We start from the raw sequence: 72,089 nt of genomic DNA, 5'->3' as shown, positions 1-72,089 counted from the left end.
TATTTTGCACTCATTCAGTGAGAAGACTGGGGGCAGCTTACTCATACACAAAGAATTTTATATTTGTTATGTGAATATAGGTTTAGGCTGATAGGTAGGAGAATTCAGGAGAGGAACTGGGTAAGGCACAAAAAACCTTTCTGTTTAAAAGCCTAGGGATCTTTCATCTCTTGCATGTGACCATCATGTGGCCCATGGAGGTCTGTGGGCTCTGTCCTTTCCAAAGTCCCACTCCTGGAGGTGTCCTCATATACTGTAGTGTCCTTAACTGAACAAGTATTCTTTTCCTCCTTTTTAGGTCAGATGCTGAACCACCACCTACCCCAGGTAAGGTTCACAGTTTGGAAAGTTAATTTTAAGACAAATGAATATAATGACATCTCAGGCTGAGCAATGGTATGATGGTGTGCTGAGTCCCACTGCTTTGCTATGGGTGGCTTCAACATATCCTTATATTCATCCTTCTAAACAGTCACAGTTGCCCTTTCATGAAATCTGCATATACTTGCATATGTCCAGGCTGAAATCTGTATATGTTTGCATGTATATACACTGAGAACATATCATCAATTTGGACAATTTTGGAATGAAACTCTACTAACTTTTATTGCTGTAAATTTAGATGCATTAAAGTAAGATTGCTAATTTCTGACTGCATTTATAACCTCCCGCATGTCACCATCCCTCTGGATTGAATGGGTTTGAAAGTCTAGGCCATTAGTTCCCACTTTTGGGAGGGGGAGGTTCTCCAGATACCGGACTACAGTTCCAAGACTTCTTGCCTATTGTTAATGCTGGGCTGCCTCTGGGACCCAAAGTTTGGGAACCACTGAGTGGAGAACCTGTAGTCCACCACAGTTGCTGGACTCCAGTTCTTCATTAGTTCCAGCCAGCTAGGCTGATAATTAGGGGAAATGGGACTCATAATCCAACAAACACTGCCCACCTCTTTACTGTTTTGAATAAAGAGATGGTGTAGAGGTAATTTTTAATGGGATTTGGCATACTTGGTTTGTCCTCATTCAATTAATTTTTTTGAAGATATCCAGAACAGTTTATGCACACAATATAAATAAGTTGCCATCTCGTTTTAATTGTCATTGGCCTCAATTAGAAACTCTTTGCCACTGGTGAGTCTCTGTCAAAAAATTGTCACTATCTCCAGAAAACTACTTCCCCTCACTGTTTTTTGGCCGAGGTTGCAGAAGTGATGATGGTTAAACCAACTTAAAACCCGGGTTCTGTTCAAGTATCCTGTAGTCTAGGTAAAATCAACTTGCTAGCCCCTTTCACTTTGTTGCTGCACTCTAGGTATGGCAGAAATCAACCGCTTGAAGAGGAGAGTCTCTTGGGTGTTTACACACAAGGGAAAGAATGACAGTGTGCTCTTTTCCTCATATGTTTACTTTAATCTATATGTTGATGCAGATCCATTTGGTGAATTGTGATGTGATGCAGACTGTTTGGAATGTAATTCAAGGCAGTGCTGGGGGTAAGGGAAAACTAATTTTGGTGGATGGTGGAGAAAATAAATCAGTATGCGTGGAATGATTCTGCAGTCATGAAGCAAACAATATCCCCAACCCTCACTCACCCAATTAGTTGATCTGTAAATGAATCAGCTGTGAATCAGACAAGAGTATTTACAGGTCAAGTTTTGCTGTAGGACATGTCCACTAGGGGGCAGTATGACCCTTTTCAAACAGACTTTCAGTGATAAGAGACCAGACAACTTATCTGGGGTGGCCTGTTGCCCAGATAGCCACGTACAATAATATCCAAACCCCATAAAACAGTGATATTGAGACAACTACAATGCATAAAGTATATATTGCAAGCTTTCAACGCTCCATACGCAGTGCATCACCACTAATATCTTGACAGAATGCTGGCCTTTCTCCATGCATTTGGTCTTTGCACCATTGGCCAGACTACAGGCAGGGGTGGGCAAAGTATGATTCTCCAGATATTGTTGGACTGAAATTCTTATGAACCATCCCTATGCCTGAAGTTCCCAGCTTCCATGTCAGTTGGAAGCCAGGAACTCCAGCATATAGGGTTTTTTCTGTTCCTTAACTGGGGACTTACTTAAATACTTTGCTGAAGATTCAAAGGACAAGCCTAGAATGTATTTTAGGAGACCAGCCCTTGCTCAGATTGTCTCTTCATTAAGCTCTGGCTACTGTCCTTTTGGGCATTTTGGTTTTTCCATATTTGCTTCTCCTCAAACTCAGCACTTTATGTCACCCCTTCCCTACAGAGCCCACCGCAAGCCGTCGGGTGAAAACTCTGATCGAGGAGCTGGTAGATGGCAAAGTGGTGTCCTCTCGTGTGGAGGAGGTAGAGCACCCACTCTGAATGATGTTGATGTGGCATCCAAAGTAATCACAGAGCACTGGTGGTGGTGATGGTGAAGGGAAGCTCAGTTCTATATAACTTGTTCCCAGTGAGTTGATTCCACTGCTATAGACATCAGTCTGCAAATAAAGCAAAATCTTTCCCACTGAATCAATTCTACACTAAAGATATCCATCTGCAAATAAAGCAAAAAAGGAACTGCTTTGCTGTGATTTTTGTTGTTGAAACTACACACCTGTGTTTGAGGACTTTGAATCAATTACGTACCACATTTCTCCTTCATCCACATATCCTTTGATACTCATTGACTACATTCCCCCTCTATTACTTTCAGTTTGGAAGGGACAATGAAAACAGACAAATAGTCTGACCTGGCATAAAGCAAGTGGCTTCATGTATTCCCATCCTGGTCTCCATTGCTATTGAACCTGACCTAGAGCCAAAATTAGATGTTGAATGTATTTCTTACACATTCCCAACCCTTTCAGTTAAAAAGTAGTGGGCAGGAGGATGGACTTGATAGTAAAAGGAGGAGGGGGGAAAGTGGTGTTCAATCTGCTATGCAAGTTACACCAGTCACAGAGCCAAGAAGGGAGAAGAAATAGTGGCTTGAATAGGCAACTCCCAGAAGAGAAGATAGATGTGTGTATATGTATGTGTCTGTAGTAATGTACATGTTCACTGCCATCCTTTCCATGTACTCCAAATTTCCCCAACGTAATAGTGAACGGGTTAGATGTGAACATTGCTTTTGTAAGACTTGTGTGGCCTTCTAGGCATAAGCTCTCCTTGCCACTAGGTGGTAGTAGAAGTTGCATCATTGGATCAATGTTCCCACTTAGGTTCATATAGCTAGAGATAATAAAGTGGTTACTTCAGCCCACTTGGTATTTTGCTGCCTGCAACTGTTTTTTTTTCCGAGGGCGGGGGAGGAGGTCAACATTGCCAGGCAGGTGCTATTAATTCTGATTACTTGTAGGTATAGTTCTTTGTGGTTTTTTTGGGCTATGTGGCCATGTTCTAGAAAAGTTTCCTCCTGACTGCATTATTTCTGCAATACAGATTAGACCTTCTGATGGATAATTCCTGAAGGAACTCAGCTACTTACAAGTTTTGGTGGTCTAGTTTTGCCTGATCCCAGCCATCCTAGCCTATACTTGGAGAGCCACTTTGCCTTCTTTTCTGGGGTCCTTCTGTTCTGGGTTCCATGTTTGCTACTTTAGCAAAGGCTAAAAATAATTTTGCAGTACCCTTGGATCAAAACCTATTTCAGGTTAGTTTGGACTAATTCCAGTTCTTAACCTCATCTAGAGTCAACCCAATGAATCAACAGGAACTTGAGCTGTCAACTCTGACTTCATTGATTCAGTGGGGCTACTTGTGTTGGGACTAACAACACTAGCTCTTTAACTGACTGAGAAGAAGCAATACGCTTGTCTAGGGAGCTTTTTCTTGGGGCAAGCAAAGCCATAGCGAGTCCCATCATACCTTAAAGAGGTACACATTTAATGCAGCGTAGAGTGTATGTAGGTACGGACATGAGGCATCACTTGGAAATCAATGGGCTATGGTCATGATTCACTTAGGGTCCATTCCAGCCCAATGGTTGTAAAAGAGCTAGAATTTTAAAATACCACCACCGCCGCCACCACGACCACATTGCAGGCTAATAGATTTGCTTGAGACAATTGGGTGGATGGGAGAGAAGAACTGGACTTTAATTGTCATGTAATCAAGTATCCATTGGCATTTGATGCTGCATTAAAAAAAGAAAAGAAGAAAAAGAAAGGAAGAAAAGAAGATGAAAGATATGTTTTACGATGGTAAGAACACCACATGCTCTTCTCTGTATAGTCACAAGGGGGCAGTGCAGTCTGCATGTTAAAGGGAGCATGGGGGAAGCCTGTACCATGGAGAGCTCACCATCTAGGGGTGCAATAGGATAAGAAATTTATATGTAATACAACCCAATAAACACAATTCAAGTAAATGAATTAGATCAGAGCCCAGCTGAAGCAGACATTGGTTTAATTTCTTTGAAAACCTGCTAGATCACCTTCTGCTCTAAATTACACCCTCCTCCAAACAGTCTCTTTCTCTCTCCAATGAAGCAGGAGGGAAGGTTAGAGGAGGGTGAAATCCAGTCTGAGTGCCACCTCCATAGCGCCTTTGAAATTTTGAAAAAAAAAATGTGGGAGATTTAGAATCATAGAATCATAGAATCGTAGAGTTGGAAGAGACTGCAAGGGCCATGCAGTCCAACCCCCTGCCATGCAGGAAATCTAAATCAAAGCATACCCGACAGATGGCCATCCAGCCTCTGTTTGAAGACCTCCAAGGAAGGAGACTCCACTACACTCTGAGGGAGTTTGTTCCACTGTCGAATAGCCCTTACTGTCAGGAAGTTCCTCCTAATGTTGAGGTGGAATCTCTTTTCCTGCAGTTTGCATCCATTGTTCCATGTTCTAGTCTCTGGAGCAGCAGAAAACAAGCTTGCCCCCTCCTCAATATGACATCCCTTCAAATATTTAAACAGGGCTATCATATAATCTCTTAACCTTCTCTTCTCCAGGCTAAACATCCCCAGCTCCCTAAATTGTATTATCATGTGTCTAGATTGATCAGAAATACTGCCGGATACTACTCATCCTGCCTGCTTACCTAGTACTGACCCTAGAATCTAATTTGCTCCATTTCTTTCCTTCTGTATACAGTATATATATATATATATCCAATGGAAACCAGTTTAAACTGCTTTAGATCTTTAGTGAAGATACCATGCTCACAACCATGTCTTGTCTGTTTATCTAAAGACCAAGATAGAGGGAGACAGCTGGCATTTTATTATCAACTGATGTTAAGGAGAGGCAAAGACTCAAGATATATTAAAAATGGAATTTATTCCAAGAAAAAAACCCCCAACATGTTTCAGCAAGGAAATGTTTGCATGTCTTTCTCAGGGGGCTGCTAAAAAGGGAACTAAGCCACCCCGATTAGTTATTTTAGGCAATAGTAATAGTTATAAGCATGTACAGAAACTGATGTTCAGAATCATCAACAAAAGTCTGCCTTTGGTGAATAGAAAGTTTATCAAAATGAATTACATAATGAAAGAGTGAAAGCTGTGGTAGTGCTGGCTTGGCAGTTCTTAGCCTTATAACACCTGAAAAGTAACTTTTCCAGGGTTTGAGCTGCAGAATGCTACTGACTTTGGAAAGGCAATGTCTGAATAGCTCTCTTAACCATGAAGAAACAAGATCAAGCAAATTGAATTCTCTTATGCTTCCCTCAGATTCCACCTCATCAGCTCTGGATGGCTGGGACCAGGAAACACCATTTTAAAATTAAAATTTCCCTCCATGTCCAAAATAGCAGCTTCTAGGCTGAGCTGCCCAATGCTGAGCAGAATGCTGCTGCCAAGGCTGCCAGGAGGACTTGCCCATGCAGAGAGTCTGCTGAAATAGTGGGAGGCTCACCAGTGTAGGAGAGAACATACCAGAAAGCACTTAGTCGAGGCCTGCCTCAAACTAGGCTTGGGATCTTATTTCTCTGGTCTTTTTGGCCCGTTACAGACAGGCACTTTAGTACGTGCGGAGCGCGTACTAGGGTTAGAAAGGGGCGGTGCTTCCGCACCCCCTAACCCTAGTGCGTGCTGTGCGCGCACAAAATGACGGTGGCCGTTCTGCACGGCTGCCGCCATGAGGATGTAATGACCGCGCCGCCTCTATACGGGGCGGCGTGGACATGACGTCCTTGCTCCGTGCCAGGGTGCCTAGTGTGCCCTTTCCGCGGAGCAGGAAGGAGCTCCGTTTCAGAGCTCCTTCCTGGTTTGGTCCGCTGGGCGCAGCCTTCACACGGCTGCGCCCAGCGGACCAAAGGAGAAAGGGGCCAAGCGGCCCCTTTCTCCTCCCCACCGCCGCGGGGTGTCCTTGGGGCTCGAAGCCCCAGGGACACCCCTTTTCAGGCTGCGGGGAAACAGTGGAACTTTAAGCCTCACAATGGCTTATCAGATTCATTTAGGCTACCCAGTCTGACATCAGGAAACACATCGGGAAGATCAGCAAGGAGGATGCCATTGTGATCTGCTGCCACCTGAAGCAGTTGCCTCATCCACCCTAATGATAGGGCTGGCCCAGTTCAGCATTGTTCTCCCTGATAGGTGGTCCCTCCCCAGGGTCACATACAAGGATCTAGTGTCAGGGGCTGAATTTGCACACATAGCTACTTTTATATCACGAAATTATGTCCCTTCCCCTCCTGGAGGCCTGGGTAACAGCTATTACCTTGCTGTTGAGGAAAGCTCCCTTTTTACAGCTAATTAGATTGGTTGAAGGAACAGTTCGGCTGAGTCTGCCTGCTCCTGTAATTTGGCTTTCTATCACTGCTGGAACTGGTAGCCAAAGTAAAGAGGAGCTGAAATCAGAATTGAACAAGCAGCCCCTGAAGTGCAGAGCAAAGAGAGGTGCAAACCTACAGGGCCATATAGTGTAGCAATAAAAAACACAAGTAGCTCATTTATCCTGTCTTATTCTGGCTCATCTGCTTGGGATTTGCACTCTGACTTGTAAATAATCAGTAGCTCTGTCAGGAAAGGACTTTGGTTCAAATGTTCCACTCAGGAGACTGAGCAGCAAAATCTCCCAACCTGACAGGGCTTGCTAACCATATTTTGAAGTAGAGTGGTGCACATTGCCCTCTCAAGAGCCTTCACTTCTCCATCATAAAGCTATCTGAGATAAACAAAGTAATTTCCAGAATGAAATCTAGAGACAGCTCCTGTTCCTTTAATGCCTGTGTAGAAGAGGGAATTACAGCACTTGTTGCTTATTAGATGGATGCAAGGCAAGCAGCACCTGCTGAGATCCCCACTTCTACCCAATCATTAAAGGTATAAGAGCTGTCTCCAGCTTTTGCTCTGGCAACCCTAGAAGTAATGTGTATTATCATTTAATGTGCATGTATGTGGGGAGAGGAAGGTAAGACAATTAAAATAATCTGTGGGCACCATATGGGATATGATTCCCATGAATGAATTAAGGGTCCAAGAGAAACATGGTTTTAAATGTGACAGTGGAAGATCAACATGATGTAATGGTTTGAGTGTTGGACCATGATGCTGGAGATCAGGGTTCAGTTCCCTGCTTGGCTATGGAAACCCACTGGGTGACTTTGGGCAAATCACTCTCATCCCCAGAAAACTCTATGTTATGTTCACTTTAGGGTTGCCATAAGTCAGAAGCAATCTGAAGGTACACAACAACAACAAAAATGTGGCAAATATGTTTTCCAAACTCCTTAGCAAGGGTCGCCTTCCATTTGCTCATTATGGTACATGTCAGTCTCACACAAAGCAAATCGAGTATACTTACAAAAAAAAAATGTGTGTATGTGTGTGTGTAAAACAGGCAGCAGTGCCTCCTTGGAGGGCTTCCACTGAACTCAACCCCCTTGAAATGGCTTTTCAGAAAGAGGAGGACATGCAGTGTGAGGCCTTGAAAATACCAGTTCCTCTCACGATCTGGGCAGGGTTGCTGTTTGCAGACAGCTCAGACAAAAGGGTGTGTTTGGCAGGCTGCCACTGTTGAGCCCTGCGGGGAGAAAAGCTGCGTGGGTGGGTGTGCTAGGAATCAACAAAGAATTCAACCAAGTTGGCAGGTTGCAGCAGGCAATCCTTTTGTTTCTGCATCATCAGGGAAATGTCAAGTAGAGCAAAGGCAAAAGGAGGCCAAGAATGAGCCCCCTCTCAAGATCTTAAAAGACCTCTTGAAGCTCTTTGTTGTTCTTTGCTATGAATGAGAGAGCTCCATGAGTTGTGGTCATCAACAGCTCAGGTCTTGCCAAGTCATGTCAGCTTCGGTCTTGCAAACTCAGGGCCATGGCTTCCTTTACTGGATGAATCCACCTGAAATGCAGTCTCCCTATTTTCCTACTGCCTTCCACTTTACTCAGTATGATTATCTTTTCCAACAAGTAATATCATCTGACACTATGTCCAAAGTCTGACAGCCTCAGTTCAGCCATTTTTGCTCCTAGTGAAAGTTGAGGTTTGATTTGGCCTTGGACCCACTGATTTGTCTTTTTGACAAGCCATGACAGCCATACAACTGTCAACATTCTGCTGTTTTGTTCAGGCTGTGTGTCTAGAAGAGTCAACAGAACTCGACAAGTGAGGAAGTCAAGAGTAAAAGAAATGCAGTGGGCCCCTTGGTATTCGTTGGGGTTTGGTTCTAGGACCCCCCTGTGGATAACGAAATCAGTGGATGCTCAAGTCCCATTAAATATAATTGTATAGTGAAATAGTGTCCCTTATTTAAAATGGCAAAACCAATGTTTGCTTTTGGGAATTTATAATTTGTTTTTAATATATTTTTAGCATGGGTGCTTGAATCAGTGGATACAGAGGGCGGACTGTATCTTGCATACTCTTTAGTCCAGCACCGGCCCTATTCTTAGGCACAATATGCCAGCTGGCTTAGGTGGCACATGTCAGGGAACAGCAGCAGAGTGAGGGAGACAGATGTACAATGCTGCCCAGAGGTACAGTGGAGGGATGCTGCTCCAAAGTGTAAGCTTCAATAAGGCCAGTTGGCTTCTGTACATGGAAATGGTGAAAAGGTTTTGTCTCTTGGTTGTTCAATGGAGAACAAAAACCCACTGCTTCAAAAGAGAAAAAAAACACGAAGCGTATAATGCCCAGGTTAGTCAGGCACTTGAATCTTTTGAGCACTCCTCTAGGATTTGCAGTCTCGTTTTCCAGACAAAAGACATGGCTGGGTTATATTTGAAACTGCTGTTATGCTGTTGCTTACCACAGCAAGAGAAAAAAGGAGCCATGGAGCTAAGAATGATGGGGCTCATAGGAAGTCCAGTGCTCACTAAGGCCCTGTCTGCATGGGCCTGGATACCCTAGGGGCAGCCCAAAATATCCCAGCCCTGGAGTTGGCCTGACCTCCCCACCTGTTATCTGGCCCTCTATTCCTGCACTAGGGCTGCTGTCTGGACAGGTATCCCACTGAGCTGCCTGGCACATTAACTACCACTGCAGGTCACTCATTTCTGGGGCCAGAACAAGACATCCAGTGGTGAGTCCATGTCTGGGTGTCTTGTTCTGACCTCAGAGTAAATGACTGATAACAGTGACGGGCACACAGGGTGGCTCAGGGGGATTCCGGCACAGATAGCCATGTTGGTGCAGGAACAGAGGAGTCTATATCATCTCAGAAAAACTGGAGTAAGAAATAAGTTATTTCAATTTATTTTAATAGTGTTATATCATGGTTGTTGTGCTGAATGTGCCAGACATCACTGGTTTGGGTTGTGCATCATCTGAACAGAACAGCACCAGAAGGTGGGGTGGAATGGGCCTTTTGGCCCATGCAGACAGCACCTAAGCAAAGGAACTTCTGTCTTCACTGAACCACTTTAGAATGAGGGAAAAGCTCACATGATTGCTTCTTCGTATAAAAATAAGAATATGAACCCATGCATATAGAAACATAGCATGCTAAAGGAGACAAATTCTAGCCCAGATTTCTTCCTGACCTGCTATTTTTCTATGTGCAAGTCTTACATATATGCATGCACATATATGCATGCACACACAGACAGACCACCACCACTATCACCACTCAGTTTGTGGCAAAGCCAGGCTCTCCATGCTAGCCAGCAGTGGCACCAAGTCATCTCCCTCATCGGAGCAGAAAGTCACTTTCCCAAACAAGGACAGCTTATTTTAGCTGATGGCGCATATCTTTTAGGAATAGGCCATCTCTAGCTTTAGCTGATGCTTCTGTTTTTTGTGGTACACACCCCAGCTTAGTCACTGATTAATGAGAAGAACTGGGTGCTCTCTCTCTCTCTGTCTCTCGACAGGATTCTGGAGCCCTGCCTAGGGCGTTCCTTCTCTTTCAGGTCTTGCCAAGGTGGTTAGGCAGGTGGGAAGGTATGCTTGTATAACCTGTGCTGCCTGCCGCACCCTACTAGGGAACAGGCTATGCTTTTTCACCATATAAGGAAACAAAATTAAAGCATGGATATTTCTGCAACCACCAGTGTTGGCTATCTTTGCTCACACACTGGTCATCTAACATAGTCTATTAGGGTGACAATATTTCACTATATCTGAATTGAGAAATGGATCGAAAGGTCTAGGGCAGCATTTCCAGGCTTAGTTTCAGGTTTGAGAGCATCCTAACAAGATGGCTCCTTGGCTGATAGGAGCCCATAGTTGCTGGTGGCAGCAGCTTGATCTGGGAAAATGTTCACTGTTTGGTTTCACTCAACACTTGAGAGCAAAGCTACATTGGGTGCTCTGAAACACTGTTGGGAATTGAAAATGGTGGGGGTTAGTCTGTTCTTCTGTGGCCTCATTTGGCTTTCTAGAAGAAGGACATAAGAAATGGATTACACCAAAGGATCCTCTTACAGAGGAAGTTCCTCCCTACGACTCAATACTGTCTACACCAGAAATGGTCAGCAGAGCCTCACCAGATAGTTTTGGCCTACAGCACCTAACAGCTGTAGCCAGCATCACCAAAGATGAAGTACAAATAGGAGTGGCTATCCAAAAACATCTGGAAGTCCACAGTTGCTCATTCTGATTTATACCAATCAGCAGAGACTTTCCATGGTTTTAAATAGAGATCTTTGCTGGGTTTACATGGAGATGCTAGGGAACCCAGAACAAAAGCATGTACTCTACCACAGAGGTATGGTTTGTCATGGAAGAAGTGGTCAATCAAGTAGGATGGCCATGTGTCCTACTTTACGGATAACAGTTCTCTATCTGAGGGCTTCCTCCAAATGACTGTTCAGTCCCATTTGAAGACTGTTTAGTTATGTCCTATTTAAAGATGATGAAGCATAAGACAGGAGAACAGTAGGAGCCTTGAAGTTACCCATAAATAGTTTACACACAGACAAGCAGACTAAGCAGGACCTAAGTTCCCTGGTCAGACTTTTCCTGGTCAGCATGGTACAGTGGACCCTTGGTATCTGGTGAGGTTTGGTTCCAGGACTTCATATGGATAGCAAAATCTGTCAATGCTCAAGTCCCATTGTACTCAAAGGCATTCTTAAATGGTGTTCCTTATATAAAATGGCAAAATCAAGGTTTGAGGGTGGGGGAATATTTCCAAGCCATGGATGGTGGATTCCATGAATGGAGAATCTGGGTATAAAAAGGGCCAACTCTACGCCATTATTTTTCCATTTGCAGCAATTTGTTTAAATCATGCAAATCTATCTTCTCTACCTTTTTTGGTGATGTGTTTCATCCTCTTTGGCAATTGTTACATGGTGCTCTATCAGTTAAATGCCTCTTCACATCACAAGACGTCATAGCTAAGACAGCCTAGTGAGCAGCTGTTACCCCTTGCTTGTCCTCAGCATTTGGTAACCAAAGATACACTGAAGCATTGACCCTCCATTTTAGTCATTTTATTCTCTACAGCAGTATGGTATAGTGTTTTGTGTGTTGGACTAGGACTCTTGGAAGACCAGGGTTCAAATATCCACTCAACCATGTAAACCCACGAAAATGACAGTATTTCTCTGACTCTTGTTAAAATTGACATTTGGATGAAAATGTGAAGAAATACAGCCTTATGCTTATTTGCCAAGACACATTTCATTTGCATATAAGGCCAGTCCATATCACTGCACATCTTGGGGGAGAAACACGTGCCTCATCATAAAGTTCTTTCGCAACTACCCCATCTTGTCACTTTTAAAAGAAAGCAATCAAATCAGAATCTTGTCAAATGCATAGCAGGAGAACATGAAAATAGGTCTCATTGGCCTGAACCCTATTGCTAGTGTTGAGAAGAGCAGACCTATTGCATGAGTGAAGCATATGTATGTGTTGGCTTATCCAATTACTACTGGCGAAATGAGTTTAATGTGGTTGGAACTAATAACAATTGGACTTAGGACACTATATTCAAACTGACGGTGGTCTAGACAAGCTTCTACTGCAGAAGGCCAAGCAAGATATTTTGCTCCCTGAGGTGATGAAGAAGATGGTGCTCCCTCTTCAGTTCTGCCTCCATGACCCAAGTGGATTGGCAGTTGATTTTTTTCTTCAATACTGGTGATGAGACAACATCCTCCACTTCACCTGTGGAAGGAGATTACATTACAAGGTATAGGACAGGCTGCCATGAAAGTATACTTCTGTCCCCCCACCATTCTCTTTCCCACATAGCGAGGATGTCCTGTCTGATTCTAGAGATGAGTTGCTTTCATGTTCTTTTGACACAGAAGAAGATATCTGCTGGTGAATGTAATGGGAAACTCTTTCACATGTCTGTACCTGAGTTTTAGTTCCTCACATCCAAAAGGACAAAGAATGAGGGAGTTCCCTTAGGTTTGCTGCCAAGTTCCCAGGTTCACTGTGTGAGTCACACAGCTCTGAGAACTCCTGCCATTGTGGCCCAACAAAAGGCTTGGCAAGAGGGCCAGTGAAACTAAGCTCACTGTCCCCATAACAAGGGGCTCTTGTTAATCATTTATAGTACTTGATAGTGGGTTCAAAGAAGGGATTTAATACAGTTCATTTCCCTTTCAAATCTCATATTCCAACATACTGTTCTTGGGCAAGTCTGTTCTTGGGCAAAAGAGAAGTTAGATGATATCCTTATGTACTCCGGATCATTTCCTTAGCAGGTTCTCTGTTGTTTCTGGTTTTCTGATGACTGTCCAAGAGGATTGTAAGACCCTGATCAACTGGGATTGGGCTTTTTAGGCAGACAGTTTAAATTGGCAACAGTCAGGGCTAGATTAAGACATGCTAAAGTGCTATGATATGTCATGTTTGAAAGGACCCGTAGCATTTTGAAACCTAATTGTGTTCCTGTGTAGCATTTAGAGGCTGCTCATAATCTGAAGTATGAAACTGTAGTTTTGTTAGCTTATGTGTAAATCCAGCACTGGCCATGCTGATTACCATGGCGTAGAAAGCAAAGCAGCAAAGGATTACAGGCAACCTTTTAGCAATGGATTGCTTAAGTATTGCTTGCCATTAGTCATTTTGCAAACCACCCAAATTGAAATGTGGAATGGAAAACCTCATTGCTGCGATATTTTCCTGGAATTCTGATCTGCTGTAATACTTTTTTCCTTACCAGTTCTTATGAAACTACAGATGACCAGAATACTATGTGATTATTTTACATATTGCAGTTAATACTCGGAGAGTGAGTGCATTATTCACCCAAAGACACAGAGGCATCTGAAAGCTGGGGCACATAAATGGATGATAAAATGGTGGTAGTCTCATAGATTCAATTGGGTGGCCCATCACTGATGGAAAGAGAGGTGTTTCTGCAACATGCTGGGCAAGGAGTGGACAATGTTAAAACAATAACAACAAAGTGCCACGTTTTCTAAAGGTTAACCTGTCATAGGGCACATACTGACAATAACAGGGTCAAAGTTAAGAACGGAAAGGGCCAGAGGCAAATGCAAGTAATAGCACTTGGTATGCTCAGTTTGGCATGGGGGCTACTTAGAAAAAAGGGTAGTACATATATGCCTATCATCCTCCAACATCTCACAGGGGAAAATGAAGACGTGTGTGGCCAAGCAACAGCAGAGTCTCATCAATACTGCAAAAATTATTAATGAGGAGCAATGAACAAGTTAGCAGAAGGCAAAGCAGATTGCTTTTGCCTAAGCCTACTGGGAAGGGCAAAATTCCACCACCTTCTTTCTTCTCCCCCAGTTGAGTCAATTGAGTGCAAGCTCTTTTTGCACTTTGAATTCCATTTGCAGCAACTGATGTAAGCTGAAGACAAAGAGGGAAAGTGGGAAGGGGAAAAAAAACTGTGCCATTTTAAAAGGAGTTGGAAAAGTGAGACAATAGCAGATTATTTGGGACTGTCCCACCAAATCAGGACAGTTGGAGAGCATAGTGGTGGGGCCTGTGGCCTATTAATTGGCTTCTCATATCTTAGAGAACCATGGGAACGCAATGGAGTTCATGCATTTCTATCCCACACACATATGCTTCCCAGCCTCAGTTCCTCAATAGGTGTGGAAAGCTACCACATACTCATGAAGCAATGATCACATTTCTGAAAGAATAACTTGTCCTGGGTGCGGCTTTTGGTGGGAAGGAATGCAGAAGCTTAGAAATCCTCACCCATCCTATAATTATTTTTCTTGCAAGTTTCAGCAAGGCTGAACCGGTCCCTCTCCAGCCCTGGGTAAAGTACAGAGCAAGACAGTTCAGGTAAACAGAAGAACCAGGACAAGAACCAGAATTCACAGGGAGTTAGGCCTAGTCCTTTTCAAGTTGATGGCAGTGGATGGGTGGGCTTTCCAGACCATCCATTTAGGGCAGGCAAAATAAAAATAAAGATGAAATACATATTTCTGATTTGTTATATCAAATCATTTCCATCAAGGAAGACTACTGGGGAGGAGGGCATGTTTTCAGGGGATACTTAAAACACACTCACACACACACACACATATTATTCCCCCTTCCCAAGGCTCATGGTATATAACAACATGGACAAATAAAACACATGCTGCATCAGCAAATGGGATTCCCCAAACTAGCAAGGCTATTACAATTTGCAGGGCTGCTTTGAAATGAAGGGGCAACAGCTGAGCATCTCTTTTGAATGTGGAGGGCCTCAAGTTCAATCCTATCAGTGAGAAAAATGTTGGGGAACAAGGCTGGAGAAAACACAACTCAAGTCTCCCTTATCCAGAATGCTTTGGATCAGATGTGTTTTGGATTTCAGAATCCTACTTTGAGATGAACTGTCTTAAAAGTGAACTTACAAACTAGCAGAAGGAATTGTATTGTGTTGACCTTCTTGGATCTTTCGGTGCTCATGGGCCACTGTTCTTCTAGGCCAATGGAGAAATTCATTGCACTGCAGCTGTTACAACAATGGGATTTGGGAATCCCAGGAATGGTCTGTTGCTGGAACATTTCTGGATCTTCATGGATAAGCATGACATCATTTGAAAATCTTCAGCATGATCATGCTACTTTGCTGAGACTATGTCTTTTTCTTCCCCAGTTTCCCCCGTCTGATCCGTAGGGAGAGGTGGAATGATGATGATGATGATGATAATAATAATAATAATAATAATAATAATAATAATCTCCTTGGTCATTTGGCTTGCACAACTTTCCACATCTACTTCAGTTCTTCAACTGGCATTCCTTGAACTGCATCACCTTTGCAGTGCTTCTGTGATGTGAGGTGGTATGAAATTCTCTCTGTGGTATTTAATTTATGGTGGTAACTCTCCTCACACAGAACAGTTACTACTTGATGATACGGTGACATAGATGCCTGTATGAAAAACAGAACAGCATCTGCCAATAAGCAACAACCCCCAAAAATGGGAAATTCAATCCTCCAGATCTATTCCCACATTCTATTAAAGGTTATAGCATTTTTAATATGTAAAGTTCTACAAATTTTTATTTATGCCATGGCACCTAGAGACTTCTTGTTGAATGGGGTTTCAGTCTGTACTGTAAAGGAGTTATCCAAGATGCTATACCTATTGACCTCTTGGTATCACTTTATATTTGGGCCTAAATACCCTAAAGGCACCAGATACTGCCTCATCTTGGAAGCTAAAAATGGGCCTTCATTCCAATATGGATCTGGAATACTTCTGACAGATTTTAGATCTCTAGTCTGATAAAGATTTACAAGCTGGTGAATCTTATATCTCTTCAAAATTTGGGGGAGGGGGGGAAATCCAAACAGATTCACAGCCCTATTGATCTGGAAGTCAGCAGCCACCAGTGTGTTTTTATATTTTCATCCCATAGTAACTGCTCAGTTCAATTGTCTGGAGTGTGAGTGTGTTTTCAGCTCAAGGAGGCTGCTGTCTAGTCTTTCTGTTTTTCTCAAGGTCAGGCCTGTTGTACATTTAAATTTATTGTTCCTTATCCTTTAAGTACTGTCTCCCTCCTCCTGGTTGTGTGAAATGTGTTTTCCAGGAGGATCTGAACTGTCTACTGGGGGACCAAGAAGAAGAAGAAGAAGAAGCACACTACAGACTAAGGCAAAGGGTTGTCAGATGTCCCCCACCAAAGCAACTCACAAGAACAGCCACACTTTTTCTGTACCAGAAAACATCTTCCTCTCGTCTATTTCAAATCGTTCATCATAAATGCTCAGCACGTTGCAAAGCTTGTTTTATATCCCCTCAAGCAATATCTTCTGAATGCTTTCTGCTTTCCTTTGACCCCATGCTGAGTGCTCTTGGGAAAAACAGACCATTGACTTGAAACCTTTGTTTTACCTAAACAAAGTGTCATAACCAGATCTTGGAAAGTTTCTTTTAAAAGGTAATTTGGGACAGTTATAGTCCCAAGCCCCTCAACTGTTGTTACCTACCCTCATAGTTGCCATATTTTAAAAGAAATGTATTATTCAAAAGTAATGAAAATAGTTACTTTTATTAAAAGTCACCTACAAGCAGTTGATGGCTGAGTACAAAATGCATCATGGCCTCTCTCTCCCAATAACTAAAGAAGTAAAAGTATAGCTACATAAGAATAGGAGCAAAGTTATCCATCATTACATTACAGTTTTTCTAAAAGTTAGTATATGGGCTACATGTGTAGTATGGATGGCCAAAACCATACTTTTGTTTTCCTCCAGTTTCTCATTTTTCAAGCCTCCTGTTCAATCCATCCCATTTCTATGCTTGTTTGCAATTTGTTTTTTAAGGTTCAGGTGGAAATTCATATGGATATCTGGACACATTCCTCTTAATATACATAATTTTGTATATACATGTTTGCTTGATTTATGAATTTTTTGGTAGTAACTTTTCCTTAGTGTGTTACTTTTTTTACAAGTGGATTCTCTTTATATAATTCATTTTTGCTAATCCTTTTCATTAATATATTTCTTTCTTTCTTTCTTTCTTTCTTTCTTTCTTTCTTTCAGTGAACTGCATCTGAAAATCTGGAGCAGCCTGAATACTGAGAGACAACTGTGTTCCTATTTTCATATGGATTCAGAAAATTCACATTTGGCAAATCAAGCATCTTGTCTCTGGAACACTGTGTTTTGGTTTACACAGATCAAAGAGAAGGAAGTGATAGGAAAGACTTCTGTGCATCTGAAACTGACTTGGGGCACTAGGGTTGGACATTATGACCACATACTCTTGGTCCTTAAGCAGTTGGATGCAAAGTCTTAAAAAATGAAATTGATTCCACACCACAATGTATCACAGGCAAAGTGTCATTTTATATATGGGTCTAGATACCTTAAAGGCACAAGATCCTGTCTGATCTTGGAAGGTAAGCAGGGTCGGCCCTGTCTAGTACTTGGATGGGAGAGTGCCAATGAATACAAGGTGCAGTCAGCTATATTTCAGAGAAAGGAACTGGCAAAACTACCTCTGAGTATTCCTTGCCTAAGAAAACGCTATGAAATTCATGGGGATCACCATAATTTGACAGCTGACTGGAAGGCACATACCCACATCAGTTTAAAACACAAGGATGAGTGCACATCATAGACACCTTGCTTTCTGAGCAGTGCTTGTTTGTCTTGTATAGGCTGTGAAGCAGCAACTTGGCACCACCTGTGGGTTAATATTGATACTGCACATTTGGCCACACCCTACTTCTTAAAGAAAGCAGAAAGCAGAAAGCAGAGTGAACACTTGTTTCAAGGAAGTAATTATGGAGCAAACATGGAAAGATGTCAAGAGAGATTAAAATGAGTAAACTTTGGGGAAGTGATTACTCAGATAAATACATTTTGGGATATCAGGTACATAGAGTCCCATGAAGCCTGCATATTAGACATCTTAAGTTACTCCCTGGGTCTTTGCCATGCAGACAAAAAAGCTTGGTGCGGAGGAGGGGAGAATTCTTTTTGGACTACAACTCCCAGATCCCCTACTGGCCATACAAATAGGGGGGGGGCAGTTCTGGGTAGAGTTGCCAGATGACTAAGCGGCTATACAAACAGTCCCTAAGGGGTGGTGCATAGCAGCCCCTTTCCTAGCCAGATTGGGGCCCCAGCAACTGCACATCATTGCCCTGATCCAGCCTTTTCAGGGTGCAAAATGGAGCCGCAAAAAGTGGTTCTTTTTGCGCCCTTGAAAGGGCATAATAGCCATGCCACCGCTGCTTGAAGCAATTTGTTTGGTGCTGCGTCATATGGATGCAGTGCCAGAGGAGCACCATGATGCCGTACGCCATGTGGAGCGGTGCACAGTGTCATAGTGCCCTGGGTGCAGAGTTGGGTCATGCGTCATGTGGGCGCAATGTCCCGACTCTATCCCCAGGCCGGTCTTAATGGCCATCTGAATAGCTCCCAGGCCCTGAGATGTGTGGCCGAGAACTTGAGATCTAGGGATGGCCCTTGACACTGTCATAGGGGTAGAACATGAAGCCGTCATTAAACATTATAAAATAAGCATCAATCATACTTACAAAGAGTATAACAGTATGTCATTCAAATTAAAAAAAAGTTTAAATAAGGAGAATGCACACACACACACACATACACAACTTTTCAAGACACTACTCTCACCTTCTGCAAACTGGAAAGGAAGGTCCATGCCCTCAGATCTGAAAAGCCTAATTTTGAAAGATGTAGTCATTAAACATAATGTTGCCAAAATGATACACAGTGAATGCAACAGGGGCCATAATGACTACTGTGCTAACACTTTTCTGGGGGTGGAGCACATGCGCTCAGGCAAAAATACTTTGCACTGCACAATCTGGGACCAATCTGCCTATCAGACACTTAGAAGATTATCACACTGGGGTAAAAATGTTCCCCAGTGCATTCTCACAGGCACAAGCACGGAGCATGATGGGAACCCGATGGGGCCCAGAACGCTAGTTTACTGCACAGCAGAATGCCGCCATTGCCGCTGGGCGTTCCCATTGGGTTCCCAATGTGTTCCAGGAGACGCCATTTCTGGGGTCAGTTTCAAAGCGTTCCCAGAAATGGCGTCTCCTGGAACATATTGAGAACCCGATGGGAACGCCAGGAGGCAACGGTGGTGTTCCGCCGTGCAGTAAACTAGCGTTCTGGGCTCCATCGGGTTCCCATCACTTTCCGTGCTCGTGTCCGTGAGAACACACTGGGGAACGTTTTTACCCCAGTGCGATAATCTTCTTAGTGTGGCCTTCCAGATGCTTCCTTGCTCTTTTAGAACCACAAAGATAGGAGGTGTGTTAAATTTGTGCTGAGCTGTTCGTTTAGTTGGCTGCTTTGCAAGATGTGAAGGATTACTGTGTGATAGGCACAGATGTAGTTCAGTGTTTTTAAAAAAGATTTTATTAAGTTTCCATCATACAAACCAATGACTAAGACACAAACCATACAAACATAGCAAATCCAAAACAAATAAACATTACGGTAAGGCCATTAAAATAAGTTCACATTCTTAAATCCAACAGTTAACCAAATTATCTCCAACATCCATACTTCATACATTATAATTCAGTGTTACTTTAATACCAAAGTGGGCAACCTTCAGCACTTGGGCTAATTTCAAAAGTGATAAATTCAAGTCATTAAAATGGTAATATGTCCATTTCCCAGTGCTCTGCTAAGTGGAGAGGAAGAAGGGAGAGAGAAAAAGGTGGCAAAGAGGATGAAAAAGGGAACATGTGTATCTGTTTTGGCTCTGTCTCTGCCTGTCATTAACTTCAACCTCAGCCACCATTGCCAAGTGGCTCCTAATAGCTCCAAAGGGAATACAACACTTGACTGGGAAAAGGTTGCCAACCCCACATTTAGTGAATTGCAAGTTTGAGTCTGCAGTTCGAAGCCCAAGTGTTGCATGATCGGGTGATCTCCTGTCACTAGTCCCAGCTTCTGCCAAGCTAGCAGTTTGAAAGCATGCAAATGCAAATAGATAAATAGGTAGAACTCTAGTGGGAAGATAACAGCATTCAGTGCAGTCTCGCTGGCCATATAACCACTAAATTTGTCTTCGGACAATGCTGGCTCTTTGGCTTAGTAATGGAGATGAGCACTGCCCCCTACAATTGGTTACGACTAGACAGTCATATCAAGGGACTACCTTTACATTTTTATAATGCAATATTACTCAAATGGTTTGTCTGTGGAGCTGTGCCAGTCCATGAGCCATTGAATTCCAGTATTTCCAAGAAAGAAAGAAACAGTTGTAGTGAATGGGCACAATTTGGTATTCTTGACACATTGGGGAGGGGGGGTGCCAGTCTGCTACATCCGAGCCTGAAAAGCACTGCTGTAGAAGACTCAGATTTTATTTTATTATTTATTATATTTCCAATCCATCCAACAACCAGAGTTCTCTTGGCAGATTGCAAAGAATTAAAAGAAAAAGCTGCAATGCAGTCAAACATAACACAGCTGCATGGGGCACATATGTAGGATGGTATATCTACATTCTGTTCCCCAATCCAACGCATTAAAAACCACCTTAAATGTCAGGCTGTTGAACTTAGTTAAGGAGATCTGCCTATTCCTGGTCAACATGGACTGGGAGGACTTCTCTTGGTTTTCAGACAAGACCATTGCTTTGAGCTGGCATGAAACGAACCTGGGACTTTCCCCATACAAAGCTCCACACTTGAGTTACAACTTTCCTCTTAAAGAGGCATTTAACAAACAACAACTGTAAAGTGTTTGTACTGAAAGTGGTATAGTATGAACAACCTTATCTCAAACATATCCAGTCAATAACTGCAATGCTGATAAAACCCCAGTGATTTAAAAAGCAATTCAAACATTTTAACCACACATAGACTTTGTAACACCCGCCAGTGTTTTGGCAGGTTACAAGGATGTGGAAACATGATTTCACATTTGTTTGTAGAAATATGCATGTGCCACATGAGGGCGCACTTGATGAATATTTGGAAAAAGCTTGGCCTTACAGGCGAAGATTGAAAAAAATTGGCATCATTTTAGCTTTCTGACAGTGTATTTTGTTTTCTTGACAGGAGATTACTGGATGACAGCTAAAGCTCAGCTGGTAACTTCAAAGTGTTAGAAAAGTACAAATGGAACTGCAGCATGCCTTTATGTGCTCTACTGTCAGTGGGACAGTAGGTGCCAAAAAATGCACCTAAGCAGCAGGAAAGAAAATCAACAATATGTTTGAAACAAAAAGTGTATTTCTCTCTCTCTCTCTCTTTCATTTAAAATAGGATCCTGCAGGCTTTAGGATGTGATGTCTTCCTTTGGAAAGGTGGAATTCTGGCCTTGGTCTCTCCTCTTTACCCATTATATCTTCAGTGGACAAAGAATGTGTTTCCCAAAGGACTGCTTTATTCATGCTATTGTGTGTTGGGAGGGCCAAATCTCTTTCTGTGATGGTACACGTGGCCACCCACAAGCCAGACCAGTGACTGACTGTAGGTGAGGCTTTCCAACAGTATCTTCTCACAAATTGGGGAACACAAATGTCTTCTTCTCTGCAATTCTGAGGCATGCCAAGACTGGCATGACGGCATGTTAGTGATGCAATGTAGTTGCACCACAGTGTTATATCCAGGATATAGGAGCAATGGATTGGGCTGGGTGTAATTTTTGAAAGCCATACAGTACATACAGTTCATATATCCATGTCAGACAGTTCAGGCAGCTATGTTGAAATATACATTCTTCACAGGCCCACAAACAGAAGAATAGACATAATAAAACTCATAGCTTTCCATTCATACATTCTTTAGGTGACAGCAAATTGTACCTGCAGGAGTGCCTGCATATGGTTTTCTTTGAATAAGACTGTACAGGTTGTTTGCAATGTACAGTCATCTGAATGAGTGCATTGAATAAATTTATGTGTTGTTCAGCTTTTTATAGCACCCCCCACCCCCAAGATGGCATCAAAATTTGACCAGGGCAATATGAGTTGGGATTTTTATTATTAAAAATTACTTAGCATTCTGAGATTTGACTCTTTCATACATTGGTTTCCCTGGATGATGTTCAATTTTTTGCATTTTCCACCATTAACCCCTCACCCATTCCTGAAGTCAAAAGGCAAGGTAAAAATAATGTAAGACTAGAGATAAACTCATACTAAATACTGCAAATGACTGGCTGAAACTGGGAAATCTGGCTGGGAGGAGCAGGCATAACTTCCAAGACAGCACCTAATGGACGTTCATTTCATATTTGCTAAGGACACTATGCTCATGGTACCCTTCTTAGGCACATATTATCTCAGCTTATGCATACCTCCAACTGTCCCAATATAACAGGGTCAGTCCCAATTACTCTTCTATTGACCCACATTTTTGTACTTTTGAAATGCCTCAGTTTCCCTCTCTTCCTCTCATTTTCCCTTCATCCCTTCAATTGATACAAACTGAGTTTAAGGTACAAAAATAATTTGCACTCAACTCAGCAGGGGGAGAGGTGAGGTAGGGCACAGGCTCTTTCCTCTCAGGACTTTATCACATCAGACTCATAAAGCACCTGAATAGTGTTTGTGTAGGAAATGCAAACATAACAGGTTGTGGACAGTAATTATCGCATAGCTCCTCAAAAGTGCAAAGGTGCTGCTTCTGTCCTGGCCTCTACCTCTGCACACCAGCCTCCATAGCCCTGTTTCCCTGCCCTAACTTCTTCCCAGAATGCTTTTTATTTTCATCTTTAGTGCAATTGTGTGGTCATGGCAATCCATTAAGGAAAAAAAAAGGAAGGAAGGAAGGATGGAAGAAGCATTTGGGACAAAAAGAAAAACAGTCTGTTTAGGACTAGCAAGGATGGGGGGAAGATGGGGAGAGGAGCATAATCATGCCCATTTACACCACGTGACTACCTGCATATCGGATTGGGAGGCATTGACGGTTTTGCAACTGATGGACTACAGACCAGGTACTGGCCAGACACAGCACTATCTGATAAGGTATGGCCACAGACACAGCTATCCTGCTATAATGCCGCTTTTCAATTCTCGTGTGATAAAGTCCTTAGTAGAGTCAGGCAAAAGGAGACTGCTCCTGCCTTTCCTAGCTTGTGTATTTTGTCTCATTAAAAACTTTTGTCACCTTGACCCATTCTAGTGTTACATGGCTACACATGTCCCAGTTTCCTTCTGTGGAATGTTGGGAGTTATGCTTTTGCCAGGGCTGGGGAACCTGCAGCTGAAGGTCCAAAGACTTTGGATTAGTGGAACTTGACCAAGTCTGTGCTTTCTACCATTTTGGCTCTTCCTCTGGTCATTGCAGTTCTAACACCATCCACCACTGGCATGCAGCCTTCAACAGATTGCCTGCAATTGCATATCCTCCAACTGTCCTGATTTGACAGGGACAGTTCCTCTGTCATCCCATTTTTTCAGCTGCTTTTAAAAAGTCCCAGATTCTTGTTTTTTTCCCTCTGCCCAAATAAATTTAGATAGGTCTTTTAGCCAATTTTTAAAGTGTGTGTTAGATAAGATGATTGGAATTGTTTGAAATAAGAACAGCATTCTAGGTAAAATATTAGTTTTAATTGCTGATATCTTTCTTAGGAGAGACAAATTTGGATTTGTCCCAGATTCTCTCTCCTCCACCACCTTTCTCCCTTTGTCCTCAGTTTATCTCAATTGCTGCAAACTGAGTTCCAAGTGCAAAAGTAATTCACATTGAAGTAATTCAGCAGGATAGAGAGGAGAGGAGCGGGCAGAATCTTACCCTTTCTTGTAAACTCTAACAAAAGTAAACTGTTGCAGCTGCTCCTAGCTTGTGTGTTCTTCCTCATTAATAACTTTTGCCATTTTGACCGCACTCTGATGTTGCTTGGCCACATGTGTCCCAGTTTTCATTAGTGAAATGATGGAGGGTATACAAGCAAATGAAATCCTTGATAATAATAATAAAAAAGGATGTCCATCTCTGGTCCAAGCAGTGACAGAGAGATAGCATAGCATAGACTGAATTTGGTCCATGAGGCCTCCTGATCTGGTCCACTGGGGTCTGAGGCAGGATGCAGCCTCTTCACTGAGGCTCTATCCCATCAGAAATAAGGAACCTAACTGAGAATGTTTCAGCTTCCATTGACACTGGAAAGTGAGCAGCAGGCAATCCTAGGAAGAACAGATGGTATCTTAAGAGTTGTGCCAGCTGAGAAAATTTCCATGTTCAGCAGCGGGAAGAGGGTTGCCTGACTCATCATGTAACTCATCAGATAAGAGATTTGATGTAGAAGGAAAAGAACAACTGCATTTATTATGTTAAGCTTGCAGCTATCTGTTTCTCTCCAGTGGCATCACAAGCAGGGTCCCCTAATGGGGAGGGGTGACTACTCCTCAAACATCTGCTTTTTGGTATAAATGGGCTGTGGCATTCGTCTGTGTCTCTTTGGAAGAGCTGAAGAGGTGGTGTGAGTGGTGTGAGGCTCATTGGGAGGAGAAAGGAGAGGCCCCAAGTTTTTTTTTTAATTAAATTTATTTTTTCTATTTTTTTAAAAAAATAATTTTTCTTAATTCTTTAAAATCTTCTTTAAAAACATCACCTTTTACCAAATTTTCACTTCAGTCACATGCAACTATGTTCACGTAAATGCACTTAGGCTGTGCATTTGATATTGTGATTTAAATGTATAAGTTTAATTTTGATAGTTTATGTCACAACTATTATCTTGAGAGTCAGTGATGTGCAGGAATTATGATTAATGAATAATATTGGTACAAAAAACATTGCTAAAGATTCTGTAAGGTGTGGGATGGGAGGAAGTCAATGGGGAAGGGGGTGACACCCTAAGTTACTTCACTGGGTGATGCCATCCCTAATGATGCCACTGTTTCTGCCTACCTAGCTTGCTGGATTTCTGTACTGGATAGTATCGGATGCCCCTTCTTCTCCATGTAGCACATAGTCCTATGGGATCCCTTTTCATGTGCAAAAAACAAAGTCATAGCTGATCTACTACTCTGTGAGAAAACATCTGAAAGGGACCCTTGGATAAAGACGATGCAAAGGGTATCTAGAATAAAAATCTATAAGGGTAAAGTGATTCGTGAGAGAGGAAAGTCTAGAAAATGACTGCCCTTTGTTTTCACTCTTCCGTATCTTTCCTTGGTCTATGAGGTTCTCAAGCCTCTTGCTTCCTTCTTACCTGTAAAGATATCACTTCTTCCTTCTCTCAAGAAGTTAGTTGGGGGCTCAACAGAGTCTTTCTTTGGAGTGGCCTGTGACCGCCCTTTTCCTCATTGGATTGGAACTGCAGCAACTACACACTGTGACCTGATCTGCCCTTTCCATGGTGCAAAAAGAAGCCACAAAAAATGTCACCACCATGGCTAGGGCACCCTTTCCATAGCACAAAAAGGAGACACTGTTTACAACTGTAAAATTGTAAAAAGTGTCTCCTTTTTGTACTGTGGAAAGGGCGCCCTAGCGATGGTGGTAGTGGCTTTTCTCACTTCTTTGTTTCAGCGCATTTTGGTTCTTTTGGTTCAGCTGTGCTGAAGATGTGGTGTGATGCCACCTACCATCTGGGGTTGAAGTCAGGGTGGACGGCATGCTTACACCACACCCCCACATCGCCCCCACGCCGGCTTATAATGCTGGTCTGTTGAGCCCCTTAGTCCCTTTGTTAGTCCCATGAGGTTCCGATCCCAACAATGGATGCTTACACCAACACATGAGAGCCAGCTCTTAGGGGCTCTTCTAACCTAGTTTAGCTCAACTTCTTTTACCTATCTCCTTTCCTATCCTGATGGATTTCCTGAGACAATAAATGTAAGGGGCTATTTTTAACCTTACAAGAATATCCTTAGTCATTTCTCTTGCTTCCACCACAAGCTCATGCTTCATTAGTTCTGCTGCACTCTGCTTAATATAGGGGGAGTACAGACTGCTGAGAAATGGCGGTCTGCAGGCACCTGGTTTTACTCCAGAAGGACAACGCAGCCCCCAAACCACGCTCTGTCCCTCCAGAGTAAAAAGAACCTGGTGTTTTCGGGTACTTTTTGCGGTGCCGGAGTGATGTCGCAAGTGTGCTACTGCTGCGCTTGTGATGTAAGCGACACGCGGTGACATGCAAATGCTGCATGTCGCTTACGTCAAAATGACGGCACCCGTCTGGGCAGGATGCTGCCATTACTATGCTGCTGTGCTGTGCCAGGGTTAGGGACTGTGCGGTTGGTGCAGAAGTTATTTATATCTGATATATAGGACACCCTTAATGCTAACCTTGTTGCTGTTGTTGTATGCCTCCAAGTCATTTCCAACTTATATCAAACCTAAGGTTAGTGGCATCACTAGAGGAGTGCAAGGGGTTGGCATCCCAGGGGAAGCGTACCCCCAGTGGGGTGATACACTGAGTGGGATTGGATTGGCTGCTGGGTGAGCAAGAAAGGGCATTGCATCCCTTTCATACTTGACCAGTAGCCATGTGAGACTTCAAATGGCTGTCAGGAGCTGTAGCACCAGTGTCCCCCAGTGGGTTTTCATAGCCAAGTGGGGATTTGAACTCTCATCTCCAGGGTCATAGTCTACCACTCAAACTACTACACCTTACTGGTGCTTCAATGCTAACCTAATCAGAGTTAAAAACAATACAGAAAATAAGCAAACAATGAGAACAAATAAAACACAAGATACAAATGCAATTAATAAAGAACTAAATTTAAATTAGTGGTGGCCAACTGAAGACACATGCTTGCTTTTGGAAACTAATAGGCTGTACAGACAACTCCTAAGGGGCAGTCTGCAGCCGCCTCTTTCTTTACCAGATCGGGGCTGCAGCAACCACACACCACAGCCTTGATCTGGCAAAGAAAGAGGTGCCAAAAGGAGCCGCAAAAAGCGTCTCCTTTCTGCTCCGCCAAAAGGGCGCCATAGTCACTGGTACAGCAGCTTTTCAGCTCTCCTTTGGTGCTACATAATGTGGACGCAGCTCCAGAGGCGCGCCATGATGCCGCCTGCCATGTGGTGGGGCATGTGGCATCATGCCAGCATGAGGGCAGAGTCGGGGCATGCGTGATTTGGATGGCATGCCCCCACTCTACCCCCATGCTGGCCTTTGATGCTGGTTTATACAGCCCCTATGGCTGTACATGATCTCATTTGTTTATTGAGCTATAAGGTATCTTACATTTGCAACATAAATGTTGTGATAGCCAAATCCTATGAAGAGTGGTTGAATGAGCTAGGTATGTTTAGTCTGGAGAAATGAAGATTAAGGGGAGACACAGTAGCAGCCTCATCTCTGATAGTGCCAAAATATCTGATGGGCTGTCATGCAGAAGTTGGAGCAGACATGTTTCCCCTTGTGCCAGAGGGAATAACTAGAACTAGTGGGTGGAAAGGGAGGGAAGCAGCTAAACATTAGGAAGTTTATCTAACAGTAAGAGCTGTTTGGGGGTGGAATAGTCCATCTTTTTCTTCCAGGTATTTAAGCAGTCTACAGGATTATTGGCTGCATTGTAGATTTTGCAGTGAATAGAGATGTTGAACTATCTCTCCAGTGGCCCTCTTCCAATTTTAAGATCAATTAATCAGTGAATTAGTTAAAGGAGAATCAATTTTGTAACTGCATTTATTGATTCAGCTGATCACTACAAGGGATGCAGACTTGGCTCTCCCAAACTATGCATTTGCTTTATGGGGCATATTCTCACTGTTTTGCAGACAGTTCCAGACATATCTGGGGCCATCTGCCACATGAGCATCTCTATGTTGGGACCAGTATGTAAAACAGGTGAGGTATGTGTGGTTCTGCTTATGTTCAACTACAGCTGCCTTTATCCCTCACCACTGGCTGAGCTGGATAAGACTGATGGGAACAGCATCTCAACAACATCCACATATTCCTCATTGCCATGATAATGGCTAGATAGACCCTACATTTAGAGCAACCTATCCATTGATATATCTGAGCACAGCTATGTGGTAGCAGATGTAACAGTCATAATAAATTAAGACAACAGTGATGATGAAAGGTGAGACACCACAGGCCAAAATGTATAAGTCATAATGAGTAATGATGCCTCAAGGCTATTACCCAAGAAGAAGCCACATAATGACATATGAAAGAGCACCAAAGTGAATGCCAGGAATCGAGCCAAGGCAAGTCAGATTGATAGCTGAGTACACAAAGTGGTTTCCACCTTAATGAAGTGTTGTGAAAAGAAAAGAAAAAACCTTTAGATCTCTGAGTCTGGTTGGAAGCCAGATGTGGGACCATGTGGGAAATGGAAAGCTAAATAAAAAACCTCTTCCATCCAGAATGTGAACAGGGTATACCATGCACAACGTTTCCCTGTACATGTAATAATAATATCCCAGGCTTTGTCTGTGTTACTAATGAATTTCTGTCTGGCAGGATAAAGGCAGGCACACCTTTTTTCCTCTCTGCTCATATAAGGAAACATTTTAGATTTCACCAGCATACACAATGTGTGGAACCATCTAAGGTCCTTGATCATGGATTGCATGCAGAGTTATATTAAATTACAGAAAGTTATCACTTTATCATCAGTGTTTTTCAAATGGAGTATGTTGTTTCTCAGAGAGGCTGTTAGATAGGATTAGGGCTACTTTTTCTCTTGTGTAGCAAGGAGTGTCTGTCCCATTACTAGTCAGATTTTTCTGACAATGTAGTCAGCTTTTGAGAGCCAGCATGGCATAGTACTGGACTATGAATCTAGAGAGCAGGGTTTGATCCCCAGCTTAGCCCTGAAACCTACAGGGTGATATTGGGTAAGCCACACTCTTTCAGTCTCAGAGGATGACAATGGTAAACCCCTCTGAAGAAACTTGCCAAGAAAACCCCATGGTAGGTTCTTCTTAGGGTCACCATAAGTCAAAACAACTTGAAGGCACACAACAACAACAAAGTCAGCTTCTATAAATGGAACAGGAAGGTGGTCATTGATTTGTTCTTAGGACAGCCTCCCACAAGACAGATGACCCCTGCCTCTGGAAAGGGAGCATGTGTATTTGTATGCATCAAATCATACAGCTTTCATGATCAGCAGTTCCCCTGATGCTTTGTTCCTCATTGGAGCAATGTACCAAAGTGAGGTGCTCTGGAAAGCCCTGACAGCTCAACCCCATTAATAGTTCAGCTGGTTTGTGGCTGGTAGGGTTACTTAGAGCAGTTAGCAGATTGCTATCTTGCAAGCACTTTCCATGGCTGCTGTGCTACACTCTGAGCACCACACTCTGAGGAAAGCATGCTCTTGGTTCCTCGGAATTGCAGGCAGCTCTCTCAGGGCCCATGCCTTCTGTGGCTGGTGTGCCTCTATAGAAAACTTTCATGATGTGTTGTTCTGAGTTCTCTTGGGGGGAAAGTCTGTTCTTCCCCACATCTACACTGGTGTCACCCCACATCTTTTTTTACCCACAGCAGTCATCTACACTACTATTGCTGTGATTGTGCACCAGATCCCACTGCCACTGCCCTTCCCTTTCTTTCAAAGACTATGGCCTTGTCCACACTGGCCAAGATACTCCATGGATACTTGTTTTTACTCCATAGAATCATAGAATTGTAGAGTTGGAAGAGACCACAAGGGCCATCCAGTCCAACCCCCTTCCATGCAGGAAATCACAATCAAAGCATCTCCAACATGTTAATATTGAACCTTACTGCACAGGGGATCCACAGAATATGCCAAGAATGGAACAGAAGGGGCCTGGAATGAGTGAGGAATGCATTTTACTGTACACAGAAGTCCCTCACTCATTCCGTTCCCAATCTGTCCCAGAGGGGGTGATTTTTGAGAACTGTTCAGAATAGTTCTCAAAAATTGCAGTCCTCTGGGACAGATTGGGAAATGAACGGAAGGGAACGGAATGAGTGAGGGACTTCTGTGCGCAATAAAATGCATCCCCCACTCGTTCCGTTCCCTTCCCAGCCCTTTTGGGACCGTTCTCGTCGCATCCCAGGAGCCCTGTGTGGCAAGGTCCATTATTTCCCAGTTTTGATGTGGAAGGTGCTGGACATTGTTTGGACTGCTTGAACCAGAACAGGGTTTTGGGATGTACATTGTCTGAACAGGACGGTGGTAAAATGGGGGTGGGAGTTCAGGATGGGCCTTTTGGCCAATGCAGACAAGGCCTAAAACTCCTGAAAAACCTTAATTAACATGAGTAAGTGCCTGAATTAGAACATTATAACATTATGCTGCTTATGTACCTCCAGATTGGTTGGGATTGTCCCAGGAAACACTCGACTTTTTTACACTCCTGTCACAGACTGAAGGAGGAAAAAAAAGATCTATAAAAACTGTAGAACATTGTATGAAAAAGTATGAATGTTTTTTCCCCATTAAACCTTTGATGCCTTTGAACAAAACCGCTGTTTGGTCCCCCTCATGTTCGCAGGACTAAATTCAGTGTAGCGGGAATAAGAACATAAGGGTCTGGATTCTTTCATCCGAATCACTCCTTGCAAAAAGGCACCATGAAGTCTAGGTATTGCTGTACAATCAAGTTTCAGAAACAGGTGAACAAGGCCACAAAACACCTTAGCTTTGAGTTGTGACTCACCTGGTTGGGATGGGAGCTCCGTGTGGTTATGATGGGAATTCCTTGATACATGTGGCTACTGGAATCTGTCATCCACTTGTGTAATTAATTTTGACCTGGCAGTTTTCCCTCCTTTGCATCATAAGAACTGTGCAACCAGTAGACATTTCACAAATGTGGTTTCCCTAGAGCGTGGCAAGATTACTTTTAGATCACAATTGTCCAAATCCCTAGCCAGCATAGGGTTCTAGAAGTTGTCCAAAAATTACTTTTCCAATCTTTGAGTTTTCCTTTGACTGCATCTCTTTTTAAAGAGAAAATTTCACTGTTTGGAATTTTGTCCGCTGTACAGTTCCTAAAGGCATGAACACCACCAACAAGTGGTAACCTGAAGGCCATTTACTCTATTTACTATTGCGGTTTTCTAAATTAGGCCGGCATTTCCACTTTAGCAATTCCAGAGTGGATTGTGGGATGAACTCTCTATAGCACACTCTATGCATGTGTGTATGTTTGTGTATGTGTCTTCAAGCCGCCTCTTGACCTATGAGAACCCCATGAATTTACTAAGGTTTTCTTAGGAAAGGAATACTCAGAAACGATTTGCCAGTTAGTTCCTCTGAAATATACCGTACAGCATATCCTGCAGTTATTCTGCTCAGGGGCACCAGGGTTATTGCTACTATATACATGGAGAACATACCACTTTATTCAGCTGCAGTCAAAGCAGAGTGCTGCGGCTAGTTTGAACTCCATCACTTAAAAAAGGGATATTGAAAACTCAGACATATCCAGTACACCGTGCCTTGGGACAAAAATAGTGGCAAGTCCAGAGAACAAGTCCTATGAGGAAAGGATGAAGGGATGTGGCAAACTTCAAACTTTACCCTGGAGAAGAAGCATTTAAGAGACAGCATTAGGAACCAGTGTGGTGTAGTGGTTTGCATGTTTGACTATGACTATGGAGACCAGGGTTCAAATCCTGGTTTGGCCAAACTAACTGGGTGATCTTGGACAAGTCATACTCTCTTAGCTCAGGGGACTGCAATGGCAAACCCTATCTGAAGCAACTTGCCAAGAAACCCCCATGATAGGTTCACCTTAGGGTCACTATAATTTGGAATGACTTGAAGGCACACAACAACAACAACAACAACAACAACAAATTATAGCAGTTTTCAAAACATTTGAAGATGGAGAAGCACATTAATTTTCCATTACCCCAATGAACAGGATTACTAGAAAAATGATTAAATATCAGTAAGAATTTTTGAATGGTTGAAGGTGTCTCACAGTGAAGCAGAGTGCTTCAGAAAGTAGTGGGAGTTTTCATTAAATGTTTTCATCCAGAAGCTGGATAATCAGCAAGCAAGGATTGTTGTATTAATAGATTCCCTAAATTGGTGGAGGTTGGAGATAGCTTTTGATATCCTTCCTAAATCAGTGATTCTGTGCTCAAAGCTTTGAGCCAAGGCACCAAGGAGGCCCAGAATGACAACTTTTGAAACACCCATTTCAGAGTGAACAGAAGTTACAAGACTCTGAACAACAAGTCAAGTCCTCTTTTCTTTAACTGTTCTACAAAGTTGGAAACATGGATATTGCCTCCCCTGTTTAAATGGGGTATTCTAGTTACGCACACATTATTGAATTCCTACACAGAAGGCAATTATTACACTCCAAATGGGTCAAATTCATTGGACTTTATCACATGGGAGGCAAGTGTCCTTCTCCTCTCATCAAATCACCATTAAATCCTGTTAATAGTGCGATCAGGGGGAAGATTATCACACACACACACGCTTATCCTTTTCTTGTCCCATCTGTAAACAGTAATAGAAGTGTCATTTGGTATTAACGGAAACAATACATGTTTGCCTCCTCTGTGTGATAATCTTCATTGTTAAAAGCAAAATTGAATTTCATGTGTACTTTGGAAAAGGGGAAATACCGAGGAAGATGGGCAAGCAGGACCATAACAAATAAGGGAGTTTAGTCTGATACTGATGGAAATCTCTCCCATGCTGCTATTTTGGCTGGATGTAAATTTGTAATGGCTGCCATTATTATTCTTATGTGCTTTCAACTTAATTCCAAAATATGCCAACCCTATCCTAGGGTTTTCTTGGCAAGATATGTTCACAAACAGTTTGCTGTTGCCTTCTCCAAGACTGAGAAAATTTGACTTGTCCAAGATTACCCAGTGGTTTTCGATGACCAGGCAAATATTCAAACCTTGGTTTCCCAGAGTGCCAACTGTCTCTGACAGTTTCCTAAATTACACACGAAGTGTAGTTGCTACAAGTACACGCAATGGGAATTTGCAGCCTTCCATGCAGGATTTGTTGTAATTACCTTCAAGTTGTTTCTGATCTACGGCAACCCTAAGATGAACCTAAAAAGTCAGTATGGTCTAGTGGTCTGAACATTGCACTACGAACCTGGAGAGCAGAAACCCATTGGGTGAACTTGGCCAAGTCACACTCTTTCAACCTCAGAGGATGGCAATGGCAAGCCCCCTCTGAAGAAACTTGCCAAGAAAACCCTGTGATAGGTTTGCTTTAGGGTCTCCATAAATCAGAAATAACTTGAAGGCACACAACAACAACAACAACAACAACAACAAGGTGAACCTATCATGGGCTTTTGTTTTTTTACCAGATTTATTCAAAGAGAGTTAGCCTTTGTCTTCCTCTGAGACTGAGAGACTATAACTTTCCCAAGGTAACCCAGGCCTGTTACAGACTGCCAAAATAAAGCTGCTTCAGGTCTCTTTAGAGGTATGCTGTTTAAATGATGCATGGGTCCTAAGAGTCCAGAGGTCGTGCCAAAGCCACACTCCATTTCTAAGCACTGGAGTGCAGCTTTGGTGCAGCTTCCGGATTCTTAGGATGCATGCATCATTTAAACAGCATGCCTCCAAAGAGACCCGAAGCAGCTTTATTTTGGTAGTCTGTAACAGGTGAGTTTTGATTGCTCAGCAGAGATTTAAACTCTTTGAGTTGAAGTCCAATGCTAAAATCACCATATCATGCTGGCTGTCTTCCACACAGAATAGCTTTCTCCAAACAGGCATTCTTTAACTGTGTTAGATTACAGATCCCAACTTCCTCAACTACTATAGTCACTATAATGGGGACAATGGGAGTGACAGACCAGCACAGCTGCAGAAAAGGGGTGTATGGAAGGCTGACATTTACAGTCTGTGAAATAGCCTGTGGAGCTTTCACACTCCTATCTTCTCTCAAAGCAGACGTCTGAAGTGTTTCAGATCCAAGGTTCTGGCATAAACTCCCCCTTGATGATGTAATGGTTTTTTCCTCCTGGGACTTTACACGCTTAAGGTCTCATTGTCTCTCCCTGGATGTATTTTTCTCATAACATATATGGCAATCTTAAACTGTACCCTTGGGCAACCGTCCTTCTGCTTCTGAATCAGACCTGATTATTTGCTTGGGAACTGAAAGACAAAACCGCCCTTTGTAGAGCAAGGTGTATAGGCTGGAATGTGACAAGCGCATGAATAGACAGTGGGGCGGGGGAGTCAAATGAGGATCGTGGAAGTTGGCTTTGAAGCTCATGACGATGAAAGCCTGGGGGGAATGTGAGGGAGAGAAAAGATCTACGCCCCCAACCTCAGGGAATAAAAGGAGCCTGGAACAAGTGAGAGCCCGTTAGTCATCTTGATTTCTCAGAACATACTAGGGAAGTTTCTTTGGGGTGCCTCCATTTACTAACAACATGGCCACCACTTACAGGCAATACACCTCCTCCTCCTCTGTAAAGGGGTCTTCCTTTGGTGGGGGCTCCTCTCGACTTTCTTCTGCCCACCTTGGTGGGGGATACAGAGCTCCAAGCATGCATGGTGGAATGGGGGGCATCTCTGTCTCTTCTTCCCGTTATGTCTCTGGGGTAGGCAGTGGCCTTGGTGGTGGCTATGGAGGCAGCAGCTACTGCAGCAGCTTTGGGGGTGGCTTCGGAGGAGGTTTTGGGGGAGGCTTTGGTGCTGGCTTTGGGGGTGGCAGCTTTGTTGCTGGTGGTGAGGGCCTTCTGGCTGGGGGCGAGAAGGAAACCATGCAGAACCTGAATGACCGCTTGGCTAACTACCTGGACAAAGTGCGGGCCCTAGAGGAAGCCAACACTGAGCTAGAGGTTAAAATCAGGGAGTGGTACCAGAAGCGTGGACCTGGTCCAGACCGAGACTACAGCCCATACTTCAAGACCATTGAGGATCTGAGGAGCAAGGTAAGAGATGGTGGTCTCAAAGGGGTCCAGAGATGGAGACATTTCAGGAAGCTGCAGTGCTTGGAAAAGTTAGAGTTTGTTGTTGTTGGTTTTAGTACAACTCCCAGAATTCTCCATCAGCATGATGGCTGGAGGATTCTGGGAGCTGTAATCCAAAAGTATCCTTTCTATCCTTTTATTGTTACATGTTTACAGATAGGTCTAAAGGAGAATGATTTGGAAGGAGAATACATTTTCTAAACCAGCTCACCTGCCCAAATATTTTTTTAAAGAAAGATTTCTTAAAGTGTTCATTGTGCATTTTAATCTAGAGTAACTCACAAAGATACATTAGCCTAATGCTTTCTTTCTCAAAGTCATCCTCAGCTCCCAAAACATTCAACTCTGTTGTAAAACTCTTAATTAATCAAGGAAATTTATTCTGTTTTGTTTAGACTTAATCTAAATAACCCCAAGGGGTTCATTCAGATGACAGCACGAATTTTAAACTAGCATAGCATTACTTCGGAGAAAGTCATGACCACTAGTTATTGGCTTTATACATATACAAACATGCAGTCACCATTCTTTCACTGGACACAGTTTTGTCCTAGATCTCAGAAAGCTACTGTTTTGGACTATAGCTCTCAGAATCTTCCATTTAGCATGGCTAGTGGCTATGCTGTTTGCGGGGTTATGTGAGCTGCAGTTTTAAAAACATTTCAAAGCTTTGGGCCTGAAAATGGCAGTGGCCTGTCCTTGCCTCTTACTTATCGTGGCTCCACTGTTTCCCCTTTTTCTCGGTACTCATGGGGTTATCTTTTGGTCCCAGTGTTCTCCCTTTCCTTCTGTACCCATAGGATTATCTTCCTTAGTCTTTTATGTTGTCTAAACAGGATGTTACTGATACTACTACTGCTCCTACTACTACTACCATGACCACCACTACTACTACTATGAAATGGCATTTCCACAAACACTACTAATTTTTTTTATGTAACACAGCCAATACAAAACTCTAGTTCTTCATACAGTAATGTCAGTAAAAGAGGTTGAACCATGCCCTGAAAAGCCTTGGATTAATGTCCAATGGCAGGAGAGGGAGAAGGCAGGGTCACATGAGGTGAATGGGAGCAAATACAGTCAACTGACTTCTGTCTGTTTCCTTCTCTTAACAATGAGTCTGGCAAAGAGGAAGAGATCCATTTAGTATAAATGTGATTTGATTCTGACTGCAGAACGTCATAAAGCAAACTTCAGAATAAGGCCAACATTTATATTACACTGAAAAAGTTTAGGGAGTAGGGACCAAGTTCAGAAAAGTTACCTTTGGGACTGTAACTCCTAGAATCCGAACTGGGAGATTATGGGATTATGGGGGCTGTAATCCCAAAAGTAACTTCTTCCAGCTCTGGTTAGGAATGCAGTTGATTTAGCTTCACTCCCATCAAGCTGACTGAGTTGCTTTGGGCAAGTCTGCCCAACCTACCTGACAGGGTTGTTGTGAGAAGCAATGAGACAATTTTCAGCCTAAACACTGCTATAGGAATATTAAGTAAAAAAAATGCCTCTTGAGCCATGAAGCTACTCTTACTAAAATGTGAGCCTTTTGTTAAATCAAAAATATGTCTCCTCCAATAAAACTGGATCTATAAATTCTGCTGTAGCAGGTAAATTCCTTTGTAGAACAATAACATATATGTAGTGGTCCAAACTGAAGAGAAGAGTGCTACCTCCCACTCATGAATCATGGATCTGGATTAAGCATTAGAGTGTGAAAGCTGCTCTGTAGGCCAGCAGTGGGAATCACAAGGTCCTCCAGATGTCACAGCACTGCAAAACCCAGCAGCTGTAACCAAAATAACCTTGATGAGGAATGCTGGGAGATGCAGTCAATCAGCATCTAGAGGACCACATCATTTCCAGCCCTGGAGAAGGCAAATAGCCAAAGCTCCTTGAGTGGTGACAAGATTTGAGATTCCCCTAACTAGTTTTTCCTGCTCAGTGGGTTTCTTTGAAACTACAGAGAGCTTAGTTCTTTGGGTACAAACTCTATGTGACACTCCTACTAATTAACACAGGGTACAAGTTCTGACACAGGGATTAAGGACCTTTAACTCTTCATATATTTTTGGACAAGTTGATATGAGCCCAAAATGGAATTAAGTAGCTGTAGCATTAAAGAATATTTTTTTCCAAGTTCTGGGCTGAAACACTATCCTGACAGTTCAAGAATTATTATGGATGAAACAGCATTGAATAAAAGACATTCTGGATATACTCAAAGGAAGCAGCGAAAACCTCAACTCTAAGTAGATTCCTGTTTAGAAGCTAGATACAGAAAATTTGGAGAGATATATTCAAATCACCAATCTCTGCTTTCCTTTCAGATTCTAGCTGCCTCTGTTCAGAATGCTACCATCCTCCTGCAGCTTGATAATGCAAAGTTGACTGCTGATGACTTCAGAACTAAGTGAGTATAGCTCTACTCTCAGAATATATATATATATACACACACACACACAGAGAGACTTTTGTTGGGCTTTCTTCAAAGCTAACACCATAAATGGAAGCATTGTGGCAAATAATGGTTCTCTTACTTTTCATTTCACTCTTTCCCCCCTTAAACTTGTGATTGCAGGTTTGAGACAGAACATGCATTGCGAACAAGTGTTGAGGCTGACATCCATGGCCTACGCAAAGTACTGGATGAAATAACTCTGTCCAAGTCTGACCTAGAAATGCAAATAGAAAATTTGAAGGAGGAGTTGATTTACCTGCAAAAGAACCATGAAGAGGTGAGGACATCAAACTGTCTGCATTTCATGAGGGTGCACACTTAAAATCGAGAGCATAGGCATGCAACCAGTTTGTAGCATGAGGTGAATCCATCAGACAATAGCTTTTCCCAATATTAGTTGCCTTATAACTATTCAGGCACAGCAGATTATGTCACAAAGACCAGTCTTTGAAATATCTTTGAGAAGTGAGCTGAGTACAGAACTATGCAAAGCAGTCTAGCCACTTAATAAATGAGACCATAAACATGGATCTGGTTTACAAATGCACATTCAACACTTGATTTATTTGCACTTAAAACTCTGACAGTTCAAGTGTGTGAATTATCTCCAACGAAAATCACGATGCTATGACAGTTCTGTCCATTAATTCTGTAACAGCCCGTTCATACATGCAAGTTACAACAGGTTGTGCAGATAGTGTTCAAGATACAGTAGTGGGAAATGGTATAGCCGTTACAAAGCTAGGCTGCAACATCTGCTTTGTGTCCGTTCTATATCAACTACAGCAAGAGGAGTATGGAAGAATCAAATTCATGAAAGAGCTTCCCACCTGAGAATTTGATGTGCCAAGCTCAAGGGATTGGAACTATCCAATCGCTCCTGTCAAACATTTTGTAAAGGATTATTAGTTTTAATTTTAATAACTAGGACTACTGATTGTTGTTAACATGGGTGTCATAGTTTTGAAGAAAGAAGAGAAAACTGGGGGAAATGGGGGGATTCTCATATGAAAAGAAAACAAATTATAAGAGTAAGGATGTGGTTCTTTTTGATGGGTCAGTTTCTTTGTAATCAAAAGGCTGTATAAGGAAGGCTCTAAAATGTCCAAAATAAAGAAGAAGAAAAAAGAAGAGTGTTCCCAAAAGGTACTGCTATGGATAGCTAGATGACCTTCCTTCCTTGTTTCTTTATCACAGGAACTGAAAGTTCTCCGAAGCCAGCTGGGTGGTGAAATCACTGTGGAAATGGATGCTGCTCCTGGGGTTGACCTGACCAAGATCCTGGCAGAGATGCGTGAACAGTATGAGACCTTGGCTGAGAAGAATCGTAAAGATGCTGAGCAGTGGTTCTTCAGCAAGGTGGGCCTTCCTTGTGATAAATTGACTTTCCAGAGAGGGTGGTGGATATTTTGGTTTGTGCCTCATTATGGTGCCATGTGGTTTTTTTGCAGACCGAAGAGCTGAACCGAGAAGTCGCCATCAATACGGAGCAATTACAGAGTGGCAAATCGGAAGTCATAGAGCTGAGACGTACACTCCAAGGCTTGGAAATTGAGCTGCAGACACAGCTCAGCATGGTATGGGACTCTCACATTTCCATACTATAACTAATTAAGTAAGAAATAGCACAACATTCATCCTGCCACTGGAGTGCATTCAATCATTGTAGAGGCACAATAGAACATTGCAGAGATACTTCTAATACATTTTCTATTTCTAGTATGGATATAAATCTTCACTTATTTAATTCTTGCACATGAGAATGAAAAAATTCAAAATATTTCTTTATACTGGATGGGATTACAGGAGGTTTTGTGTTTTTTCAAATATTTCCCACATTTTGGGAATTTTTGCAAAAAGTTTGTGGTTTTGTTTTGGTTTTTGTATTTTACATCAGTCCATTTATTTTACCTAATCAGATGTCAAATATTACTTTTGTGATGAAAATAACATCACATTCTTCAGTGGTGTCCTCACACCTGGTGTCACCTGGTGCAGGGAACGGGGCTTCTGGGGGTGGCACTTTCAGGGGCAGTGAAAAAGGATAGTATGGCATGGAGGGGGGGAGCATACGCAGCCTCTCTTGGATGGTGCCATACCATTCTTTTTGTTATGAGGAAAGGGATAGGATGGCATCAGAAGGGAGCAAGCCAGGCCTCCCTTGGATGGTGTTGCCCCATCCTTTTCCTCATGAGAAAAAGGATGGGACAGCATGGGGGGAGCTCGCTCACGTGGCTTCCCTCAAGAGAAGAATATAACAGCACAGAGTGGGAGGGTCCAACCAGGTGTCACCCCTGTTCTAGGGTGTCACCCAGTGCAGGCCGCACCACCACTCGGCCTTGGGATGCCATTGACTTTATTCAGAAAAATGTTTTTCCCCCATTGCTGTTGCTGACCAAAAAGAAAGAAAGAAAGAAGTCAAGCACTTGTTATCCTTAGTGGTGAAGTCATAAGAATTTGACAGAAGACTTCAGATATTGCATGTCCGCAATAGGGATGGGTGATATGTTCATTTTAGTTGGGTTTTGATCAAAATTTGCAGCATTTCTGAGAAACCAGAACTGGCAGATTATCTCACTCCTAGTCACACCTAAAGCTAACACTACTCATATGTGAGGGGCCCATCACAATAAGTGAGAGAGAGAAAATAAATGAGAAAGACAAAGAAAGAGATGAGAGAGAGGTACCCTCCCCATGTAACCTCTTTTGATCTTTCCACCCTATTCTTGTTTCCTAGAAAAACTCACTGGAAGGCACTTTGGCAGACACAGAAAACCGCTATGGTGTCCAACTCAGCCAGCTCCAGGCCCTGATCACCAGCGTGGAAGAGCAGCTTGCTGAGCTCAGATGTGACATGGAGCGCCAGAATCATGAATACAAGATCCTTCTTGATGTCAAGACTCGCCTGGAGCAGGAGATTTCCACCTACCGCCGCCTGCTAGAAGGAGAGGAAGCCCAGTACGTAAAGGGGATTGTAATACTGGGTCCTGACAGGTGATAAGGGAATAGGTAGAGCTGCAAAGGTCTGCAAGAGTGAATCTCTAAGCTTGGGAGTAATTAGTTACAAATAAATAACTAAATGACTAATGTATAACTACATTATGTTACAAATCTCACATAGTAAATGATACATTCATTCCTTTTGCAGTGTGTATATAACTTTTTGGTTACTTTTATAGTTATAGTTATATCGCGTCACTGGTAATAGAGAAATATCACACATGGTTAAGAATTGCCTCATGCTGCTGGGTAAAAAGCATTCAGATAGTACTAAAAACGTAAATAAAAGTAGCTGTTTTAGTTAATTTTGATAAATAGGAAAGTAAAGAGTTAGTTTTGAAAGTTGCAGTCATAATGGCAGCTACATTTGGAGGGCGTAGAACTGAAACTGTGACTAATTACAGTTTAAATTCAAGTTTTCAAGCATAGAATCTTTTCTTCCCAGAAAGATATTTGGGACTGCAAAGCAATTGTTTAAGATTGCAGTCTTTTAGTCCTAGCCTCCCATTCCGTTATTTCTGAGGACGACATACTATTATTGTGGCATGAAATTGGGCTATTATGGCTGCTGGCTGTTCAGAACATCAGACTGCTGTCTCATCCTGGTGTTAGCTGAAAAATTGGTACAAGGCAAAGGGTAAACCAGACCAGATATCCCTCTACTCAGATGCACTGCATTTTAGGACTGATCATGAACAAAAATGTAATTAAAGAAATAATATATTCCGTTGTCATGGAATATTTCCTGTAGGGTTCATTTTTTGAAAGATGAAACTAAGTTGATGCCGTAGCTGTGTAACTGGATGCTTCTTATCAGTGACTATCACCCTTAATTGCCACCTCTATTCATTGCAATTCAAGATGATGGTTTATGCTTTGCTAATTTTGTCCTATTCTTCTTTTTGTACAGCATTTCCACCCAGTATTCTTCAGGTAAGGATCTTTTACTCCTTGTCATTCATATTCATACGTAAGCCTCAGTTTGGAAGTTGTTTTATACTGTTGAGTAAACTGAAATGTCTATACAGGCAAGATATATAAGATGATGATGTTAATGTATTGTTAAGAACCTGGCAATTACTTATTCAGGATGGCAGTAGCTTGTTGACCAAAGCCAAACAAATTGATAAAATCATTGGCCTTAACTGGGTGAGGGGTATAGTTAACAACAGGGTTGAACACATTGCAACTCCATCCTACAGAACCCTGGGATTTGTAGTTTTGTGAGGCACCCACACTGTTTGACAGAGAAGGCTAAAGACCTTGAAAAACTACAAATCCATAGGATGGCACTACATCATTTAGAGTGGTATCAAACTGTAGCTGCAAACTTAGTCTTCCAAGTGGAAGTCAGAGATCAGAGCCAGGAACCATTAGGTACAACTCCCAGAATCCCTAGCCAGGATGGCCACTGGATTCCAAGTGTTGTAGTCCTCCCACCATTGCATTTCCAAGAGTGGTCAGCAATAAATTGTGTGTGGTGCATCACCTCTCTGTCTTGCTATTTTGAAAGTAACACCCCCCTTCTTCCTCTCTCCTGCTTTAGGACCCACAACCACTCGCCAAGTTCGTACAATTGTGGAGGAGGTCCAAGATGGAAAAGTGATCTCATCTCGTGAACAGGTCCATGTCTCTGGACGTTAAGCCTGCATCTTGGACAAACCAGCTTGTCCCTCCTAAGTGATGTTGCTCTAGTTTGTAGTTTCCTGCTCTGTTCCCTACCATCCACAATTTGAGCTCTGTATGCTACAGTCACAGGGCACCAATAAAGCTGTTTGCATCTCATTGAAGAAAACCATGAGGTTTTGTTTTCTTTTTCTCAGCTGTCAGAATAGCTGGTCTTTGCTCCAACACTTTTAGCTACATAAGACAGATAGAAACCAGGAATATTCATAACCTCTCTCTTACACATACACAAAGAGGGAGGGAGGGAGGGAGGGAGGGAGGATGTACTGGTTGTTTCTTTTTGGGAAAGGAATCATGACTGACTCCATTGGCATCACCAGGCTTGGTGACACCGTGTGGGAGGGAGGCTGCCGATGGGGAGCAGTGACAGTGGCCTATCCACTCTCCTGCTGTTTGCCCCTGGTAGCTTTGTTGCTGGCATGGTTAACTCCCCAAGGAGAGTGTCAAGCCACTGATAAAGCCATGAGGGCATATTACCCTCGTCGCCACCTTGGTTCCCTCCCCTCGGTTCCTCCCATCTGGCGCAGGGGGAGCTGTTGGAGGGGAAGTGGCAGCAGCCTGTCACCCTCCATTGCTTGTCCCTTGTGGCTTTGTTGCTGGCCCAAGTCCCTCCCCAGGAAGGAAGCAAGCCTGGAGACAAAGTCACAAGGGGCACGCTTGCCCCTCTGTCACAGTCGGAGAAGGATCCCACGCCTACTGCGAGGTGTCACCTGGTGCAGTCCGCACTCCTTGCAACCACCGATTGACACCACTGACTGACCCACTAACCAGCAGCATCCTGTCAGGACCATTCGATTACAGGTGGCAAAAGATCCAAAGATCTTTCCATCATCTGTAACAAAAGCCTTCCTTCCATCCATCCCTCCCTCCCTCCTTCCTTCCCTCCTTTCTTTTTGTTTCACCCCTTATTACAGAAACATCTCAGATCAAAAACACCTGAGAAAAAGTAGCTGCTTTGAAATCACTGGCCTTAAAAAAAAATTAAATCACTCAATGATGCACTGGCCTTGGGCCAATATTTTTTCCCCTGGAGACTTAAAATTGCTCCTAAGTTATCAATTAAAGTTTTAGCATGGATTAAACAAACTTATTTGAATCAGTAGCATTTATAGTAGTGACTCCGAGGAAGTCCCAAGATCTTTGTGCAAGGATAGGAATGCAATTAATATTCTTTTGCCCGTAACAAGCACTATATAGGCCAGAATAGTCTCTGAGTGTCCCACACAGATTCTTTGTAGCATCTACTTTACTCTATTATCACACCTATTTTATCAGATTTCCACTGCGTCAGCATTCAAACTGCCACTCATAGATAACTCAGAAGTACTGCAATATATTGAAACAATTATTGTGTCAGATTCTGTGCAGTAACAGTCAGATTAAAAACCTGCATGTACAGACTTGGTTCCAGGGTTTAATGAAATTAATTATATGTTCAAAAGGTGCTCAGAAACAGCCTAAGGGTCCCCCTTCAAAGAAAATGATTACTCTAACTCTGGCTCCAGTTAATTGAAACTTTTGCCAATTCTGAGTATGCCCTGTTGAAGAAAACATTTGACATATAAGGTGAGGAAGCTTGTATCTAAGCTGATCATCCATCCCCCCCCTCCCCAAGCCCATTTAGATCCCACCTTCCTCCAAGGACTTGAAGGAAGCATGCATGATTCTTTCTCCTCACCCTATTTTATACTCACAATGACTTTGTGAGGTGGTTATTGCTGCTGTGTGCCTTCGTTTCTGAGTTATGATGATCCTAAGGCAACCCTATTACAGGGTATTCTTGTCAAGCTTTCTTCAGAAGGGGGTTGCCTTTGCTTTTCTCAGAGTCTGAAACAGTGTCACTTATCCAAGGCCACCCAGTGGGTTTCCATGGCTGAGTGGATATTTGAACCCGGGACTCCAGAGTCGTAGTCCAATGTTCAAATCATGAAATAGGCTCAGCTAAAAGAGGTTTCAGTGATTGGTCGAAGGTCACCCAGTGAGCTTCTTGGGTGAGAGAGGATTTGAACTTGAGTCTTCCACATTAAATCTTAGACTGAGGAGCTGTGCGTACTGGTCTTAAAGGCCAGCATGGATGTGGAATCGGAATGTAGGGTCCTCATGATACATGTCCCAACTCTGCCCCCATGCGCCGTGACGTTGTGCACTGCACTGCATGACATGCGGCATCACAGCACTCCTCTGGTGCTGTGTCTGGACAACGCAACACCAAAGAAGCACCGTAAAGCCAAGTTGCCAAGGCTATCACGCCCTTTGCAGGATATAAAAAGGAGCCGCTTTTTGCAGCTCCTTTTTGCACCCTGTAAAGGGCAGTTTGGGAGTGCGGTGTGCAGTTGCCATGGCCCTGAACTGGCACAGCCCCTGAGGCTCTTATGAATTACTCTGTACTGATTCTCAGTTGGTGCTTCACAGAGAGTGGTACTGGGAGTGCAGGTTATGCACCATATGGATATAACATTATACTTGGCTATGCAACTAGGGAGACTCACAGTGGTTTACATACCAATATTGTTAAAAGACTAGACAGATGCAACCCTCAGGCTGACAGTCTAAAAAGACATAAAGGAAAGGGGAGTGGCAAGGGAAAAGGAAATCAAGATAACTCAGATGCAAGTTCAACACAATATGCAAAAGCACATTGCGGTTGATAAAATAGCCTGTTAGCATCCTGAGCATGGCTGGTTGGCTGGGTGATTGCTTGTGTTTTAAATTAAGTATGGAGTGGCAAGATATAAATATTTTAAATAAATATTTATGTTGTCATCATTTACATTGGAGTGTGAAAGATGGTACAATGTAGCTGAGCTTCACAACAACAACATAGGATTGGATCTTAGTGTTTATCTGCACTATGCACATCTATTAGGTTCATTCCAAGGTAACTGTTATGCCACCACTATACAGAATCCTGATATTTACATTTTGGTGAAGTGTTTGGAATTCTCTTCTAGAGAACATTAATGCTTTTGACAGAGGATTCTAAGTACTTTACCAAACTACATATCCCAGCCCCTGAGACTCTTATCCCAGCCCCTGATTTTCCTGGTGTGCAAGGTGTCAGATCATGCCACTCTCACTCAAGGCTTTCTCAAGCTAGAATATGTCTTGGCTGTGTTTAGAGCTAATCACTGTATCTGCTCCTCATCTTCCTCTCCTTGCCATGTCTATTCTCAGCTGTAAGAGCTGTTAAAATATTTGGAAATATATACATATTTATTTAAATGCATGCTTTAGGGAAGGTTTTAAACAAACTACAGTATGATTAATTTGAGAGCTGGACAGAATAAACCCCTGAATGAATTTCTGAATTTTTGAAAGACACAGCAATTTGACACCACTTTGGAAGACTAAAGGTTGCAGCTACAGTTTGATACCACTTTAAGTGTTGTAGTGCCATCCTATGGAATCCTCAGATTTGTAGGTTTATATGGTCTTTCTTTAGCCTCCTCTAACTACAAATCCCAGGATTCTGCCATGGAAGTTAAAGTGATGTCAAACTGCATTATTTCTACAGTGTAGATGCACCCTGGGTGAGACACTTAAGCGGTTCAGATATGTGCTAAGTCCAAATGCCACTGTTGTCTTCTACTAAGGGAAAAGGGGTTATTTAATAAGAGTGGGCAAGCCCTGAAGATCAGAAAATATTTTAGCCACCTCCCAAGCCTGAACAAGCTGTTTTTTGGATTGCAAATCCTAGATGCCTCACTCAGCATTGTCAATGGTGAAGAAATTTAGAAGCTGTAGTCCAAAACATCTGCTGGATCAATGTTTTCCCCATCCCTATTAGTCTGTACTTAGAATAGAAAGTGTAGAGTGGCTAGACATTTTATTGCTTTATTCTTTATTTAGAAAAGCTGATGAAATCTTGATGACCATGAATCATCTTTAAATTAGGAGGCTCACAGTTCCAAGGGTGCTTTAGCCACAGAAACCATCAGGAGCCTTTGACAAACTACTAACACTGAGCAACTAACTGCCTTGCTGTTTTCACTATGGGAATATGGATATTAATTTATTGTATAGGGTCGTTGTAAGAATTACTACAGTATTCTGCTTAAAACTCTTCAGACTCTGAGGGTGTGAGTCTTACAAATTCTTATCAAAAGTAAGCCCCATTAATGGGACTCTCCTTTGAATAAACATGCATAGGATAGCATATTTACAACATATTGTTTTTTACACTTATGACCTGATATTTGGGAGAACCGTTTACATGTGGTATCCTGATAATCTCCCAGCCTTGATGCTTATAGGGCCAGATCTGTTTAATTAGATTTAATGGTAAAACACTATTAAGTTCCTTTAAACCATTTAATTTAACCTATGTGCTTAAATGGTTTCATGTCTTTAGTTATAGATTGGATTTTAATCTATGTTGTACCCCATCTTGAGCTTGGGGAGAGGCGGGTAAGAAATAAAAATGTATGTTGTTGTTATTGTTGTTGTTATTCTTCTATGAATTTGTTTAATCTCCTACTCATAAAATCATAGAAACATAGAGTTGGAGGAGACCTCAAAGACCATTCAATCCAACCCCATTCTGCCATGTAGACACAGCCAAACATACCCATCCAGCCTCTGTTTAAAAACCTCCAAAGAAGGACACTTTACCACATTTTAAAGCCATTCAGAAGGGAAGCCACCCTGGAGTCACCTTGAAATTGGGTGACAACCAAGAAATGGGGGATTTCAAGATGAATCTAGAGGATGTTGAAGATGGCTTTGACCTATGGTGGGGCTGGGAAAGATGCCTCTTTCCCAGCTCAAAAAGGAGTGGATCTTTTCTGCTCCTTTTTGGGCCAGGTCAAGGTGGACTGAGGCTGTGGCGTGTGTTTGCCGCGGCCCCAATCTGTCTTCAAAAGGGCTGGCTTCAAGCCACCCCTTCTTCCTGGTCTGTTCCAGCCCCAAGTCTACAAAAGCTTACATTACAATATATTTTACTCAATTAGTGGTGTTATAAGATCTCTTTTCATACTGATACTCCAGATGAATACGGCACTGGCTGCATCCACACTGCAGAAATAAATCCAGTTTGACACCACTTTAACTGCCCTGGCTCAATGCTGTGGAATTCTGGGAACTGTAGTTGGTTGTGGCACCAGTGAAAAACCGGATTTATTTCTGGAATGCAGATGAGAAGTATGTTTCTGAATTCTACCCTACACACTTCCTAGGAGAGTGGTGGAGTCTCCTTCTTTGGATGTTTTTAAACAGACGCTAGATGGCCATCTTTTGGCGGTGCTTTGATTGTGAGTTCCTGCATGACAGGGGTTGCACTGGATGGTCCTTAAGGTCTCTTCCAACTCTATGATTCTATGATTCTACTGTCAAATTGTGGCACCATCCTCCAATAAGTCAAATCTTTGCTTCTGTCCACAGGTTGCTTGTGACCAAAACATCATAGCAATGCAATTATGCTAAGAATTTTAAAATTCTCTACACTAAAATATATTTCCAAGGTTGCTGTGCATCCATGACAGATAAACTTGTTTCTGTTTCAGAACATGCCCCAACAATTAATGGTTTACGAGTGAATTTATAGAGCTTTCAGCTGCCATTTCTAATAAAAAAGGCTCTGCAGAGTTAATTATGGTGCTGCACATCCTGTCCTCACAATTATTTATCAAAAAGGAGCCAAAGAAATTGTGAAGACATGTTTCATTCCATTATCTCTGTGTATCATTTCCAGGAACTTTTCTCTCTCTCTGTGGAAGCCTCTCACACAGCTGATGGGATGTCTTTTCACAAGCTGCAATTTCTCTCTCGCTTGCAGGCTTTTTTATTTCACTCTACAGAGACGGTTTGGAAAACCTATTATTTGTAGCTTCAGGGATGGAATTGTTAGGACCTGCCTTTGAAGATAGCAAAATGGTTGGCAGGACATTCAAGGGAACACTATGACACAACATAGATGACCCCTAAGTCAAACTGTGTGTATGAATATGTATCAGTGATAAAGAGGTTGTGATCACATCACATGGATGGAACGGAAAGGGATCTCCTATAAACAAATCTGATGGAATGACTAACACTACAGTATTAAACATTTTGATGTAAGTAAGAGCAAAATCCATTCTAATTATCCACTTCTAGGCACTGTGTTTGAGACTGGATGAATTGAAAAACTAAATAAGCAAACTAATAATGTTTGAAAGGATGTTCACACATAGCCTCCAGCTGTCCTGATCTGGAAAGGACAGTCCCAGTTGAGTATCTGATGTCTGACTTTTTTGGCTGCTTCTAAAACCCTAGTTTCTCTCTCCTTCTCCTCCTTTGTTCCCAGATTATGTCAAATGCTGCAAATTTAGTTTAAAGTGCAAAAGTAGTTTGTGCCCATTTGCTCCAGCCGGTGGGAAGAGAGGGCAGGAATCTTGCCCTTCCCAGTAGGATCAGGCAAAAGCAAACTGATGCCACCTTTCCTAGCTTGTGTGTTATTTCTCACAATTTTGACCACACTCTGATGTTGCTGGGCCATATGAGTCTTAGTTTTCATTTGTGCAATGTTAGACAGTATGCATATAGAGTGTATAAAAAACATTAATTCCCCGGATGCTCTCATTAAAGTCTTGTTCAGAGGAGTGGCCTTCTCAGCTCCTGAATGGATTTTAGATATAGCAGAAAGAGACTAGTAAGATGTATTGGTTGATGCCTTCCTCAGTAAGCCTTGATCTCCTGGAGCTTCCAAATGCCTTTCTCTTTCCTAATTTCTTATCCTACCTCCTCCTTTTAGTTTCATGGAATTTGCTTAGAGAGCAAATAGTCTGTAGTCTCTATTCAGATTTAATGTTCTTGTGAAAGAGAATTTAGCAGGAAACAGAGATCATGTTCCTTAACAACCCCTGACCATATTCCTTAAAAACTGTTATTGAGAGGTGGACTGCCTCTTATATTTGAAATAATCCAATGCCATTATAACCAGGAAGAGATAGAAGCTGGGACATTATAAAAGCAGCTGAAAAAGTAGGACAGCAAAAGATTAACTAGGATCCAGCCAGGGCAAAATATTTGAAAGGGAAAGTGTCTAATGTCTTTCCCCCCTTATCAGTAAACCATGATGCATCAAACAAATGAGCAGCTCAGTGGGTAGACTAGACCTTTTCTCGGGAAACTAACTTTTTTCATGGAAATATTTGGAAATGTATTATAGTCCATAAATACTTCATAATATAAGTAGATGCAGTGTGTTTTATTTGCTCTCATTCCTCCTGTTGTTTCCAGCTTTGGGCTTTTGGATGGACCGTTTCATCTACAAACACTGCTTTGGACATGAGTCATTTTGATATCCTGCAATATTTGGAAATTCTCATTTAGGTCAAAACATGCTTCATAATTGTGTAAATTTTTAGCCAGCTTGGAGATGTTTGCACATGAACCCAGCATCTTCTGTGTGTAACAAATACACCTTAACATCGACACAACAAAATCCAAAATCCACAAGTAGCAATGCCTTTATTGGGCCAACTATGAAATACATTATGCAAGCATTTGAAGCTTCACTGGGTGCTTCATCAGGCAAAGATGTTAAGAATCATATAGGAGTCAAATGTAACATTGTTTAAGTCACAGATGTTCTGTCTGAGATGTCAGTTAAGATCATATTAGGGGAGTTCAATGAAAGCAGAAGCCATTACTCTATTGGTCATGTGAGTACTACAGATAACAAGCAATAAAAGAAAGGTATTAAAATGTCAACTTCAATTGCAACAGAAAAGAAAACAAAAGGAAAAAAGAGCCCCTCCCTATATTTCTCGCTGGGATGTTAGGATGTTTTTTTATTTGCATGGAACTGTGTGTGCAATCATGCATTATAGAGGTTTCATGAGCTTTGTCCCTTTGCACTCTTAAGTGGTACAGCCCAGATATAAAGAAAAGTAGGTTCATAGTGTAATGCACAAGCCTATCACACTACACTGTTATAGCACTATACAGTATGCCCTGGGTATCCACTGCAATTTGGTTTCAGGATCATTTTTCACCTAAAGGCAAACTGGTTCAGCCTTTCCGAATCCATGTGTTCTTCCTCTTTAACATCTTTTGCCATCTTTCTGGGCCAAACATGGCCCAGTTTTTATCTGTTAAATGTTGGAAGGTAAGAAATTGTGCAATTGACAATATCATAGAATGCCTATGCTTCCGTGTAGACTTTTTATCAAAGTGTGGTTCTGGGGGGCACTATCATCCAAGAAGGTTAGAAAGAGTCATGTAGTAAATTGGAAAGACCTTTGCCTACACCCCTGGAGAGATGCTGCCAGCCAGAACAGATGTTATTTTGGTTCAATCAGCCTTCTCTAGCCTTGTGTTTACTTGATGTTTTTGGCTAACACCGCCATTAGCCCCATCCATCATGAGCAATGATGGCGATGATGAGAGTTGAATTTAATATTCTGCCATTTCCTCAGGGAATCAGTTCTCAAGGTAGCCCACATTATAATGAAAGACATAACTGAAAACATACTAGATGGATAAACAATATAACATAATATAACAGGATTGATGATTATCCTAGAGGGCCAAAGGTTTCACACAGTTTATTGCTAAACTGGCAGGATAGAGAATGATGGCTAATCCTCTCCCGCCATGTCACCTTTCCTTCACTCACTTAAAATGGCAAACACACAACCTGGAAGGACTTGTGAACTTTCTAGAAGATTGTCTGCCTCATGAATTCTCTTCAGACTTTGACTTCTGTCACCGATCACTTCTTGGATCTGAAATCCAGCCTACTGTTGCCTGCACAGACAACACAACTATGGCCTGGAGCCCAAAAAAACCTCACATTCTCCACTTTGGCAGCACATATGCTTCTGTAAGCCAATTTCTCCCAATCTGAGAAAAGCCTGGTTTAACTGTATTTTACTCATCTAGTTATTTGCTAAACCTCAATATCCACTAGGAAAATCAGTCTGCATATTTCATTCTTATGCAGTCAGTAAAACTCTCTCAGAGATATAACTCTGTGGGAGTATGCATTACTGAGACTAATCTTCCTACATCAGGGGTTAACAACATCCTATAGATTCCTAAGGTTTGTAGTTTTGTGAGGCATTGGAGCACTCTGGCTGAAAATTCAAAGTGCCTAAACTGTTGTTGTTGTGTATTCAAGTAATTTACAATTTATGGCTACTCTAAGGCAAACTTATTATGGAGTTTTCTGGACAAGATATGTTCAGAAGATGTTTGCCATTGACTTCTTCTGAGGCTGAGAGATTACGATTTGTCCAATATCCCCAATGGGTTTCCATGGCTGAGCAATGATTCAAACCCTGGCCTCCTGAGGTCCAAGTCCAACATTCAACCCACCATACTGGCTTTCTAAAGTCGAATATAGTTCTATAATTGTCTAGTGCAAACGAGGTCCAGGTAGTAAACAGATGGAAGACAGGTTTGTTTGTTGTCTGAAGCAGTAGTGTTCAGAAGTATCAGACAAGTAAAGTCTACCAAGAGACCTAACCTGCTATTTACTTAAGATGGCTAGGTAGAAATGCTCACAGTGTCAAGAGAAAGTTGTTCGGACACTGCTTAATGGAAACGAGTCCATACTTCGCATTCCAGAAAGAACTCATGGATGGCAGAAGCTTCACAAAGACAACACGGAGCATGGGAGGGGTGTGGTTGGACGAAGAGGTCTGACTTTTCAGACAGGTATGAAGGAGGAGCCCTCAAGGACTTCTTTTAACATGCCACGGTCCCTTGGCATACAATGTTTTAAAAAATATCTATAGCCTTGGGTGAAGAATCAGCCCATCTGAGTAAGGGCTGACGATACATGGAAGAACAAAAGAAGGAACAGTTAAGTAAAAAAGAAAACTCCACCTTTTTTTTAAAAGGCACAGTTTCTATGTCGTAATGTGACTTAAGCATGAATAAACACGGGGGGAAAGAATGGCTAGGGAATTTTGGCATGGATGCCTGAGGTGATGAAACCTGGAGGGAATGAAAAGAAAGATTTAAAAAAAAAATTGGCCGTGGCAACGCCTCTATTCCAAGTATAAGAGGGGAATACAGACATAGAGCTGCTAACTCTCTTGAGCTTCTTAGAGTATCGCAGGGAAGTTTTTCTGGGGGTGCCTCTATTTTCTAGAACATGGCCACAACTTACAGGCAATACACCTCCTCCTCCTCTGTAAAGGGGTCTTCCTTTGGTGGGGGCTCCTCTCGACTTTCTTCTGCCCACCTTGGTGGGGGATACAGAGCTCCAAGCATGCATGGTGGAATGGGGGGCATCTCTTCTTCCCGCTATGTCTCTGGGGTAGGCAGTGGCTTTGGTGGTGGCTATGGAGGCAGCAGCTACAGCAGCAATTTTGGAGGAGGCTTTGGAGGAGGTTTCAGTGCTGGCTTTGGGGGTAGCAGCTTTGTTGCTGGGGGAGATGTCCTTCTGGCTGGGGGTGAGAAGGAAACCATGCAGAACCTGAATGACCGCTTGGCTAACTACTTGGACAAGGTGCGGGCCCTGGAGGAAGCCAACACTGATCTGGAGATTAAGATCAAGGAGTGGTACAAGAAGCAAGGACCTGCTCCAGATCGTGACTATAGCCATTACTTCAGGACCATTGAAGATTTGAAGGGCAAGGTATGGCTTGGGGACTGGTAAAAGAAAAGGATGCATTCGCAAGATAAGTGTAGCAGGGTGGGTTCCAATTTGCCGTAGGATGGAACAATTGGATTTTGGACTCTAACCCCCAGTATGTTCTAGGCTGAGGGATTCTGAGAGTTGTCATCAAAATATTATTTTCCTAGGCTCTATAAATTACGAAGTTGAGCTCCTCCTCACAAAAAGACCTGATATATTGTAGACAACAATGAAGGATAAACAGTAGTTGACAAACATCTGGAGAGCCGCTGGTTCTGCAGCTTCATCTTAAGGCCTTCAAAATTTTGTTTCACTGACTTTTACAATTCCAAATATATATGTAGCTGCTATGAATAATTTGTGTCAATGTAGGTACTACAGTGCTTCTTATACGTCATCAATGTAAGACAAGCCTGTCTTGCTACAAGCTTTTCCAAGCTCGGTTCCAGTAGAAGTATGGCCTCATTAATATGTTCTGGATGTTACTTATATCCCAAGCATGGGTTCCTGAGCTCCTTCTGCCAAACTGCTGCAGTCACCCAGGGGTTGATCATGCTGCAGGACTGGGCTGTGAAATAGTTTACTCTTTTGTCTAGTCTTGCATGAGAGACTGTTGATGAGTAACAGTAGCAATGATCTTGCACCAGGCTTTGGTGAGTGATTAGTGGACTCCTTTGTGCAGTGGATTTGCTAAATAAACAAAAGAGCGGTATGACACATCTGTTTAATTCAACCTGTCAAGTAGACTGCATTTTGTGGATCAAGAACTATCTCTGAAAGGTGTCGTGCCTGAGGCTTCTTGGTTTTGCTCCCAGATTGTTGTCTGTTTACTCATCCATTGCTCTGACTAACCATTGGCATCATTGCTCCTTACATTCTTTAATTCAGCATGTACAGCCAAAAAAGAAAAATGCTGTTGGCCTTTTGGGTAGCATGGTTCCCTAGAAGCTTTAGTTTAATTCAAACCAACAAAGGAATTACAAAAATCATAGAACCAATTTCTTTGTTGCTTTACGGAAGAGGTGGGCAACTGCGGGTCTTGCAAATGTTTTGGTTTGGTCTATGACTCCCAGCACTTTTCTAGCCAGCCTGACCAGTGATAAGGGATGGTGTGAATTGTACTTTATAGCCTCCAGAATCCTAGCCATATGGCCAGTAGCCATAAACTGTGGTCCAAAAAAAGAAAAAAGAAAAAAAGAGCAAAGTTTCTAAACATTATTTCTGCTCCAAGCTTTTGCCTTTACACCTCAGTTAAGGTCTGCAAACCAAGCCCTCTGAGAAATTTCAAGAAAACTTAGTGAATGGAATATGTTTAACTTGGAGAAGAGCAAGCTTAGAGATGATATGATAGTCATCTTTAAATATCTGGAGGGATGATATGTGTAGGATGGACAGAGCTTGTTTTTGCCTCTCCCAGAGACTAGAACATGAATCAGTTAATTCAAATGACAAGCAAAGAGATTCCACTTAAACTTTAGGAAGAACTTCTTGGTTGCAAGAACTATTCAAAAGTGGCATAGACTTTTGTGGTTGGGTTCTCCTTCTGTGGAGATTTTAGAGGTTGAACGGCCATCTCCTAGGAATGATTTAGCTGTGCTTTCCTGCATGGCAAGGGGTTGGATTGGATGGCCATCGCAGTCAGTTCTATGGTTCTGTGATTCTAATAATGTCTGCTTTAGTCCTTTTTGAATTCAGAACAGATAATTTAGGCATCTCTTTAAGGCTGCTCCTTAGTATGTGTCTTTTCTCTTCCCAGATAATAGCTGCCACTATTGACAATGCTAGCATTGTCCTGCAGATTGACAATGCGCGCCTGGCTGCTGACGACTTCAGAACCAAGTAAGTTTGTTTTTGCCAGAGGATGTGTCTCAGCTCAGTTACAGACATATTAAGAACTGGAGATTGATGTCAGGGATCTGAGAGCTGAGGTTGCAAATCAAATATGTGAACAGCAGCCAAAGCAGAGGCAAAGCAGGGACGCTTGAGGATTTTATTTGGCACTTCAAAGCATTCCAGCCTGATCCACAAATTCTGAAGATAAGATGTGTATTTACAAGCAGATTTTGCTCATCATGGAAAGTTGCACTATAGTTCTCAGTTCAAATGCACATATACCAGTATGTATAATTTTGGATAATTTTTTTTTGGAAATGCCTATTTGGAATGAAAAGACATTAACTGCATACTTTGTGAAACAGACAGACAACCCTTCCCCGTTCCATGGAAAAGTAGTCATTTACAGCCATAGTTATGAGCACGTGGAAATGTAACTTTGTTCCAGCTTGTTACCACACAAGGTAACTAGTTACCAAAGCAAATAATTGGAAAAGAAGTTATTTCATATCTTTTTCTCTGGATAAATGGCTATGAAGAGAAATGCAAGATATATGTCTGCATATCTGAATGCAGCCAAAGTCAGCTGGTGAGCTTAGGAAGATACAAGGTGTGGAAGGAAAATTCATAGGGCAGAGGTGGATGATCTGTGACCCTCCAGAGGTTGGTGGACTGCAGCTCTCATCAGACTTAGCTAGCAAAAGCAATGGATGGTGGGAATTGTAGTCCTCTAAAATCTGGAGGTTCACATGTTTCCCAGCTCTGCTGGTTGGATCTAAACCACTTCCTCTATGGGCCAGTTTGTCACATGGTTTGATACTGTGTAGTTCTTCATTAAGCACACTCACTATACATGGATTTTGACTGTGGCACTGGAAGAGGGTTTTACATTCCCCTCCCCCTTCTTGCTTAGAAATGAAAGTACCCACTCCCATGCCTGCATTCACTATTTGCTGTAAGTAGATGTATTGGGACAGAGTGAGGACTTTTGATTAGGGTCATGGTAGAAACAAGCAGTTAAAGCTTCCCTTCCCCTATTTAGTGGTCCCAATTCATCCTGATGTTTACAACAACATGTCTCACTTGGCCCCCAGCTAATGCAACACTAGACTGGCTGAGTGTGTGTGTGAATGAAATTTCCAGATGAAAATAGGCAAACATCATCCATGATGATGAATGTTCTAGCCAATTGAAACTGTGACCATGGGAGTGGACTTGAAGATATAAACATAGATTGCAAAAGATAAAATAAAAACAAATTACACTTAAACTATGGCAGGGGTGGGCAAAGTATAACTATCTCCCTATTTTTGGACTGCAACTCCTATCAGCCGTAGCCAGCATAGCCAAAAGTGAAGGATGCTAGAGAGTGCAATTTAACGACCTTTGAAGAGCCACAGGTTGACCACCGTTGCTATATGGGAACAAGAGTGGAAGTGGTTGCGAACTGGGATAAGGATATGTCATTTAATTTGCCCTTTGTACTTCCAGGTTTGAGACAGAACAAGCTATGCGTATGAACGTTGAAGCTGACATCAATGGGCTGCGCAGGGTCTTAGATGAGCTGACCTTGGCTAGGGCAGATCTGGAAATGCAGATTGAGAACCTGAAAGAGGAACTGGTTTACCTGAAGAAGAACCATGAGGAGGTGAGAGGCAAAGCCACCCGTAAATCTGAATGTGTGATCAGTCTACAAGAAAAGTGCTTGAACCTCCCGTGCATGATGGCTTCAGTGCTATAACAACCCAGAAGCCATGATTGAGTAGTAGAACACACCAGTGGTGGCTATTCCACTGTTAGCTGACAGCTTTTGTGTCTGTGGAGTTTTGACCCCAGCCTTTAAAGGAACTGTCTAAGATCCTGACCTATTTTGGTCCTAGAATTCAACACCTTGGATAGTTACTGTAAAGTTGAATGGAAACCTATAGCAGAGTCACCGCCTCCGTGATATTTGAGCCATCAGCTATCAGTGTAACACATGCTTTGTATGCAAGCAAGCCTAGAGTCCATTGCTAATAAAGTAACCCCCCAAATGTTACAAAATCCAAAATCCAAAATCCACAAAACATTGATACCTTTATAGGACTAACCAAAATGCACAAAATATATCAAGTAATCTTTTGACGCTTCACTGGTTTCTTCAGCAGGCAAAGATGTTAAAAGTCACGCAGGAGGAGAGAAGTGACAATGTTAGAGTCACAGGCCTATATTTTGTCTCAGATGTTACTTCTGTCATCAGTTAAGATGATCTAGGGGGATATCAATGAAGGCAGAGGACACTCCCCTTCTTGGCCATGTGGAGACCAAGGATAAAGGGCAATAAAACACAAGAAATAAACTCTCAAATCCATTACCTGCAGCAAAGTAATTTCCATTGAGATCTGGGCACATTCTGTCCTGTGTGGGACTAACTTCCCCTTTCTTAAGCAGAGAACCTTGAATTTTTGAAGAAGCCTCTATACTGTTATATCTGGAAATTGACTAGGTGCTATATAGGTAAAACATACCAATTGCAGTCTAAATGGAAGAGTGTTGCCATTATTGGAGGTACACAGGTTCCTCACTCCTGGAACAGACAATTTTAAGCTTGTTGGGTAACTGATAGTGAACCTGACCTAGAATAAGACAGCTTTCTGTGAAGTTCTGAACTGTTACATTTAGGACAGAAATACAGCTAAACTTTCTGATTTTCTCCCTCTATAGGAAATGAGTATTTTCCGAAGCCAGCTTGGTGGAGAAATCTCTGTGGAAATGGATGCTGCTCCTGGGGTGGACCTGACCAAGATCCTATCAGAGATGCGTGAACAGTATGAGACCTTGGCTGAGAAGAATCGTAAAGATGCTGAACAGTGGTTCTTTACCAAGGTGGGCCTTCTTTTTGATAAATGGACTTTCCAGAATGAATGACATTGCTTTGACTTGTATGTAAATGGTGTGTTTTCTCTTTTCATTTGCAGACAGAAGAGCTGAACCGTGAAGTTGCCACCAACACAGAACAGCTGCAGAGCAGCAAAACTGAAATCACAGAACTGAGACGTACTGTTCAAGGCTTAGAGATAGAGCTCCAGGCTCAACTTAGCATGGTATGAGGGCACTTAATCGGGATGATATAAAAAGGAATAGCCAATAGATTTTTTGTTCTGTCTCAGTGGCAAAGTCTAGGAAGTGCACCTTTTTCATATTTTCCATTTGTTGTATGACCATTACATAACCATGATTTCAGGAATAGGGTGGGCCAAAGAGAACCATACCACTGATCTTATCCGAAGAACACTTTTGTCTGTTGAGCAGAAAACTATAGATAAAACTGAAGGAAAAAGGAAAGGTTAAGAAAAAAACCACAGGGGAAAAAAAGGTAGATATTTTTGGGGATTATAAATCCCAGAATCCACCACATTTTAGTAATCCTAATTAAATCCTAGCAGGCAATGGGGAAGAGACAATATGACAGGGTGACTCCCCCCCCCCATGCAATACCTCTTTATTTTGACATTTCAGTCTCAAAGGCTACAATCTGGATAAAGTAAGTCATCATTAAGCTTATACCACTGATTTCCGTTAGACTTGATCATAATGGGACCACTAAACCTCATTGATCACAACCAGACATGAGCAACTAGTCCTTTTGCCAGCTTCAGAAGCATATGGATTTATGAGACAAGATGTATTTCATCATATTGCCAGTTTCTAACCGTGGAAATCTATACTGTACTTTGTTAAGGAAAGGCTAACTCGGCCATCTCACCCATCTCTATCTCTGAGGGCAACTGAATGTATTTCAAGATTTGAGATATTTCATGTCATTCCAATAGCCCCTATTATTCCCAGAATACTCTCTCAGGCCCATCCTTCCAAATTATTTTTCTGCAGAAAGCAGCACTGGAAGGCACTTTGGCAGAGACAGAAGCTCGCTATGGTGCTCAGCTCAGCCAGATCCAGGCCTTGATCACCAGCGTGGAAGAGCAACTGGCTGAGTTGAGATGTGACATGGAGCGCCAGAATCACGAGTACAAGATCCTTCTCGATGTCAAGACCCGCCTGGAGCAGGAGATTGCCACCTACCGCCGCCTGCTGGAGGGAGAGGAAGCCCAGTACGTAAAGGGCAGTGAGGAGGGAAGTGCTGGTGATGACCTATAACACTGGTTCTCAAACGTTGGTCCTAAAAATGTTTATCACTTCAGTTCCAAGAATTGGCCAAGTGTTGGTCAAGCTGCCTGGGGCTTCTGGGGCTGAAGTTGAAAACACCGGGAGGACCAAAGTCTGCGAACCACTGATCTAAAAACACCTGTACAACTTTGATCCAGACTGTCTGAAAGACTGATATTATCCCATAGGAGCCTGCCCAAGGCTTGAGATTGTCAGAGGAAGGCTTTCTTTTGGTTCCCTCACCTTCACAGGTACATTTAGAGAGAACACAAGAGAGGGCTTTTGTTTTACTGGCTGCTTCCAGGCTGCTCTGTTCCATGAGAAGCTGGGCTTCCCCCACCTCACTCTTGCTCTCTTTCCAATAGGAGACATGGACCTTCTGATTCCAACACAGTTTTGGCCATTAACTAGCTGCTAGTTAATACTTTTATGCTTGCCTCAACTCCCAAAGCAAGAGGAAGTTCCAGGGATGAAGTTCTTACTTGAGACTGGTGTTCTTTAAAAGGAAGATCATAGGAATGTTTGGTATTAGTTGAATAGCTGGGAATATATTTTTTTAAGATGAGAACCAGTATGATGTAGTGATTTGAGGGTTGGACCATGATTCTGGAGACCAGGGTTTGTATCCTTGCTCAGCCGTGGAAACCCATTGGGTGATCTTGGGCAAGTCACATTCTCTCAGCCACCGAGAAAGGCATGGGCAACAAATCTTGCCAAGAAAACCCCATGACAGGTTTGCCTTAGGGTTTCCATATGTCAACAACAGCTCGAAGACACACAATACCAATTATTTTCAGATATATAGGTTGAACATAGGTTGAGGTACACAGCTTAAATGCCCCAACAGCAAAATCCATTGCTCCTTAAAAACAGATAGTACTTAAAAATGTTATTTCATTATTGAAATAATTACATTGATTTAGTTTGTGTAGTCTACTCCCGAGTCTCCATTTGCTCTTTATTCCATTTATTTTCATGACATCATCTTTAGATAGTGAGAAGAAGTAGAGAAATATATTTTTACCTTTTAGAAATATCCAGCTGTTTTGTAATCAGACAGAAAGCATTCACTGGCCTCTTAGCTATCATTAGTCTTAACTAAAGATGACAAACATGGCAATTTTGTACCTAGCAATTTTGCCACTGGGTATTATGGAAACACACTAGGTAACTCTGGGTGACTCACACACTCTCAGCCCCAGAAAACCCTGTGATAGGTTCACCTTAGGGTTGTCATAAGTCAGAAATGCCTTTAAGGCACACAGCATGTTGTTCTGGCTTCATTAATATCCTCCTGTCTACCAGCCCCAGACATACCTGTGCAGAGCTTGGAATGTTAGTTTTAAAGAGCTTTATTTGTTTTGGCTAATCATTAGTAAAGGAGCCCTGGTGGTGCAGTCATTAAAGGCTGGTACTACAACCACAATGTTGTGAGTTGAATCCCAGAGGGCTCCAGGTTGACTCAGCCTTCCATCCTTTCATAGGATGGTAACCCAGTTTGTTGGGGGGGGGGGGCAATTGGCTTACATATGTTGTAAACCACTTAGGGAGTGTTGAGTTCACTATGAAGAGGTATAAAAATATAAATGCTATTACTATTGCTATTGCTATTAGTAAAATCAAAATTCTTATTCTAATATTAATGTTAGTAAGAAAAATGTTTCAATTTTCCATTTTAATTGTTTAATAGTTTCTTGTTATGGAAGCCATAAACAGTCTGTGCACTAGAACTTCTGTTCCATGCAAAACCTTTCCGGTCTGCACATCAGCACTCTTGTTTTATGTAAAATCTTTTTCGGCTGCAAACCAGAACCCCTTTCAACAGGCTTTAAATTGACCTTTTATTACCAATTTTGAATCTCTAAAGATGAGGATAGAATAGTAATAAAATAATGAGTCAAAACTGACTGTCTCTTATGGGTATCATTTTGTGGCTATCATAATTTTATGGTATCCTTAAACTGAAAGCAGATTGCGGAGCCACTAGCAAGGGATGATAAGAGATACAGTCTAACAACATCCAGGAGCCAATACATTCCCCCTTTGTTCCCTAGACAGAACTAAAGATACACTCACACTGTGTAAAGGTCAATGAATGTGAAGTAAAGTACTGCCTATTTAATTGCAAATAAGGGCTTGAGGCTATAAGATTTAATCAGTTTGATTAGTGGATGAATTGGCTTTGTTGACTGATGGCAGCTATTACTAACAGGTGAAGGAAAACTTTCATCTTCAGGGTTGAGAGTTAAGACAACAGGTTTTGAGACTATTTTGACTTTGATTTGCTACTGTAATAAGGGGCAAGAAGAGAACTTTAAAGATGGCATTTTTCTAAAATTATAAGAAGCTACTCTGGTTCCTTAAACAGAAAGTTGTTTCATATGTCCTTCCCTGTCCAGAAAAGCAATTGTGTTGAGTTTTTGAACATTTGACTCATGAATTATTTGGCTAAAAGATATTAACTAATCCACTGATAAGTTATTATTTTTTCCCCTTAGATAGCCTGTCTATTTTATTTTTTAAAAAATGTGTCTTTAGGACATTTGTATTGTATTCTCTTTGAGTTTTCTTACTTATCATTAATTTTCACTCTCCATCCCTTTTCTTGTAGCATCAGTTCCCAGTACAATGCAGCTATATCCGGAAGAGATGGTAAGAATAAATTTCAATAAAAAAACTAAAAACCCCAGGGCTTCTGTGAACTCTGTGGCTAATGCACTGAGCTCATGCCATTCTGGCCTGGGTGCTCACCTGGTTCACTCCCTGGGTCGGTGTGGGGATGGGAAGGTGTATATATGACTGTCCACACACTGGACCGGGAACCTGTTTTCCTTACCTTTCTGCACCATCACTCCTACTGAGAAGCCCCCTATCATTGCATCTGATATGGCAGTGGGGCACCTCGCTGTACTCCCATGGTAAAAGCACCCTGTTTCTATGTCAGACATGGCAACGGGGGGGGGGGGCTTCTCAGTAGAAGCAATGTCACAGAAAGGTAAGGATCATGCAGGGGACATTTGAACAGCCAGGGTTTGCATGGAGTTTCCATGAAACTCCATGGCAAACCAGGGATCAAACTGACCCAGCGTAAAGGCTGTTTACCCAGGGATTGGCCCTGATCCACCAGATCAACATCCAGTCTGCCAGGATCAGGCCAGATTCTGGCCCCCTGGTTTTGGCCTGCATCACCCAAAGAGGATGATACGAGGCTGTGTGTGTGTGGGGGGGGGCGCACAGGACTTTTGGTTCATATGGAAAGCCCCATAAGAAGCATAGAAAGCAATAACGGCCTTCCAATATTTCTTGTTCCCTCAAGTTATGACTGTTTCCCCAAAAGCCCTCTAATTGGTTCAGGACCCATTATAGATTCCCTGGGTAGTGAGCTTGCCCCCATCTTGATCGTTCTACCTGTTAAACTGACATCTGCAAATTATGTTGTAAGTTACGGTAGTTTCCGTGTCTGATGGGAGGTGGATCCGCTCTGTATTTCAGTCTAAACTTGAAATGAGCTATCCAACATATTAAACACTAGCTCCCAAATAGTTTCAGCACCATGAACAGCTCCTTTCAGATTAAGACTGAAATTCAGAAAGGGTTAACCAGTCAATGGGTTTGAGAGCCACAACTTGCTTCTGGTTATGAATTCCCAAGCTAAAGTGTTTTTTCATACATCCTTTTCTCTCGCAGTGTCAAAGACTTCACGCCAGGTTCGCATGATTGTTGAGGAGGTTGAAGATGGGAAGGTAGTTTCTTCTCGTGAGCAGGTCAAGCAGTCCACCTACTGAAAAGGACAGACTCTCCAAAATGTGACCCAAGATTGAAGTAGCATGGACACAACCAAGAGAATTGAACACATTAGTATTTTCATGCGCTCTGTAGTGTGTATTCTATATGCATGTTTTAATTACACATGAAACTTTTGCCAAAGCAAAACCACACAGTTATCTAGCCTTTTCAGTTGATACCCTATCTGCAAGCAACTAATAAAGTATTCTTTCCCTGGTCATAACACAACACAAGTGTTCTTTTGTCTTTTTACACATGGGTTTAAATCATTACAGAGCCATAAATCTCCCTAGATGGACTTTAGCCAGTCACTATCCCTGAGGTTGAATTATTATTATTATTATTATTATTATTATTATTACACTTTATTTATATAGTGGTGTAGGTTTACACAGCGCTGTACATACAGACAATAAAATCGATAAAAATGAAACCTGCCAATGGCGTACATTCAACAAAATACATATAAAACAATAGATAGCAATACAAGATTCATTCAAAGAATCATTGTTGTAAAAATAGGAAGAAGTACACACAAACCATATTGAAATCTTGGGAGAAAAAAAATGGGACATATTAATGTGATATTTGATTTAATAATGGTTTAATAATACAAACCTATAATTGAAAAACTTTTCCAATATTGTAGCTTTTTAATGTATTTTGGGGTGCTGAATTAAAAATCACATGCAATTCTTTCACACATTCTATATTTTTTTAAAATCAATTCAGTTGGTACTCAGTTTAGATTAAGCGTGGACACTGATCTTCCAGTGGAATTTCTTTTAGTACATTTGAACAGATTTTTGTGTTTCATATCAGCGATTTAAAGTGCTTTAAAAATTTATGAGAAGACTTTGAGCCCTTTCTTACTCTTTGCAGGATCATTTCATTCAGTCAGATATTACTACACAGAAATATCAAAGTAAGTTGTGAAAAAAACTGTATGTGATGGAGCAATCTGAAATCATTTTTATATTTAGAATGCCAAATTCTTATAAAACCAGCATCCTTTTTTTTTTTTTTAGAAAAGGTTTTATGACCCTTGATTTCACAGGCCTATGATGGTGCTGCTTGCAGGGTTAGCCCTAGGCACTTTGCTGCCTGATTCAAATGGTACTTTCCCATTCACCTAGGTCAGTATGCATTGTACCCAAAGTCAGTCAAGCTATTTTGGCACAGGAGGTAAGAAACCCCTCCAGTCTCTCTCCCTAACCCTAGCAGTAAGAGTATAACAATATTCCATAATCCGCTGCCCTTTCGCAGTGCCTAAGCACCTACTGACTGGTGAGTACCCTGTTCTTCCAAATGGCAGGGCTGGGCCTTCCTTTGCTTGACCCTTTCACATTTCACAATTATAGCACTATGATTCCACAATAACTGCCATGGCAACCTCCTATGTATTATTGGGGTCTACATTTTAGGGAGGGAGAGGTCTTTAGAAATTTCACTCAGAGCTCTTATACATCACCAGTCTAGAAACCATGGGATACTGTAAAATGCAGCCACAGCAGTTAAAGTGGAATCAGAGTGGTATAACTGTAGCATGCACCGCTGAAAACCTACTCTTACTGCTATTCTGTGCATAAAAATGCAAGCTATCTCTTGTCTTAGCTTGGCTTACCTTAGCTCACTGTATCTTGGGAATTGTGATCAAATGCATATCTCAAGATATCTGAGCAACATTTGCTAAATTAAACCATCTAGGTTTTGCTGACATGCTCTGGATTGGCTGCAAATCAACTGACAGAGGGATTTTTCAGAGTCTTTTGTTGAAAGTATTTGGCTTGCTGGTGCAGCAAAACAGTGGTTGGGAGAAAATGTTGTGTACCTCACAAACTGTGGTTAACCATTGTTCATATTAAGTGAAGCTTTGAAGTGCTGGGATCCTACAAAAAAACTGAAGTGGATGGTTTTTGTGGTAACTACAACTAGGAGGAGGAGGATTACCTGGTGATATGTGAAACAACATTCTCAGCATAAAGAAAAAAAAGTCAGATTTGTCTTGACATAGAAGGAAAGAACAAAAGATAATGTTTTCACATTACTAGAGATCCCTGAAAAGGAGCTGGGATGGATATGCTGGAGTTCTGGCGGAGCATCAGAGAGCAGAATAGCCATAGTGTATTTATAGTCATATGTGAAATATACACAAAGACACAAATCTGTCATTTTTGTCCACTTTCTGGTGACACGTTTACTCTTTCCTTGGCAGTGTGCAAGTGGCCACCTTACATGAACAGGGCTGGGAAACTACAGTGGGCCTAGGAGCTACTTTTGTGCCTCTGGGAGCTTCTAAGGACTGCCCAAATTAAAAAAAAAAACCTAACAAAACTAGAAGTGGCTGTAAATTCAGTTCTGAGTTTGATAAATAAGATTTGTGGGAGTGGGGTGGGGGGAGGTTCAGCAATGCAGAGTGGGTCTTCAACCTCTTTAAAAGGCAAACAGGAATGAATTCTAGCAAAAAAAGTATATCACAGACTGGGGAGTCTGGAAGGGATTGAGTGTTGCAGAAGGAATCTAGGGCCTGTTACAGACTGCCAAAATAAAGCTGCTTCGGGTCTCTTTGGAGGTATGCTGTTTAAATGATGCGTGCATCCTAAGACTCTGGAAGCTGCACCAAAGCTGCATTCCAGTGCTTAGGAATGGAGTGTGGCTTTGGTGCAACCTCTGGACCCATGCATCATTTAAATAGCATTCCTCCAAAGAGACCCGAAGCAGCTTTATTTTGGCCGTCTGTAACAGGCCTAAGGGAGGGATCCAGGGTTAAACTTTGCCCACTTCTGCCACTGAGGGACAGTGGGAAACATTTCTTGTTATCATTTGCTTTGTTTTGATGGATTCTATTTGGGATGGAAAAGGGCCTTTCAGTGGTTACCCCCTCAGGGATGAAATTCCCTTTCAAGGGAAAGGTAGCCTAGCCCCAGCTTTGTTGTCCTTCTACTAGCAGGAAAACTTTACTGTATTTATTTAGGCTGGCTTTTATTTATGAATTTATTGGGGCAATTGACTGAATGCTGAGGATAGGGCTTTTAGTTGATGGATTTTGTACTTTTTATCTTATGTGTTTTTAAATTGTTTTGAATTCAACTCTGTTTTAACAACAGAGACCTATTTCCCTGTGTTTGAAATAATATGGCGGGTGTGTGAACAATCACAGGACCATTTGTGATGGAGGACTCCTCAACTGCATTCTGGCTATTCCCATATTCCCAAACACTCAAGAGTATCTGGATTGTGCTTGGGTGCATCCTCACCCTGATTTGAAAAATGTGAAAAATGTGGATAAACACACTTCAGTCAAAGAAGAAGCTATGCAACAATGTGAAGTTGAAGGCTTTCACAGCCAGCATCCATGGTTTTTTGTGGGTTTTTTGGGCTATGTGACTATGTCTCTTGTGTTTTTGTGATTTGTGTTTGAACACTGCATTTGATGATCCCTATGTAGACTTGCCCACAGCTGCATAGTATGCAGTAAACTCCTGCAGCTGTGAGAGGGTCTTCTACTGAGCATAGCATTTGCTGGATTTTCTTGGTCGGTTTGTAGATGTATACAATATCATGCATCAATGGAGTCACAGACAGAATAGGGAAACTGGTGAGGAAACACAGCCTCCAAATGAGCAATAAACCAACCAAAAAAATTCAGCAAATGCTGTGATCAGCATACCATGCAGCTGTGGACATGTCTACCTAGGGACCACCAAATGCAGTGTTCAAACACAAATCAAGGAACATGAGGGACATTGAACACTGGGACAGCCAGAAAATTAGCAGTAGCAGAATATGTTACAGTATAAACTGTCCTGAGCATAAAATGCTATTTGCTAACACTGAAATTCTGGATCATGCCAGATCAGAATGCACAGGGTCAGAATGCACAGGGAAGCCATTGAAATCTACAAACACCTAGACAACTTCAACAGGAAAGAAGAAACCCTGAAAGTAAATAAAGGGGCTCAACAGATGGGCAGAAAGGGGTGGCGAGATGCTGCCTCTTTCTCCCCTGGATGCAGGCCACAGCAACCACATGGCATGGCCTGTGCATGGCAGAAAAAGAAGCCCTGAAAAGGGCTTCTTTTTGTGCAGCAAAATAGGCGCCATTGGCGTGTTTGTGCACCATGATGACATCCCTTGCGCGCCACATGGACGTGGCACATGAGGCACATCATTGGCGTGTGCGTGGTCCGAACACACGTGAACCAAGTGCAGTAGGGCTCAGGAGCATGCGGATGCTACACTCTCATGAGCCCTAATTTCGGCCCCAGGCCGGCGCATAGCAGCAGTCTGTACCAGGCCAAAGTTTGGCTACCAGTCCTGAAAAACACCAAAATCAAGAGCCAACAAGTGCAAATGACAACCATTCAGGGTCAGGGGTTTACCCAGCAGGCAATGAATCATTAACTAAATAGACAACCTGACGTTTTGCTATTCAACAACAGACCAACACACATGTAAATCACTTCCTCTCAACCAAGGGTCACACAGTATATATAGTTGGCTCTTCTTATACATGGATTTTTTATACATGGATACAACATCTACGGTTTGAAAATGTTCCAAAAAAGTATGAATTTCAAATATCAAACCTTGATTTTCCATTTTTTATAAGGGACACCATTTTGCTATGTCATTATATTTAATGGGACATGAGCATCCATGGATTTTGTTATCTACGGGGGATCTTGGAACCAAACCCCAGCATATAACAAGGGTCCACTGTATACCCCACTCATACCAGCAATCTCTGAAGATGTCAGCCACAGATGCTGGTGAAACATCAGGAATAAACTCTTCCAGAACATGGCCAGATAGCCCAAAAAACCCACAAAAACCTATGCAACAATCTTTATTCTCTAAACAAATTTATATTCCTTTATAAGGGAGTTGTATCTAGCACTTCACCAGTGCTCTCTGATTTTGATCCCTACTCCCTGAAACAGAGAAACCTATTAAAATACTGAAGAATAAATACCTACCTCTCAGAACATTCACATGATTTCAGTGTGTTGTTTGTTCTATTGCATCTTGGCACCATTCTCCTTCTTCCTGTTTTCCCTCATTATCTGTGTCTTCATTTCCTCATACTGCCATATATCCCATTTCTATAATTTTGTTTATAGGCATCCATTGCTGGTTTATGGGCATTTCATTACTTCAGACACAGCACTGGGATATTATCAATGCAATCACTTGGACTGTCAATATCAGTAGAGTGAAGCAGCAATGAGGGCATGTCCATTTGAATGGAGCAAGACCAAAAGGGGAAATATGAAGCTGAAGGGAGACAGTGTAATAATAGATATTATAATTTAGTGATATTGAATTGATTTTTTTAAAAAAATAATCAGTGTTAAGAAGGTTGTAATTTAGTGACTGCCCTAGACACTTGATGGGTAGTTAATAAAAAGGCTTGTGATTATTTTGTACAGGAAGGTCTCACAGACTCTGTTAAAATCAAGTTATCTTTGTGGGTTTATTCCTAGTCCATGGATCACTCCAATCCATCAATGGACTAACAACATGAATGTATTTATCAGCATAAAACATAGGAGGCAGTTCTAGACATTCATGAAAAAGACTCAAAAAGAAGCTAAGTAGCTTTGGCTTAGCCTCTGTCATTGCTGAAAATAATAATAATAATAATAATAATAATAATAATAATAATAATAATAATAATTTTATTTATGTTCCCCCGCCTCTCCCATTGGATTGAAGTGGGGTTACAGACTAGATAAAATCCAACCTTGAACTCTCCTTTATGTAAAGGAGTCTTCCAGCTGAAGATGTTCTCTATCTGATGGGCTGTCCAGTCCAAGTCCTGTTTAAAAATGAAGAAACATAAGAGCATAGGGACTTTGAACCTCTCCCCAGCAGTTAGCACTCGGCAACAGATTTTACAGGTAGCCATAAAGCGATGCCAGTCATACTTCCCACTATAGTGAATGCATTATATTTCATCCCAAACTAGTCTATTTACATTTCTATATTGAATATGCATTAAGATACAAGTCCTTCATTTTGCCTTCTTTCTGAAGTGACACCTTTACTCTTTTCTTGGGAATGTGCAAATGGCCATCCTCCTAGTTGAATTGTTACCTAGATGGGAAGCTGAGAACTACAATGGAGAATAAGTCCAGAGATGGTAAACAGTAAAGACCATTACTGGTTAGGCAAAGACTCAACAAAGCAGGAAGCTTTCATTATAGCCATTCTATTGGGGAGAAGAAATGGCCAACTGCGTGTCTGGAACTACTGTAGACTAGAATATGGAAAGGTCTTCCTCCTCTTCCCTTTTACTACCTACAGCAGGGGAGGGATACTGAGAACATCCATAGGTTTTTTTGTCCTATACCTCCCAGTAAGCTCTAGTCAGCCCCACCATTGGGGAGGAATTATGGAGATTGTAGGCCAAGAATATCTAGAGGCCAGCAGTTACCCAACCTTGGCCTACAGCAGTGCCCTAAAATGTAGCTTGCCAAATAGGGCAGAATGTGGATGTCAAGTTATAGTCTTTGCAGCCCCACTAATAGCTGTTATATATCATCCGGAAAACAAAGGCTAAATTACTGTATAGACAAAATAATAATAGTGTATTCCACGCTCCACCCAATGGTCTTAGGCTATACATGCCTTCATTAACTTTATACAAGTTGGTTATATCAACATAGGAACCATTTTGAAAAATATAATGCATTTTTATTAAACCCAAATAACACAACAACAAATACAATTTAGATATATATGACTAAGACCTACCATAAAAAACTACAAACAAACAAAAACTACACAGAAACAAAAACAACAACAACAATCCTAACATAACACTGAACCCAAGGAAAATGTAACATTTTGATTTCCTCCTCCCATCAGTGGTTATATCCTCTTATTACTAAAGTTCCTTTAATTCATAATACAAAAAGTTTCTATGATAAAAGCAAACAGTTCATTTTACAAAACCTAAAACTGTTAACTGGCACCAATAAGAATGCCTGTAAGAAACAAGCATTTTCAAGTCTTTTAAAAAAATTGCCAGAGATTTCTTCTTAATCAGAGTTGTCAGTTTGCCATTTCAGTAAGTTCAGTTATCTTTACAAATTGATCTTCTTGAATTAGAGTAGCAGCTTCATTCCACCTCTGAGCATAGATAATTCTTGCTGCTGTAATCATATACTGCAAAGTCCTTCCGTAATTCTTATTCAGAACATCATCCAACACTCCCAACAGGAAAGCCTCTGGCTTCCACTGAAATTTTGTCTTCAACATATCTTCCAGTATTTTGTGTATCAAAGTCCAAGGTCTCTGTGCTTCACTACAAGCCCACTGCATATGAAAAAAAGTTCCATCTTTATTCTTACATTTCCAACAGGGATTTGAACTATTTTAAAACACTTTTGATAATACTATTGAATGCAGGTTCAGCGGCCAGTTCAATTGATTTCTGCACATGAAAGGGAGGGGGCACAATCTTGTCATTTGCCTAAAGCAGAAAAAGGGTTGCACTCACCCTACACAAAACAGAATCAGGTACAAAAGGCATATACTGTATATTCACAATTAAATAAACCAGAGCTTAAGAACTGAACTGAGCTCACTGTCCTGCATAGTTTACCAGTTATGCTTTTGGACTACGGCAGCCATAATCCTCAACTAAGAAGGCCAGGGGACTCAGGTAGGGCAGAGTCTGAAGCAGACAGAGATTTCATGTTGAATTGCCCACCAAAAATTTGCATACTTTTACAATGAGGACTTTTGGTGGGAGGGAAAGCGCAGTGACTATTCCCACAAATGGAGAAAGTGCAATGGTCCATTCAGTTTTAGTTAGAATCAACTGTTTTCTAGGAATTAGAGCATTCACAACTGGTTAACAATAAATTGCTCCATCATGGGTGTGCTTCCTGGGGGAACACATCATCTGGATGGTGCATTGTCCACAGTTTTGCAATCCTTTCATTGCAGTAACCCTGTCTGGATGTAAAAGTCCACAGTATTTCCACCTGGCAAGTTGCAGCTTTCAACCTACAATAACAGGCCATTTTTCATTATGTGCCTCATCTCAGATGTGCTGTTAAAACCAAAAGCCTTATTAAAAAGGTAATATCTTATTTCATGTAATGAAATAGCACCAAATAAAACTGTACCAACTCAATTGCTTTAATTTTTCTGAGTCTGTGAGACCGTGTAAATCAGCTTTATAAGGGTGAAACTAGTCATCATTTCTTTTAGTGAAATATCTTGAGGAGATCTTAGGGGCCTTTCATGTAGTCTCTGGCTTGCTAAGAGGGCTGTTGTTTCATCCTATGCACCATGAATAGCTTGAAAATGCTCGGAGTCTTAAAGCCAGAAATCTGGTTTATCTGAAAATGATCTTGTATTTTATATGTGGATCATTTTGTGATTAGAAAAATAAAACAGACCAGGACTGCAAGAGAATTAGAGAGGGTTTCCTCAGGCACATGGGACATGGCACATGGTGTGCAAAATTGTACAAAGATGGAGGGTCTGGGAGATACAAATTTTAGCTTAATTGGTTCTGGATTAATAAGGTTAAAGAATTTATGAATGCTGTTTAGATCAGGAATAAGGAATGTGTGCCTCTCCAAATGTTATTTGACTTCAGCTCCCATCAGCACTATTCTGCATGGCCAATTCGCTATCTATAGGGCCACAGGTTGTCCATCCATGCTTTAGGTGGAAAGTGTATTGTGTCATTTACTGTAAAACTGGCAATGGTAAGTCATCCCCTGCTTTCTTACAAGGATTTCTTCTTTGTTTAGCTGAATAGGAGCATGGACATGCACCCCAAAATCTTCCCTGAAGGAACTACTATCTCTTAGGCCAGTGGCTCCCAACCTGTGGGTCGGGACCCCTTTGGGGGTCGAATGACCCTTTAATAGGGGTCGCCTAAGACCATTAGAAAACACCTATTTAATTACAGTTATGAAGTAGCAACACAAATAATTTCATGGGTTTGGGTCACCACAACATGAAGAACTGTATTAAAGGGTCACGGCATTAGGAAGGTTGGGATCCACTGTCTTAGGCAACATTGATGAGCCATGGCAGATACAAGGGAAGTATGTTGCCTTTCTGTGGCTTTGATATTTTGAGAGATCAGAATTTGTAAAGTATGCTGTAGTTTAAGGTAGAGAAACCTGGTGGCAGGCCATTTCCCATTGTAGTCCATCTGTAGAAAAGACTTCCAGATCCACATCCATTTAGAAGCCTTTCTTTTGGGTCATCAGAAATCTCCCTCTTCTACCCATTCAGATTTTAAAAAGTTTTTTTGGGGCCAGTGTGGTGTAGTGGCTTGTGCACTGGACTACAGGTCTGGAGACCAGAGTTTGAATCCTGACTTAGCCACAGAAACCCACCAGATGATCTTGGGCAAGTCACACTCTCTCATCTTCAGATGGAGACAAAGGCAATCCTCCTCTGAACAAATCCAGCCAAGAAACCCCTATGGTAGATTCACGTTTGGGTTGCCATAAGCCAGAAACAACTTGAAGGGAGAAAACAACCATTTTTAAAATCAT

At 42.0% G+C, this 72,089-nt stretch overlaps 3 protein-coding genes across 4 annotated transcripts in view; all 3 read left to right on the top strand.

Annotated features, from left to right (window-relative positions):
* The window catches only part of LOC121934867 (keratin, type I cytoskeletal 17-like), a 15,304-nt gene extending 12,757 nt beyond the window's left edge, over window positions 1-2,547 (top strand). The window contains exons 8-10 of one of the 2 annotated variants that reach the window (XM_042475773.1): window positions 299-327; window positions 1,429-1,492; window positions 2,261-2,321. In XM_042475773.1, the coding sequence (XP_042331707.1) occupies window positions 299-327; window positions 1,429-1,448 (49 nt within the window). In that variant the 3' untranslated portion in view covers window positions 1,449-1,492; window positions 2,261-2,321. Of the gene's footprint in view, window positions 1-298; window positions 328-1,428; window positions 1,493-2,260 lie in introns of both variants that reach the window. The other variant, XM_042475772.1, reaches the window with a different exon arrangement.
* A 31,928-nt stretch (window positions 2,548-34,475) lies between these two features.
* On the top strand, window positions 34,476-42,327 carry LOC121934866 (keratin, type I cytoskeletal 14-like). Its single transcript, XM_042475771.1, has 8 exons — window positions 34,476-35,032; window positions 37,402-37,484; window positions 37,653-37,809; window positions 38,730-38,891; window positions 38,984-39,109; window positions 40,270-40,490; window positions 41,443-41,465; window positions 42,079-42,327. The coding sequence occupies exons 1-8, from the start codon at window positions 34,529-34,531 to the stop codon at window positions 42,174-42,176; spliced, it is 1,374 nt and encodes a 457-aa protein (XP_042331705.1). The 5' UTR covers window positions 34,476-34,528; the 3' UTR covers window positions 42,177-42,327.
* A 9,957-nt stretch (window positions 42,328-52,284) lies between these two features.
* Window positions 52,285-62,771, top strand: LOC121935237 (keratin, type I cytoskeletal 14-like). The gene is made up of 8 exons (XM_042476538.1): window positions 52,285-52,788; window positions 54,545-54,627; window positions 56,113-56,269; window positions 57,325-57,486; window positions 57,579-57,704; window positions 58,492-58,712; window positions 61,379-61,419; window positions 62,455-62,771. Exons 1-8 carry the CDS (start codon window positions 52,303-52,305, stop codon window positions 62,550-62,552), a joined length of 1,374 nt encoding a protein of 457 aa, XP_042332472.1. The 5' UTR covers window positions 52,285-52,302; the 3' UTR covers window positions 62,553-62,771.
* Window positions 62,772-72,089: the final 9,318 nt, after the last annotated feature.

The sequence above is a fragment of the Sceloporus undulatus genome, chromosome 6, assembly GCF_019175285.1.
Source record: "Sceloporus undulatus isolate JIND9_A2432 ecotype Alabama chromosome 6, SceUnd_v1.1, whole genome shotgun sequence".
NCBI lineage: Eukaryota > Metazoa > Chordata > Lepidosauria > Squamata > Phrynosomatidae > Sceloporus > Sceloporus undulatus.
This window is presented reverse-complemented; position numbering and strand designations above follow the sequence as displayed.

Excerpts from the sequence above, each read along its gene's own strand:
- LOC121934866 (XM_042475771.1), top strand. The coding sequence starts at position 34,529 with ATGGCCACCACTTACAGGCAATACACCTCCTCCTCCTCTGTAAAGGGG. Across the intron at positions 37,810-38,729 it reads TGCAAAAGAACCATGAAGAG|GAACTGAAAGTTCTCCGAAG; the intron begins GTGAGGACATCA and ends TCTTTATCACAG. Across the intron at positions 41,466-42,078 it reads TTCCACCCAGTATTCTTCAG|GACCCACAACCACTCGCCAA; the intron begins GTAAGGATCTTT and ends CTCCTGCTTTAG.
- LOC121935237 (XM_042476538.1), top strand. The coding sequence starts at position 52,303 with ATGGCCACAACTTACAGGCAATACACCTCCTCCTCCTCTGTAAAGGGG. Across the intron at positions 56,270-57,324 it reads TGAAGAAGAACCATGAGGAG|GAAATGAGTATTTTCCGAAG; the intron begins GTGAGAGGCAAA and ends CTCCCTCTATAG. Across the intron at positions 57,487-57,578 it reads AACAGTGGTTCTTTACCAAG|ACAGAAGAGCTGAACCGTGA; the intron begins GTGGGCCTTCTT and ends TTTCATTTGCAG.